Source organism: Panulirus ornatus, chromosome 63, assembly GCF_036320965.1.
Source record: "Panulirus ornatus isolate Po-2019 chromosome 63, ASM3632096v1, whole genome shotgun sequence".
NCBI lineage: Eukaryota > Metazoa > Arthropoda > Malacostraca > Decapoda > Palinuridae > Panulirus > Panulirus ornatus.
This window is the reverse complement of record NC_092286.1, coordinates 18,557,643-18,629,731: the sequence shown is the minus strand read 5'-3', so window position 1 is coordinate 18,629,731 and position 72,089 is coordinate 18,557,643.

The window sequence follows — 72,089 nt, the reverse complement described above, 5'->3', positions numbered from 1 at the left end:
ATATGAAGCTCATTCTGCAGATCTACATCATTAATCATTCTAACCTAAAGACAGAGTAAGGACACTACATCTTCTTGGAAATTTGGTGTTCTAATGAGATCTGTCTGAGGGTCTAGGGGCAGACCCTCGTAACCTTAAGGTTATAAGCTTTGTCTATATGGACTCCCGTAATGTATCGGTTAGCGTTCCTGACCGTGACACAATCATGGGCCGCCCAGGCTCGAGCGCATAGGTTCGAATCCTGGTTACGGCAGTCGGTCCACAGTCAACTCAGCTGTTCATCATCCACCCCTAGGGACTGGTCAATAAAATGTGTACCTAGCTCCAGCTAAGGTATATGTACGTATACGTATATATATATATATATATATATATATATATATATATATATATATATATATATATATATATATATATATATATATATATATATATATATATATATATATATGAATATATATATATATCTTTTTCTTTTTTCTTTCAAACTATTCGCCATTTCCCGCATTAGCGAGGTAGCGTTAAGAACAGAGGACTGGGCCTTGAGGGAATACCCTCACCTGGCCCAATTATCTGTTCCCTCTTTTGGAAAATTAAAAAAAAAAACGAGAGGGGAGGATTTCCAGCCCCCCGCTCCCTCCCCTTTCAGTCGCCTTGTACGACATGCAGGGAATACGTGGGAAGTATTCTTTCTCCCCTATCCCCAGGGATAATATATATAGATATAGATATATATATATATATATATATATATATATATATATATATATATATATATATATATATATATATATATATATATATATATATATATATATATATATATATATATATATATATATATATATATATATATATATATATATATATATATAGTCAATGTGATGGCCTTGAGTAGGACCTCAGCTGCCCGTGCTGTCTCAGCTAACATAAAACAGTGCCTCCCATAATTGGATATCACCTCAAACATGGCCTGCAGTAATCAAATTCTGGAGGCAACTATCAACTGAAAATAGAATATGGCCTCCCAGCCCTTCCACACCTCGTATCTTTGGGTCCATTCGAAAGGGTGCGAGGCAATAAAGAGCTAATCAGTTTACAGGTGTTCCCCTGCACTCGACTGGATCTATGTTACCATAAGTGGCGAGCGTCTCCTCTTTCCTGAATTCTTTTCGAGAAGCCTAAACTCCGGGAGATGCAATCATTTGTTACACATGAGCACTAGTTACTGGAGGGATAGTGGTTAATGTGGAAGTTTCTGGCTGTTTTGTTGGGTGAAAATTGTTTCGAAGGCTGAGGTGTTCCTGAATGCTGACTGAATCTGTCAGGAATTTCTTCTCTGAGGGGAGACTGGCTCTTCTGGAGGATGGCAGAATATCACAAGACTCTGATTTGTTCTTTTTAAGAAGACTGAGTGTTTCCACTGGATAATTAAAAGCTGTTCATTAGAATAGCCTACGAGAGTAACAGATATGTCTAGATGATATTTGACTTAGAATAGACTGACTGTTGTAAGGGTAAATAGATATCTTTGTGGGCTAATAGTTTTCCTTTATGTGGGACAATAGACTGACTCATAGTACTAACTGCTTCTCAGGAATGACTAAATTGTTAATTGGATGGTTTACTGTTGACATCATCTGTAGAGTCTGTAACTCTAATCAGAGACTGAAGTTTTGGAAAATGATGAAGTGCTTTTAGATCTGAAGTCAGTGACCGGTTACGCTGAATAAGCACTTTCGAAGGAAGTGTGACGTATTTCCAGGAATATACAAGCAAGATTCTAGTTATATATTCGTAGCTGCCATAGGATCATTGCTGTAGCTCTTCATTGTGATTCTATGTAAGAATCTGATGTCTGTAAAAGTATTCCACCGGATTGTTTACCAATAACGTTCTCTCCTTCACAGGCACAAAGATTCATATGTTGCGGAAGCTTTTGAGTGTCTCATCAACAAAGGCTTCTATTGCAGTACAAAGCTCCTGAATGTTATTTAACTGAATCAACATCTGAATATTCTGTACTCCCATATGCTGATCCTACTATGCTTTTGTTTGGTATGACAACGATATTGGTTCCACCAACATTACTGAACAATGATCATTGGTTTACTTTATTTTGATAACTTAAGACAGCGTGAGAGCGAGACTAAGACAGAAAACAGCCTCTGATTCCAAAAACACAAAGAAAGTTTGTTGTCAAGATTTTTTCAACAACAAAGAAATAAGAATAAAAATAAAGCGAAAATAAAACTCAGCGAAGAACCAGTACAAACTACATGTGTCAAATTTCCTTCATAGGTTTTATGAATTAGAGAACAAGGACACACGAAACTTATCTAAAGATTATTGACTGCCTCCTAGATATTCCCGCCAGTTCCACATCTTGGTATGTAAAAAAGCTTATTTTCTCAGAAAAAGTGGCTATCGTCGTACAAACACAGATAATTGAGGTTTTCCTCATATATATATATATACTCAGGAAAATCTGAAAGCAAAGCATATATTGTTATTGATCTTTTTCTGATCAAAGTGATGCAGTGATGGTTAGGTTAGGTTAGATTAGGTTAGGTTAGGTTAGGTTAGGTTAGGTTAGGTTAGGTTAGGTTAGATTAGGTTAGGTTAGGTTAGGTTAGGTTAGGCTAGGTTTGGTAAGGTTAAATTGATATCAAATATCTGATAAGAGGAAAAGTGCTTATAGCATCCCATCTGTTAAGTAAATTTTGTAATGTTGATGATATAGATTTCCATGATAGAATGAGGATACGCTTATTCGAGCTTGTTCATGTTACCTAAGGAAAGAATGCTGATGTTTTGAAAATGAATAGAGAAAAAGAAGTGAAATTCAAAAAAGAGATATAGGTAACGATTACGTTTTCCCACTATTGGATAATTCAACCAGATTACTGCTTCCCTTTCTGAGATATTCCACGGACCCGAAATTACAGAGAAGTGTTCATGAAGAGGGAAAAGTGTATTCGAGATGAGGATTGGGGGGGAAGTGAGTTAATTCATGTGTAGTACAACCATCAGCGTAAGCGCGAACAAGTTTACATGACGAAGAGAAAAGATGTTCTAGAAAAAAAAGAGCATGCGATAGGACAATATCATTATAGGGGTCACTGTTGATAGAATAACAGAGGAAGGTCGCTCCATCAAAGACTACCGTAATGGACAGAAAGTTAGGCTTCAGGAAACAGAGAGAGGAGCAGTATAGCCAGAGGATTTCAAAGAAGAGAAAAGTGTATGCCACACCCTGTCAAATGGTTTAAACATGTCGAGCGCCACAACAAAAGATTCAGCAAAATCCATATGAGACGAGTCACATAAAAGGGAAGATCGCTAGATGACCTCTCACTGATGAAGAGAAATAAAGGAATGAAATTCTAAGTACCTGAGAAAGTGAGAACTAAGATGAGTTATAAAAGACTTTGGAAACATCAGAATTAAGAAAAATGGGAAGATAATAAGAAGGGATAGAATAGTCTAAATTAAGGATTTGCTGCACCTAAGCACGTTAACCTAAATTAATGAAAATTTTAGATTTTCAGACAGTCGAAATATTCGAGAAAAGGATCGGAGCTCGTTCAGAAGTACAGTCCCTTTTACATCGAATAGGTATACCATCTGTGCAATAAGCGTTGTCCACTTGGAACATGGAATGTACTTCGAAGACTTTGTGCGAGGAAACTATAGAAGTCGTAGGTCCAGTGGCAGGGGATGGGATAGAGGGTTAGACACATAACTGACCAAAGTAGAATTAGAGAAGAATAGGGTACTGAAAAGGACGTCTTTATCAAATGGAGAGTTATCTGTAGATAGAGCAGGTCGATAGAGTGGAGGAAAGTTTGAATTACAGAAGCTATTGGAGATGCTTTTGATTAAGAACCAAAAAGATATATCATAAGAAGTCAAATCAGCAAACTTTCTTTTGTTTGACTTTATGAAGACCATAACTTGCAGTGATTCCAGGTAGAAATGAAAGCAGTATTGGGAGATTGAGGGGAAAGAGATATTTTCATCGTCTGATACGCTCTGTCCCTGATGCAATGGCATCAGAGCTGGAACAATGACACAATGAACAGGCGGAGGTGGGGGGAAGTCTGGTAGATTGATTAGAGGGAGGGGGAGAACTGGTAGAACAAGGGTCGTAGGGCTCCATCCCATGAAAGATATGGTCAACACAGCCGTAGGTATCCTGGGTAACAAAACAGTACCTAACACAAGGATAGCCAGTAATGAAGCTCCACAGAGATGATTGCTTAGCTTTCCCAAAGTGCCAAATCTAACGTATCGAGAAGAGGACTTGAGATGGGCATGTACAGCTAGAAGTTATGAGATAAGATTGTCGTTAGAGTTTCGTAGGTTGTAGAGATAGTTCATGCATCATGGGAAGGTTCAGAAAAAGTAACGTGTTTAAGTGTATCTAAAATTGATCGTGACGATCAGGAACTCGTGCTGGATTTCTAAACATTTGTTTCATATTTTTAAGGAAGGAAAATAACAAAAGATCTCGACTCCACCATAGTCATTCTTAGCGGATCTTGATTAACCAATCGTTGAAGGATACATTGAAACCTACTGCACAGAAGAATTAGGGAAATCACTGGGGAAAATATAAGAACATAAAGGCAAAATCATAGATGGCAGGAAATTATTCAGCCAGATATGAAAAACTCACAAGGTGTGCAGTAGGTGATGTTGTATTTCATTAACCAAAAACAGCGACCTTGGAGCGAAAACGATGGTAGAGATTGTCATTGGGGATCTGGTAGTGTAGAAGAAAAATTTCAGAGATCGTTGAAAGCAGTAGACTGAGGTGATCTACAGAAAAAAGATGGTTGTGAGATCATGAATTATACAGAAACGAATAGAAGAGCCAGATCCGGGAGCAGTCCCTGAAGAGGTGAAACGGGCCCAAGGGCTTGACCGTATAGAGTTGTGAGTTATTTGTTGTCAAGTGTTAACTATAAGAAAGAAGGAGTGAGGGGTTTGTGGAGTGAATGGCAGTAACCTAAGTGAAGGAGAGGCCACTGAATTCGCAGCCACCTGGACCAGGGCAGAGGAACGTTGCAGACATGGTGCTGCCTCACTGCCACGCCATCACTAAACTCCTCCATACCCAGGCGGTAGTACCTCCCGGGTGGATTGAAACCATTTCTAAACTTAATCCAATGCAATTTTATTACTGCTGAACAGAAAAAAATGTCTGAATTCCATAAACATTGTTTTTTCTCGAGCTTCAGTACCATTTCTCAAAACAGTCCCGTTAAGAAAAATATTTGATACGAATCTATCTAGCCCCAGCTTGTATTTTTTTTTCTTATTTTACTGATATCAATTTTGTCTCTCCCTGCTCTAACCAATTACCGTCATACTTCAGTAATATCTGTGTAGCGACCAACAAGTCTTCCCATTTGCAGTCAGAACTGAGTAAGTATTAAGCAAAACCTTCGTTATCACTGCTGGCCGGAGACTGTCTCACCCCTCGTCGTCAACATGAGAGAATAAACTGCTTGACTGATGATATGAATAGATTACATTACACGGGCAGATAGTATACTCAGATAGTACTCCACATATAAATATATAACTTACCTAGCTACGAGCTAACACTGGCGGTCATCATGCTCAGTTGGTGGGGAACTTGCGGTTATTGTACTCAGGTGGTATTGTAACGTACACTGAGATGGTCGATATACTCAGAGGATACTACTCACCCTGATTTTCAGTACCTTCAACAGGAATAGCAAACGGGGGTTCAGTCAACCCACAAGCTGCTTCTGTACACCTTTTTGGTCAGTGCACTGAGCACCATGTGTTGTACATACTGGTGGTCAGCATACTCACAAGTTCGTCAGTTCAGTAAAGAGTAAAAATCTCTCTCACTAATGGTCAGGACACATAGACGCTGGTACTGTATTCAATGATGATCTACAAACTCAGTAGCAGATGCTGTACACACTGGTGGTCAGTAGACTCAGTAGCAGGTGCTGTACTCGCAGGTGGTCAGACTCAGTGGCAGGTGTTGTACACACTGGTAGTCAGTAGACTCAGTCGCAGGTGTTGTACATATAGGTGGTCAGTAGACTCAGTAGCAAGTTCTGTACACACTGGTGGTCAGTTGGCTCAGTAGCAGGTGCTGTACACACACAGGTGGTCAGTACACTCAGCAGCAGGTGCTGTACACACTGGCGGTCAGGACACACAGCAGGTGGGACCATTAGTGTGGAGTCTCAGTGACAGACAAGACCCGCTCTGCCATTGTCACGCCTGATGGTTCGTGTGGTGTAGAAGCTGCATAACCCGCTCGTGCCCAGTTCTTGCCTACTGATGCCCCTCCCATTCACTTTTGTATCATCTTTTACGTTCCCCCAAGTCTTCCGTCTTTCAACTCGGCATTAATCAACTTACCTCACGTACTGTTATGATTCATTTATTATCAAAGCTCCCGTAGTGTACACTACACTGAGCAAAATTCCGTTAACTTCTTTCAATTTACCAATGTCCAATTTCTCCCCAGTAACCTGCCCATTGGCCGCGAGAGACCAGCTGCCTGTACTTGTAAAATGGAATACAAAATGAGACTAAACTCACGTCTATATGATGAATGAGGGGGGAATTGTAATCTATAGGAGCTATAAATAAACAAACTTTCGATGCTTTAAATATTCCTTTAAAAAATCAGGATATGTTGAGTATATCCAAGTATAGCGACTCATTCCTATTACAACCAATATTTATGACGGCCGTACATTACTTATCCTATGCAAGACCAGGCAAAACGTTGCTTATCGCTTATCGTACGATACGTGGTTAGTGAAGAACATGAAGCATCACGACACATGCCGGGATTCTAGTCTCCGGAAACGGTGTCTCCTCTCATTACGGGCACTGACATATCATTATCATATATACACAGGACCTTTTCACCTGGGCTCCTGCAGCTTCAAGTAACGCTGCAGTTAGTAACAGCGGATGAATACACTCCCTTACAATGAGATGTACGACGAGAGTGTACTCCCACGATACAGCTTCACCAGAGGTAACTTTTCATATACATATATTCTATCATACTTTGTCGTTGTCTCCCGCGTTAGCGAGGTAGCGCAAGGAAACAGACGAAAGAATGGCCCAACCCACCCACATATACATGTATATGCATACACGTCCACGCACGCACATATACATACCTATACATTTCAACGTATACATATATATACACACACAGACATATGCATATATACGCTTGCACATAATTTACACTCACCGCCCCCACTCACTCCCGTCGCGACCCTGCCACACATGAAATGACAACCCCCTCCTCCTGCATGTGCGCGAGGTAACGCTAGGAAAAGATAACAAAGGCCACATTCGTTCACACTCAGTCTCTAGTTGTCATGTATAATGCACCGAAACAACAGGCCACTTTCCACATCCAGGTCCCACACAACTTTCCATGGTTTACCCCAGACGCTTCACATGCTCTGGTTCAATCCATTGACAGCACGTCGACCCCGGTATACCACATTTTTCCAATTCATTCTATTCCTTGAACGCCTTTCCCCCTCCTGCATGTTCAGGCCCCGATCGCTCAAAATCTTTTTCACTCCATCTTTCCACCTCCAATTTAGTCTCCCATTCTCTTGTTCCCTCCACCTTTGACACATATATCCTCTTTGTCAATCTTTCCTCACTCATTCCCTCTATGTGACCAAACCATTTCAAAACACCCTCTTCTGCTCGCTCAACCACACTCTTTTTATTGCCACACATCTCTCTTACCCTTTCATTACTTACTCGATCAAACCACCTCACACCACATATTGTCCATAAACATCTCATTTCCAACACATCCACCCTCCTCTGCACTACTCTATCTATAGCCCACGCCTCGCAATCATATGACATTGTTGGAACCACTATTCCTTCAAACATACCCATATTTGCTTTTCAAGATAATGTTCCTGCCTTCCAGACACACACACACATACACACACACACACACACACACACACATATATATATATATATATATATATATATATATATATATATATATATATATATATATATATATATATATATATATATATATGTATATATATATATATATATATATATATATATATATATATATGTATATATATCATACAAACCTCCAACAGCTAGCATCGAACCTGGGACCCCTGTGCAACAGGCAGGAGCTCTACAGCTTGGCTATGATCGCCCCTAACAGGGAAATGACTATTCGAATACTGTGTACTCGAATACCCTTCGTCTCACGTTGGTGAGTAACGGGGTCTACACCGGTCATTTCCCATCAGGCTGTAAGAGCTATTAACACATTAAAAATGACAATGATATACATATTACTAAAGCAGATAAGGCTAAAACTGTTGAGTTTAGAGAGAGAAGTAACTATTTATCTATTATGAATGATGTCTTAAATGTTGACAAAACATATTTCAAACTCAGTAAGAATCCCCTAGATGCAGTTAATTCCCATTTCAATAAAGCACTGAAGTTGTTGTGAAAGGTAAAGGTTCTCTTATCAAAAGTCTGTCATCTTTGTCCCCTTCATTGCCACATATGTATGGACTTATCAAAACACATAAACAAAATTTTTCAGCAAGACCCATAGTGAGTTCAGTAGGCTCCATCACATATAAACTGTCAAAATTGTTAGTTTCTTTATTAAGCTCTTTAGTGGGTAAGGCATCAAATTCTAATATCATGAACAATGTAGATTTTGCTAACAAGCTCAACAATATCAATAATGATTTTGATTTCGAATTTGTAAGCTTTGATGTTTCCTAACTTAGCACAAAAGTTCTAGTTGATGACCTTTTAGAATATTTATTTGATGTGGATGATATTCATTTACCTGTTTCAGTCTTTTTTTACTGGACTGATGAAATTGTGTATAAAAGACTGTGTATTTCAATTCACCGGAGATTATTATGCTAAAAAAATTGGTATGGCAATGGGTAACCCTCTTTCACCTCTACTAAGTAATCTTTATACGGAATTTTTTGAAACAAAATAACTAAAGAATATCTAACCTTCTAATGCAATTTGGTTTAGGTATGTAGATGATGTTCGTTGTGTTTAGCCAACAAATGAAAACTTATAAGCATTCCTCCCCTTACTTAACAATTTAGCACCTGCCATCAAATTTACTGTAGAAAATGAAAATAATGGTATGTTACCATTTTTAGATTGCATGATCCATAAGCAAGGAAAGAAGTTTAAGTTTAGCATATTCTGAAAACCTACCAATGTATCCATCATTACTCATCTCAACATGACAGAGTTAAATTATCATCATTTCAATCTATGCTCCTTAGGGCATTACGTATTTGCAATCCAGAGTATATTGATAATGAGTTTGAGAAGATATATTCTATTGCATCTAAGTTAAAGTACCCTAATTCTTTCACTGATAAATCCTTTAAGTTAGCAAAGAAATCATTTTATATAGTTGAGCCCAAACCTCCCATTGACACCAAGAATATTTTAGTTCCCCCTTTAGATAATAATTTTTCTTTACTTCCAGTGTTGCTTAAATCTTCAATGTAAATGTTGCTATCAGCAACAATAATACTATAAAGAATATCTTAATCAGGAACTCACCAGAAAATTCTTCTGGGTCCACCTATAAAGTACTATGTAGAAATTGTGATAAGTTTTATATTGGGCACACTGGTAAGGATCTTTCTGTTAGACTTAAACAACATAGATATAGTATAAGAACAGGACAAGAATCAAATGCCTTGTTTGATCACGTTAAAAACTATGATCATTGTACTGACTGGAGTAATGCCATCTCAGTTCTTAACTCTAACTCCAGTACCACGAGAAATATCATTGTATCTTCTATTATTAGAAGCTAAAATAATTATAATCTTGATATTAGTGAAGGTCTATACAAATTGGATAATCTTATTGTTGATCAAATTTTTTAGCAATTCATCTTCTTGTCCACATAACAAATTTATGATACACTCGTTGTCTGCCTTGGGCAATCACATGTTTACCAAATGGCGTCCTAGCTACGTCTCTTCGCTGTATATCAACTGACTATCATATTTCTCTCTTGTGTCTCCCCTGATGATTTGATTATTACACAAAAGTGCACAGGGACAAGTCAATGGGAGGTAAGTTTGTATGGAGAAAAACAGGAGGAAGTGAAGTGTTTTAGATATCTGGGAGTGGATTTGGCAGCGGATGTAATCATAGAAGCAGAAGTGAGTTACAGGGTGGGGGAGGGGGCGAAAGTGCTGGTAGCGTTGAAGAATGTGTGGAAGGCGAGAACATTATCTCGAAAAACAAAAATGGGCATGTTTGAGGGAACAGCGGATCCAACAATGTTATATGGTTAGGAGGAGTGGGCTATAGGTAGGGTTGTGCGAAGGTGGGTGGATGGAAATAAGGGTGTTTGAGGACAATATGTGCTGTGAGGTAGTTTGATCGAATGATTAATGAAAGGGTGAGAGAGATGTGTGGTAACAAAAAGAATGTGGTTGAGACAGCAGAAGAGGGTGTGTTGAAATAATTTGGTCACATGAAGAGAATGAGTGAGGAAAGTTTGACAAGGAGGATGTATGTTTCAGAGGTGGAGGGAACGAGAAGTGGGAGACCAGATTGGAGGGGAAGATGGAGTGAAAAAGATTTTGAGCGATCGGGGCCTGAACATGCAGGAGGGGGAAAGGCGTGCAAGGAATAGAGTGAATTGGAGCGATGTGGTATACCGGGGTCGACGTGCTGTCAGTGGATTGAACCAGGGCATGTGAAGCGTCTGGGGTAAACCATGGAGTGTTTTGTGAGGCCTAGATGTGGAAAGGGAGCTATGATTTCGGTGCATTATACATGACAGCTAAAGAATGAGTGTGAACGAAAGTGGCCTTTGTTGTCTTTTCTAAGCGCTACCTCACACGCGTGCAAGAGGGAGGGGGTTGTCATTTCATGTGTGGCGGGTGGCGACGGAATGAATAAAGGCATCAAGTATGAATTATGTGCATGTGTATATATGTATATGTCTGTGTATGTATATATATATATATATATATATATATATATATATATATATATATATATATATATATATATATATATATATATATATATATATATATATATATATATACATGTACACGTTGAAATATATAGGTATGTATATGTGCGTGTGTGGACATGTATGGATATACATGTGTATATGTGTGGGTTGGGCCATTCTTTCGTCTGTTTCTTGAGCTATGTTCCTAACGCGGGAGAAAGCGACAAAGTGTAATCATAATGGTAATAATAATAATATATATATATATATATATATATATATATATATATATATATATATATATATATATATATATATATATATATATATATATTTATATATATATATATATATATATATATATATATATATATATATATATATATATATATATATATATATATATATATATACATATATATATATATATATATATATATATATATATATATATATATATATATATATATATATATATATATATATATATATATATATTATATCTTTTTTCTTTCGTACTATTCGCCATTTCCCACGTCAGCGAGGTAGCGTTAAGAACAGAGGAATGGGCCTTTGAGGGAACATCCTCACCTGGCCCCCTTCTCTGTTCCTTCTTTTGGAAAATTGAAAAAAATGAGAGGGGAGGATTTCCAGCCACCCGCTCCCTCCCCTTTTAGTCGCCTTCTACGACACGCAGGGAATACGTGGGAAGTATTCTTTCTCCCCTATCCCCAGGGATATATAAATATATATATAAAGGTTATCCCTTGAGATAGGAGAGTAAGAGTACTTCCCACGTATTCCTTGTTTGTCGTAAAAGGCGAGTAAAAGGGAAGGAAGCGATGGGCTGGAAATCTTCTCCTCCAGTTTTTACTTTTTCAAGAGAAGGAACAGAGAAGGTGGTCCAGTGAGGACTTTCCCTCTTAGGTTTCAGTCCTGTGTTCTTAACGCTACGTCGCTAACGCGGGAAATGGCGAGTATGTATGAAAAAAAATATAAGCATAAAGGTGAAATCGCATCTCAGTAGGAGTTTATATAGATATATCTAACATGTAATTTTTCTATACATGTGACACGACATGTTTCGCGGAGACAATCCAACTCATCAGGTGCCAAAACTTAATAAAGTTTTTTAAATCTCAAATCACAGTAGAAGTGCCATCTGGCGTCTACTAAACTAGACCACATACGCTTAGGTTCAGTACGTATATACATATATATATATATATATATATATATATATATATATATATATATATATATATATATATATATATATATATATATATATTTTTTTTTTTTTCTTTTTTTTTTGCTTTGTCGCTGTCTCCCGCGTTTGCGAGGTAGCACAAGGAAACAGACGAAAGAAATGGCCCAACCCACCCCCATACACATGTATATACATACACGTCCACACACGCAAATATACATACCTACACAGCTTTCCATGGTTTACCCCAGACGCTTCACATGCCCCGACTCAATCCACTAACAGCACGTCAACCTCGGTATACCACATCGATCCAATTCACTCTATTCCTTGCCCTCCTCTTACCCTCCTGCATGTTCAGGCCCCGATCACACAAAATCTTTTTCACTCCATCTTTCCATCTCCAATTTGGTCTCCCACTTCTCCTCGTTCCCTCCACCTCCGACACATATATACTCTTGGTCAATCTTTCCTCACTCATTCTCTCCATGTGCCCAAACCATTTCAAAACACCCTCTTCTGCTCTCTCAACCACGCTCTTTATAATTTCCACACATCGCTCTTACCTTTACGTTACTTACTCGATCAAACCACCTCACACCACACATTGTCCTCAAACATCTCATTTCCAGCACATCCACCCTCCTGCGCACAACTCTATCCATAGCCCACGCCTCGCAACCATACAAAATTGTTGGAACCACTATTCCTTCAAACATACCCATTTTTGCTTTCCGAGATAATGTTCTCGACTTCAACACATTCTTCAAGGCTCCCAGGATTTTCGCCCCCTCCCTCACCCTATGATCCACTTCCGCTTCCATGGTTCCATCCGCTGCCAGATCCACTCCCAGATATCTAAAAAACTTTACTTCCTCCAGTTTTTCTCCATTCAAACTTACCTCCTAATTGATTTGACCCTCAACCCTACTGTACCTAATAACCTTGTTCTTATTCACATTTACTCTTAACTTTCTTCTTTCACACACTTTACCAAACTCAGTCACCAGCTTCTGCAGTTTCTCACATGAATCAGCCACCAGCGCCGTATCATCAGGGAACAACGACTGACTCACTTCCCAAGCTCTCTCATCCAAAACAGACTTCATACTTGCACCTCTTTCCAAAATTCTTGCATTCACCTCCCTAACAACCCCATCCGTAAACAAATTAAACAACCATGGAGACATCACACACCCCTGCCGCAAACCTACATTCACTGAGAACCAATCACTTTCCTCTCTTCCTACACGTACACACACACACACACATATATATATATATATATATATATATATATATATATATATATATATATATATATATATATATATATATATATATATATATATATATATATATATATATATATATATATATATATATATATATATATATATATATATATATATATATATATATACATATATATATAAATATATATATATATATATATATATATATATATATATATATATATATATATATATATATATATATATATATATATATATATATATATATATATATATATATATATATATATATATATACATATATATATATACACATATATTTTTTTTTTTTTTTTTTTTTTTTTGCTTTGTCGATGTCTCCTGCGTTTGCGAGGTAGCGCAAGGAAACAGACGAAAGAAATGGCCCAACCCACTCCCATACACATGTATATACATACGTCCACACACGCAAATATACATACCTTCACAGCTTTCCATGGTTTACCCCAGACGCTTCACATGCCCTGATTCAATCCACTGACAGCACGTCAACCCCGGTATACCACATCGATCCAGTTCACTCTATTCCTTTCCCTCCTCTCACCCTCCTGCATGTTCAGGCCCCGATCACACAAAATCTTTTTCACTCCATCTTTCCACCTCCAATTTGGTCTCCCACTTCTCCTCGTTCCCTCCACCTCCGACACATATATCCTCTTGGTCAATCTTTCCTCACTCATTCTCTCCAGGTGCCCAAACCATTTCAAAACACCCTCTTCTGCTCTCTCAACCATGCTCTTTTTATTTCCACACATCTCTCTTACCCTTACGTTACTCACTCGATCAAACCACCTCACACCACACATTGTCCTCAAACATCTCATTTCCAGCACATCCACCCTCCTGCGCACAACTCTATCCATAGCCCACGCCTCGCAACCATACAAAATTGTTGGAACCACTATTCCTTCAAACATACCCATTTTTGCTTTCCGAGATACTGTTCTCGACTTCCACACATTCTTCAAGGCTCCCAGGATTTTCGCCCCCTCCCCCACCCTATGATCCACTTCCGCTTCCATGGTACCATCCGCTGCCAGATCCACTCCCAGATATCTAAAACACTTTACTTCCTCCAGTTTTTCTCCATTCAAACTTACCTCCCAATTGACTTGACCCTCAACCCTACCGTACCTAATTACCTTGCTCTTATTCACATTTACTCTTAACTTTCTTCTTTCACACACTTTACCAAACTCAGTCACCAGCTTCTGCAGTTTCTCACATGAATCAGCCACCAGCGCTGTATCATCAGCGAACAACAACTGACTCACTTCCCAAGCTCTCTCATCCCCAACAGACTTCATACTTGCCCCTCTTTCCAAATCTCTTGCATTCACCTCCCTAACAACCCCATCCATAAATAAATTAAACAACAATGGAGACATCACACACCCCTGCCGCAAACCTACATTCACTGAGAACCAATCACTTTCCTCTCTTCCTACACGTACACATGCCTTACATCCTCGATAAAAACTTTTCACTGCTTCTAACAACTTGCCTCCCACACCATATATTCTTAATACCTTCCACAGAGCATCTCTATCAACTCTATCATATACCTTCTCCAGATCCATAAATGCTACATACAAATCCATTTGTATATATATATAAATATATATATATATATATATATATATATATATATATATATATATATGTATATATATATATATATATATATATATATATATATATATATATATATATATATATATATTTATTCCCTGGGGATAGGGGAGAAAGAATACTTCCCACGTATTCCCTGCGTGTCGTAGAAGGCGACTAAAAGGGGAGGGAGCGGGGGGCTGGAAATCCTCCCCTCTCTTTATTTTTTTTTTTTTTTTCTTTTTTTTTTTAATATTCCAAAAGAAGGAACAGAGAATTGGGCCAGGTGAGGGTATTCCCTCAAAGGCTCAGTCCTCTGTTCTTAACGCTACCTCGCTAATGCGGGAAATGGCGAATAGTTTGAAAGAAAAAAGAAAAGATATATATATATATATATATATATATATATATATATATATATACATATATATATATATATATATATATATATATATATATATATATATATATATATATATATATATATATATATATATATATATATTGGAAAGGATCATAGTTGAGCGCGTGATCAAGTATATTCCTTTAAGTCCACGGTGAAATGAAACACGATAAGTTCCTAAGTACACTTTCGTGTAATAAGCACATCATTAGGGGAAATGCAAGAAAGAAATATAACAGTCAATTGATATACAACGAAGAGACGTCTCACGAAGAGACGTCTCTTCGTTGTATATCGACTGACTGTGTGTGTGTGTGTGTGTGTGTGTGTGTGTGTGTTTTATCAAAAAATAGTGAAATGGAAATTTGTTGCATCAATTTGTTAGTAACACTTTTAAGTACTTGCTCGGTAAACCCGGCGTAAAGTGTACATCAAGAGGTATATCCGTGATTTCAAAGAATCAGTTAATAATGACGATAATAACCACATTAACGAACGACTGCCAATCTTACCGTGATCACTTCCTTTACTGTGGGCTAGGGAAAGGTCGTTAACATTCTGTACGACGTTTATTGACAAGAATAAATATTATGTTACTTGGATGGTAGGAAACATGGATAAGGTCCATATAACATCTTGAGACATAAATTCTTGAAGAATACAGAACCCCATGGTTGGGTATAGGTGCTATGATATGGGTATAGAATGTTATTACGTCCTAGCATCATACTGACGTCAGTGCTACTAGTAAATACCTAGCTAAATGACACAACATAAGATCAAACTGAAGAAAATAATGCAAGTAAATAAATTCAAGTTCACAGTGGAGTAGCGCTTCAGGTTTCAATAATTCTGGCCACGCAGCTTGACAGTAATTAGCTAATTTACTACCGGCTTCTGGTGTTGAAGGTTATTTCATGGTACATCAACTCGTTCCATTAAGGTATGGGAGTGACTATCGGTAGACTGTAGATATGCAGGGCCCGTGAGTCCATGATATTGTCAGGTTGATCACTGGGTATGCTGGCCACAACAGCATATCGCGCCCACTAAGGCAAGCTTGACTTAGACAAGTCGTTGGTCCTGCTCAAGCACTAGCTGCGCCCTCCCTCGTCTCATCAGGGATAGGACTCCCACCAGTTTGAATTCTCACCCACTAAGACACTATTCAGAACTCTCTAGAACGAGGAATTTCGCTAACAAGGTAACATAGTTCAAGACTATATTGATACTATAACTTATTGATCTCATACAATGTTATTGTGATTGCATTATCCTATCAACATATTATTTTAATCATTAACCAGCTGTATAGTCAGGGAAGGTGACAGTGATTGTAGTTCCAGCTGGGAGGGGAGTTTGCAGGAGGACTATACAATATGCTACTGTAACCTGTGGCACCGGTGGTCACAGCCTCCTGCGCTTTTGACAACTGTTGTCTTACACCCGTTCTTACACCCGCTTTTTTTAATGACCTAAACCTTTATTTTTTAATTGTTAATTACCTAACACGAAACTAACTGCTACACGTTGGAACTGCTAAACTGGCGTATGAGAGTGAAACGATGTGGCAACACTGTTTATCCTGCAGAAAGACTGATCCTTGTGGCTCACCACTTGTTACGTCTAACCATTCTGAAATTTGACCATTAATCACAAATCTTTTTTTAAGGCCAGTTTATGAATTTCCTCTCCACCGAAGTACATCCCCACCAATGCCATGTGACTAAATGTTTACTAATAACCTTTGATACATAACCTTATCGAATGCTTTTGTTAATTCTAGATGGATGATATCTGCTTTACTTCCATCATACATGCTAATCATATCATATAAGAAATTAATCTGTTGTCTTAGACTGGAGCAATTTCATCGAAAACCATATTGAGAAGCGAGTACTAAGTGGGGGTTTTGTAAATGATTTATAGTTTTGCCTTGAATGATGGTTTCCATAAGTTTTCTGACAACGTATATTAAGCTAACTGGACGATACTTACCTTTTTTTTAGAGCAATGGTGTTACACTGCTAAACTTCTATTCATCTGGAGCTTTTCCTATAGCAAGTGACTTAATGAAATGAGCAGTTGAGGTCTTAATCATCTCATGTTTCGCATCTTTTGTTGTTCTCAGACAAAGCTTATCAGAGCCTACCGTTTTATTTACTTGTTTTTCGTTATTGGTGATAGCATGTCTTCAGCTTTTATGTAGATTTTGTGTAGATCGAAGAAACTGGATTAGTATCATGAGCTGTGTCTCCTATCGTAATTTCAGTAAAGAAAATAATGATAATAATTTTAAAACTTTTGCTATGGCTTTGTTGTCTTGAACAAAGTCACCGTTTTCTGTAATAAATAGACCAGCAGATTGGGTAATGACCTTGTTTCTAACACAACTGCAAAACTCCATAAGGTTTCTTCTGCTAGATTTGGCAATATACGTTTCATATTGACGTTTAGTTTGTCGTATGTCTCTAAGTTTATTTACTGAAATTTACGGAACTTACTCCATCACTGGTTATTGGTCTCTTTGAGTTTCCCATGAAGAAACTTTCTTAGATAACGTCCTTCTTATTTCACCGTTCCAGCACCTTGGCCTCGTTTTACAAACAATCCTTCTTTAACGTAATAGCACATATGCTCCCTCCTCTGCTTTTAGAAGTGTTAATGAAACTTTGCCACGATACGTTCATAACATTTTCATTGACCATATCATGACAGATTTGCCTGTCAAGAGCAATCGATCATTAAGATTTACGAATTTAGAATTGGGTGTTTTCATTCGACTCTCATGTTAAAAGTGACCTCAAAAGTAGCCTACCTATGATGACTTGTACCTAACTTTTCCCCAACTTCATAGATAACAAACGCTATTCTTCTCTGTAGTTACAGCTAAATCTAATATATTTTAGTCGCGAGTAGGACTCTCGATCAATTGGATTAGGGCGCCATTAAGCAAACGTAGAGTCCACCCCCATGCTTAAATATTTCGCCACTTCTATGCCGGTATTTTAGAATCTCTTACTGTGATGAAATAATGTTCAACATAGATTCCTGTTAACTTATCGTATAATCTTTTGTCTACTGGTGTCTACATGGCAGCCTATAAACCACTCCTGCTACATGATGAAAATGAGCTGTAACAAACAGCATAACACTAATGCTTACGTTATTTCCTCTATCACCATCAAAGGAAGTCTACCCTGGAATTGCACATTCTATGAAGAATTCTCTGTTATTGATATCCATCCAAGATTAAGAAACTGCAATCATATCATTATTCCTTTTTAACAACTCTAACTCTGTAATTTTTTTGAATTTACTCCGAATATTAACATAGAATACTTCAAGACGACACTGACCTCTATTTTGAAAAGTATTTACGGAGGGGGATGGCTTTACGCCACACGGGTAGTGTTTCCTTCGAAAATGCGCGTGTAGACTCACCAAGAAGCCTACCAAAACACGCAGCTCCTACTTCTTTCACCTGTTGTCCGTTGTTCATAATTATCTGAGACTGCAGGTAGAAATGCTGCCATAGTCTATGAACTCAATTCCATGCTGAAAGCAAAGCTTTACTGATACGTTATTAAGAATAAACACTTTATTGAATTAGGTGTTCCCAGTGCCGGTCCTTGGGAGACCTGGAATCATGTTATTAGTTTTATTTACGAAAAGTCGAATAAGCCCACGATATTTCTCCAACTGTTCCTCTGATCTCTTCTTCAGTAAGTCGTTATGATCTACATCACAAATAGCAGTCGCTTTATCATGAGTGACACCACAAACCTTCTTTACAGCGTCGGCAGCATCATCTACCCAGGCACCTGTGAAACATGAACGTTTAGGGCGTGAGGGATTCTGGCTCAGAGTTCCTCCAGCAGTCCTGGGGTCATAGAGTCGCCGACCACTCTTCTTGTTCGTTGTCCTCGACATCATCCAAGGACTCAAACTGATTTGTCATAATCATTTGCATCAAAGATAAACATTAAGGGGTTATGCACCTCGTTGTATTACCCAGAAGGTTCGGCTTTCGTGGGTGAGGGAAGAAGGTCTCCTTCCTGGTGTCTCACCCTTCCCGCTGCTTCCCAATATTGATGGCTCAATCCCGTTATGAGCTTTTAGTGTTTCCCGCCTACCACTCAAAGGTCCTGGGGTCGAGTCCTGGTTGTTTACAAATTATGTCTACAAGAAAACTATTCAGTTTATACAGACCTTTATTGATTTTCATGTTACAGTTCTTTGTTTTTTCAATAACAGAAGATTATGTGATAATCCTTAATGAGAATGGTGCTTACTAGCTATTAATCATCACAAAGACACACACACACACACACACTGGACCAAAGTGTCGTTTTCGATGACGCGAGGCAATACTCCACCACTACATTAACTATGTTGTTGGTCATGAATGATTAATGTGGTTGGTGATAATGCAGGAGGGGGGGTGAGTGGCGTTTAAATGATACTGATTAAGATATGTTGTTGATTAAGCGTTCTCCAGGGTCCATTGTTAACTAGGAGTCAGTAGTTACCCCTTAAGTGCATAGTTAACTAGGAGACAAAGCTACAGCTGAGCGCATTCTTAACTAGGAGACAGTAGTCACCCTCTGAATGCATTGCTAACTGAAGGCCAGTATTTCCCCCTTGAATGCATCGTTAACTGAAAGTCAGTAGTTACTCCCTGGACGTATTGTTAACTGGGAGGCAATGGTTACCCCACTGGGTGTAATGTTTACTGGGGGTTGGTAATTACCTCCTGAGTGCATTGTCAACTAGGAGTTAATATTTACTCCATGGGTACATTGTTAACTGAAAATCAGTATTTATCCCTGGGTGCTAACTGGGAATCAGTAGTTACCCCAAGGTGAATTGTTAACTGGGGCCCAACGGTTATCTCTTCCTCTTTCTTCCCAATGTATTGTTAACTGGGAAGCTGTGATTACCCTCTGGGTGTATTGTTAACTAGGAGCCAGTAGTCATGCCTTGAAAGCATTGTTGATAGGAAAGCACTAGTTATCCCCTGGGTCCATTGTTAACTGTGGTGCAGTACTTATCCCCTGAGTCTATAACTTACTGAGAGACAGTAGTTACCCCTTGGGTTCATTGTCAACTGAGGGATAGTAGTTGCCTCTCAGTGCATTGTGATCTAGGAAACAGTAGATACCCTTGGGTTGCATTGCTACTGAGAACCAGAAGTTAATTCCTTGGTGCATTGTTAAAAGGGAGCGAGTCATTGCCCGCCAAGGTCATTGTTTACTAGGAGCCAATAGTTACCCCCTGGATTCACTTATGACCGGGAGCGAGTAGTTACCAAATGAGTGCATAGTTAACGGGGAGACAGTAGCTACCCCCAGGTGCAGTGTTAACTGAGAGGCAAAAGTTATCTCTTAGGAGTATTGTCAACTGGGAGGCAGTAATTACTCCTTAGCTGCATGGTTAAAAAGGAGGCAGTAGTTATCCACTGGGTGCATTGTTAAGAAAGCAGCTATTAAGTAGTTTTGTTTACTGTTATCACTCATTTCTCTTTTTTTTTTTTGTCGGTGGACATCATGATTGAACTGGGCATATTCTATGTTTTTATGTTTTCGGCTTCAGGTCTGAAGGTGAAATCTCTTGGAAAAATAAATACCAATTAACAGTGGATATTCCAATACTGAATTTGACACCGTTGTTGAACAACATGCTACAGCAGAGAGAGAGAGAGAGAGAGAGAGATAGAGAGAGAGAGAGAGAGAGAGAGAGAGAGAGAGAGAGAGAGAGAGAGAGAGAGAGAGAGAGAGCTATCTTTACAGATTGAAAGATAAGAAAGCTTCTCAGTATCTTTATGACTACCTCCTGCTCTAGATTATCCAACTCGAGCTGCATTTTCTCATATCCTCAATCATCAGGTTACCCATCCGTCTTATTCCACTCCTTACCACTTAGAGCTGCCTCACTGATTTCTTATTTGTTCTTCCTCATTTCAAAACTCACCTATCTTTACACTGTTTTTTTTTTCTTTTTGAAGATTTACTTCTCTCCCTCTCTCCCTCTCCTTCCTACCTACCAACTCCAACCCTCTTCTCGTGAGCTTAACACGTTTTTATAAGTAAACTTTGGCCAGGTGGGTTTTCTCTCCCACGCTCGCCTCTGGACTCTTCATTTATTCAGTTCACAGCACAATCCCCAGCGGGCACTCACCGGTAAGTTTCTCCCAGCTCAGCGCCCAGCACTCATTCATTCTGCAGTCGAGCATCCAGCACTCAACCCTTGCCCAAGCCCAGAGTCAAACACTCAACCCTTGCCCCTTCCCAGCGTCCAGAACTTAACTCTTGCCTCACCCCCAGCGTCCAGCACTCAACCCTTGCCTCATCCCAGCGTCCAGCGCCCAATTCTTGCCCCAGCCAAGCGTCTAACACTCAACTCTTGCCCCAGCCTAGCGTCCAGCACTCAACCCCTGCCCCAGCCTAGCGTCCAGCACTCAACCCTTACCCCAGCCCAGCGTCCAGCACTCAACCCTTGCCCCAGCCCAGTGTCGAGCACTCAACTCTTGCCCCAGCCGCCTAGCGTCCACACAAAACTCTTGCAAAACTCAAAAGTCCAGTACTCAACTCTTGCCCCAACCAAAAGTCCAGCTCTCAACTCTTGCCTCAGGCAAGTGTCCAACACTCAACCCTTGCCTCGGCCAAGCTTCTAACACTCAACTCTTACCCCAGCCCAGCGTCCAGCACTCAACTCTTGCCTCAGCCAGGCGTCCAGCACTCAACTCTTGCCCCACCCAAACGTCCAGCACTCAACTCTTGCCTCAGCCAAGCCTCCAGCTCTCAACTCTTGCCAGAGCCCAGCGTCCAGCACTCAGCCCTTGCCTCTGGAAAGCGTTTCACAATCAACTCTTGCTCCAGCCAAGCGCCCAGCGCCCAACTTTTGCCCTAGCCAAGCATCCAGCACTCAATCCTTACCCCAACCCAGCGTCCAGCACTCAACTCTTGCCTCAGCCAAACGTCCAGCACTAAACTCTTGCCCCACCCAAACGTCCAGCACTCAACTCTTGCCTCAGCCCAGCGTCCAGCACTCAACCCTTGCCTAAGCCAAGCGTTTAACACTCAACTCTTGCCCCAGCAAAGCATCTAGCGCCCAACTCTTGCCCTAGTCCAGCACTTAATTCTTGCCCTAGCCCATCGTCCAGCATTCAACTCTTGCCCCAGCCCAGCGTCCAGCACTCAACTGTTGCCTCAGCCAAGCGTCCAGCACTCAACTCTTGCCCCACCCAAACGTCTAGCATTCAACTCTTGCCTCAGCCAAGCGTCCAGCACTCAACTCTTGCCCCAGCCCAGCATCCAGCACTCAACCCTTGCCTCGGCCAAGCGTTTAACACTCAACTTTTGCCCCAACCAAGTGTGCAGCGCTCGACTCTTGCCCTAGCCAAGCGTCCAGCACTCAACCCTTGCCCCAACCCAGCGTCCAGCACTCAATTATTGCCCCAGCCAAGCGTCCAGCACTCAACTCTTGCCCCAGCCAAGCGTCCAGCACTGTACCCTTGCCTCACCCAAGCGTCCAACACTCAACTCTTGCCCCAGCCAAGCGTCTTGCACTCAACTCTTGCCCCAGCCAAGCGTCCAGCACTGTACCCTTGCCTCACCCAAGCGTCCAACACTCAACTCTTGCCCCAGCCAAGCGTCCAGCACTCAACTCTTGCCCCAGCCAAGCGTCCAGCACTGTACCCTTGCCTCACCCAAGCGTCCAACACTCAACTCTTGCTCCAGCCAAGCGTCCTGCACTCAACTCTTGCCCCAGCCCAGCGTCCAACACTCAACCCTCGCCCCATGAACATCACCCAGCAATCTAACCAAGCTTTTATCTGAGGCAAGGGACTGAAAACTTCTCTAAAGTCCATCTCCATGCAATCAGTCATCGATCCAGCTCAGGCACCAGCAACGAACAACTGCCAGCTGGCATCACTCGACCACAGATTCTAATCTCCAACTGACGCTGGGAAATTAATGGAAAAGATGCAAGGACTCGGAAGAATATCAGTACAAAAAGATTCCAAATAGTTGGGGAAAAGAAAAATGCTTTCATGAGTTTTAGGGTTCTTGCTTAACACTGGTAGATAAGCCTGGCTTGTTAGGTCGGGATGCGTTTAAAATAACCAGGAGACATTCATCCGTGAGTACCCGAGAGAGAAAAACATTTAAGGCTTGAAGCCGAGAGACACTCCTACCATCCCCCTTCAGGCCACACAGAAAAAGCATATCTCCGGTCTCTTACATTCTGTTGTTGAGGTAAAGTACATTAGAAGTTTTTCTAAAGGCCGTCGCCTCACTTGGCTAGGTGTTATGTTGGTGGTAAGGTCGCTGCGCCAGTGTGGCCATATTTTCGAGTACTAATTGGCAAACGTATCGCTGTCTCAGTCGCTGCCATTAGGTCATATATTGGGGAGGATTCTGTGTACGAATACTCTATGTTATAGACGTGAAATATGAATGTTTTCTACATTTATTCTATTATACTTTGTCGATGTCTCTCACGTTAGCAAGGTAGCGTAAGGACACTGACGAAAGAATGGCCCAACCCACCCACATACACATGTATATACATATACGTCCACACACGGACATATACGTACCTATACATTTCAATATATATATATATATATATATATATATATATATATATATATATATATATATATATATATATATATATATATATATATATATATATATATATATATATATATGTGAATGTATGTGAGAAATACTTAGAAAAGCAAATGGATTTGTATGTAGCATTTATGGATCTGGAGAAGGCATATGATAGAGTTGATAGAGATGCTCTGTGGAAGGTATTAAGAATATATGGTGTGGGAGGAAAGTTGTTAGAAGCAGTGAAAAGTTTTTATCGAGGATGTAAGGCATGTGTACGTGTAGGAAGAGAGGAAAGTGATTGGTTCTCAGTGAATGTAGGTTTGCGGCAGGGGTGTGTGATGTCTCCATGGTTGTTTAATTTGTTTATGGATGGGGTTGTTAGGGAGGTAAATGCAAGAGTCCTGGAAAGAGGGGCAAGTATGAAGTCTGTTGGGGATGAGAGAGCTTGGGAAGTGAGTCAGTTGTTGTTCGCTGATGATACAGCGCTGGTGGCTGATTCATGTGAGAAACTGCAGAAGCTGGTGACTGAGTTTGGTAAAGTGTGTGGAAGAAGAAAGTTAAGAGTAAATGTGAATAAGAGCAAGGTTATTAGGTCCAGTAGGGTTGAGGGTCAAGTCAATTGGGAGGTGAGTTTGAATGGAGAAAAACTGGAGGAAGTGAAGTGTTTTAGATATCTGGGAGTGGATCTGCCAGCGGATGGAACCATGGAAGCGGAAGTGGATCATAGGGTGGGGGAGGGGGCGAAAATTCTAGGGGCCTTGAAGAATGTGTGGAAGTCGAGAACATTATCTCGGAAAGCAAAAATGGGTATGTTTGAAGGAATAGTGGTTCCAACAATGTTGTATGGTTGCGAGGCGTGGGCTATGGATAGAGTTGTGCGCAGGAGGATGGATGTGCTGGAAATGAGATGTTTGAGGACAATGTGTGGTGTGAGGTGGTTTGATCGAGTGAGTAACGTAAGGGTAAGAGAGATGTGTGGAAATAAAAAGAGCGTGGTTGAGAGAGCAGAAGAGGGTGTTTTGAAGTGGTTTGCGCACATGGAGAGAATGAGTGAGGAAAGATTGACCAAGAGGATATATGTGTCGGAGGTGGAGGGAACGAGGAGAAGAGGGAGACCAAATTGGAGGTGGAAAGATGGAGTGAACAAGATTTTGTGTGATCGGGGCCTGAACATGCAGGAGGGTGAAAGGAGGGCAAGGAATAGAGTGAATTGGAGCGATGTGGTATACCGGGGTTGACGTGCTGTCAGTGGATTGAATCAAGGCATGTGAAGTGTCTGGGGTAAACCATGGAAAGCTGTGTAGGTATGTATATTTGCGTGTGTGGACGTATGTATATACATGTGTATGGGGGGGTTGGGCCATTTCTTTCGTCTGTTTCCTTGCGCTACCTCGCAAACGCGGGAGACAGCGACAAAGTATAAAAAAAAAAGAAAAAAATATATATATATATATATATATATTTTTCTTTTTTTTTCTTTCAAACTGTTCGCCATTTCCCGCATTAGCGAGGTAGCGTTAAGAACAGAGGACTGGGCCTTTGAGGGAATACCCTCACCTGGCCCAATTCTCTGTTCCTTCTTTTGGAAAATTAGAAAAAAAACGAGAGGGGAGGATTTCCAGCCCCCCGCTCCCTCCCCTTTTAGTCGCCTTTTACGACACGCAGGGAATACGTGGGAAGTATTCTTTGTCCCCTATCCCCAGGGATATATATATATATATATATATATATATATAAATATATATATATATATATATATATATATATATACATATATATATATATATATATATATATATATATATATATATATATATATATATATATATATATATATATATATATATATATATATATATATATATATATATATATATATATATTTTTTTTTTTCATACTTTGTCGCTGTCTCCCGCGTTTGCGAGGTAGCGCAAGGAAACAGACGAAAGAAATGGCCCAACCCTCCCCATACACATGTACATACACACGTCCACACACGCAAATATACATACCTACACAGCTTTCCATGGTTTACCCCGGACGCTTCACATGCCTTGATTCAATCCACTGACAGCACGTCAACCCCTGTATACCACATCGCTCCAATTCACTCTATTCCTTGCCCTCCTTTCACCCTCCTGCATGTTCAGGCCCCGATCACACAAAATCCTTTTCACTCCATCTTTCCACCTCCAATTTGGTCTCCCTCTTCTCCTCGTTCCCTCCACCTCCGACACATATATCCTCTTGGTCAATCTTTCCTCACTCATTCTCTCCATGTGCCCAAACCATTTCAAAACACCCTCTTCTGCTCTCTCAACCACGCTCTTTTTATATCCACACATCTCTCTTACCCTTACGTTACTTACTCGATCAAACCACCTCACACCACACATTGTCCTCAAACATCTCATTTCCAGCACATCCATCCTCCTGCGCACAACTCTATCCATAGCCCACGCCTCGCAACCATACAACATTGTTGGAACCACTATTCCTTCAAACATACCCATTTTTGCTTTCCGAGATAATGTTCTCGACTTCCACACATTTTTCAAGGCTCCCAAAATTTTCGCCCCCTCCCCCACCCTATGATCCACTTCCATTTCCATGGTTCCATCCGCTGACAGATCCACTCCCAGATATCTAAAACACTTCACTTCCTCCAGTTTTTCTCCATTCAAACTCACCTCCCAATTGACTTGACCCTCAACCCTACTGTACCTAATAACCTTGCTCTTATTCACATTTACTCTTAACTTTCTTCTTCCACACACTTTACCAAACTCAGTCACCAGCTTCTGCAGTTTCTCACATGAATCAGCCACCAGCGCTGTATCATCAGCGAACAACAACTGACTCACTTCCCAAGCTCTCTCATCCCCAACAGACTTCATACTTGCCCCTCTTTCCAGGACTCTTGCATTTACCTCCCTAACAACCCCATCCATAAACAAATTAAACAACCATGGAGACATCACACACCCCTGCCGCAAACCTACATTCACTGAGAACCAATCACTTTCCTCTCTTCCTACACGTACACATGCCTTACATCCTCGATAAAAACTTTTCACTGCTTCTAACAACTTGCCTCCCACACCATATATTCTTAATACCTTCCCCAGAGCATCTCTATCAACTCTATCATATGCCTTCTCCATATATATATATATATATATATATATATATATATATATATATATATATATATATATATATATATATATATATATATTTTTTTTTTTTTTTTTTTATACTTTGTCGCTGTCTCCCGCGTTTGCGAGGTAGCGCAAGGAAACAGACGAAAGAAATGGCCCAACCCTCCCCATACACATGTACATACACACGTCCACACACGCAAATATACATACCTACACAGCTTTCCATGGTTTACCCCGGACGCTTCACATGCCTTGATTCAATCCACTGACAGCACGTCAACCCCTGTATACCACATCGCTCCAATTCACTCTATTCCTTGCCCTCCTTTCACCCTCCTGCATGTTCAGGCCCCGATCACACAAAATCCTTTTCACTCCATCTTTCCACCTCCAATTTGGTCTCCCTCTTCTCCTCGTTCCCTCCACCTCCGACACATATATCCTCTTGGTCAATCTTTCCTCACTCATTCTCTCCATGTGCCCAAACCATTTCAAAACACCCTCTTCTGCTCTCTCAACCACGCTCTTTTTATTTCCACACATCTCTCTTACCCTTACGTTACTTACTCGATCAAACCACCTCACACCACACATTGTCCTCAAACATCTCATTTCCAGCACATCCATCCTCCTGCGCACAACTCTATCCATAGCCCACGCCTCGCAACCATACAACATTGTTGGAACTACTATTCCTTCAAACATACCCATTTTTGCTTTCCGGGATAATGTTCTCGACTTCCACACATTTTTCAAGGCTCCCAAAATTTTCGCCCCCTCCCCCACCCTATGATCCACTTCCGCTTCCATGGTTCCATCCGCTGACAGATCCACTCCCAGATATCTAAAACACTTCACTTCCTCCAGTTTTTCTCCATTCAAACTCACCTCCCAATTGACTTGACCCTCAACCCTACTGTACCTAATAACCTTGCTCTTATTCACATTTACTCTTAACTTTCTTCTTCCACACACTTTACCAAACTCCGTCACCAGCTTCTGCAGTTTCTCACATGAATCCGCCACCAGCGCTGTATCATCAGCGAACAACAACTGACTCACTTCCCAAGCTCTCTCATCCCCAACAGACCTCATACTTGCCCCTCTTTCCAAGACTCTTGCATTTACCTCCCTAACAACCCCATCCATAAACAAATTAAACAACCATGGAGACATCACACACCCCTGCCGCAAACCTACATTCACTGAGAACCAATCACTTTCCTCTCTTCCTACACGTACACATGCCTTACATCCTCGATAAAAACTTTTCACTGCTTCTAACAACTTGCCTCCCACACCATATATTCTTAATACCTTCCACAGAGCATCTCTATCAACTCTATCATATGCCTTCTCCAGATCCATAAATGCTACATACAAATCCATTTGCTTTTCTAAGTATTTCTCACATACATTCTTCAAAGCAAACACCTGATCCACACATCCTCTACCACTTCTGAAACCACACTGCTCTTCCCCAATCTGATGCTCTGTACATGCCTTCACCCTCTCAATCAATACCCTCCCATATAATTTACCAGGAATACTCAACAAACTTATACCTCTGTAATTTGAGCACTCACTCTTATCCCCTTTGCCTTTGTACAATGGCACTATGCACGCATTCCGCCAATCCTCAGGCACCTCACCATGAGTCATACATACATTAAATAACCTTACCAACCAGTCAACAATACAGTCACCCCCTTTTTTAATAAATTCCACTGCAATACCATCCAAACCATATATATATATATATATATATATATATATATATGTACATAATTCATACTTGCTGCCTTTATTCATTCTCGTCGCTACAGCGCCACACATGAAACGACAAATCGACAACGCCCTTACCTTGCACGTGCGCGAGGTACCGCAGGGAAAAGACAACGAACGCCATATTTGTTCACATTCAGTCTCTAACTGTCATGTATGATACACCGAAACCACAGCTCGCTTTCCACATCCAAGCCCAAAAAACTCTCCATGGTTTACCCCAAACACTTCACATGTCCTGCTTCAATCCATTCACAGCACGTCGACTCCGGTATACCACATCGTTACAATCTACCCTATTCCTTGCACGCCTTTCACTGTCCTGCATGTTCAGGCCACGATTGCTCAAATTTTTTTCTACTCCATCCTTCCACTTCCAATTTGGTCTACCATTTCTCCTCGTTCCCTCCACCTCTGACACGCATATCCTCTTTGTCAATCTTTCCCCGCTCATTTTCTCTATGTGGATAAAACCCTTTCAAAATACCCTCTTCTGCTCTCTCAACCACACTCTTTTATTACCACACATCTCTCATACCTTTTCATTACTTACTCGATCAAACCACCTCACATCACATATTGTCCTCAAACATCTCATTTCCAACACATCCACTTTCCTTCGCACAGCCTTTCTATAGCCCATGCCTCGCAACCATACAATATTGTTGGAACCACTATTCCTTCAAACATATCCATTTTTGCTTTCCGAGATAATGTTCTCGCCTTCCACACATTTTTCAACGCCCCTGCTGTACGTATTAACTGCTTTCAGAAGTGGTAGAGGATGTGTGGATCAGGTGTTTGCTTTGAATAATGTATGTGAGAAATACTTAGAAAAGCAAGTGGATTTGTATGTAGCATTTATGGATCTGGAGAAGGCATATGATAGAGTTGATAGAGATGCTCTGTGGAAGGTATTAAGAATATATGGTGTGGGAGGCAAGTTGTTAGAAGCAGTGAAAAGTTTTTATCGAGGATGTAAGGCATGTGTAAGTGTAGGAAGAGAGGAAAATGATTGGTTCTCAGTGGATGTAGGTTTGCGGCAGGGGTGTGTGATGTCTCCCATGGTTGTTTAATTTGTTTATGGATGGGGTTGTTAGGGAGGTGAATGCAAGAGTTTTGGAAAGAGGGGCAAGTATGCAGTCTGTTGTGGATGAGAGAGCTTGGGAAGTGAGTCGGTTGTTGTTCGCTGATGATACAGCGCTGGTGGTTGATTCATGTGAGAAACTGCAGAAGCTGGTGACTGAGTATGGTAAAGTGTGTGAAAGAGGAAAGTTGAGAGTAAATGTGAATAAGAGCAAGGTTATTAGGTACAATAGGGTTGAGGGTCAAGTCAATTAGGAGGTAAGTTTGAATGGAGAAAAACTGGAGGAAGTGAAGTGTTTTAGATATCTGGGAGTGGATCTGCCAGCGGATGGAACCATGGAAGCGGAAGTGAATCACAGGGTGGGGGAGGGGACGAAAATTCTAGGAGCCTTGGAGAATGTGTGGAAGTCGAGAACATTATCTCGGAAAGCAAATATGGGTATGTTTGAAGGAATAGTGGTTCCAACAATGTTGTATGCTTGCGAGGCGTGTGTTATGGATAGAGTTGTTCGGAGGAGGGTGGATAGGCTGGAAATGAGATGGTTGAGGACAATATGTGGTGTGAGGTGGTTTGATCGAGTAAGTAATAATAGGGGAAGAGAGATGTGTGGTAATAAAAACAGTGTGGTTGAGAGAGCAGAAGAGGGTGTTTTGAAATGGTTTGGTCACATGGAGAGAATGAGTGAGGAAAGATTGACCAAGAGGATATATGTTTCTGAGGTGGAGGGAACGAGGAGAAGTGGGACACCACATTGAAGGTGGAAAGATGGAGTGAAAAAGATTTTGAGTGATCGGGGCCTGAACATGCAGGAGGGTGAAAGGCGGGCAAGGAACAGAGTGACTTGGATCGATGTGGTATACCGGGGTCGACGTGCTGTCAATGGATTGAATCAGGACATGCGAAGCGTCTGTGATAAACCATGGAAAGTTCTGTGGGGCCTGGATGTGGAAAGGGAGCTGTGTTTTCGGTGCATTATTACATGACAGCTAGAGACTGAGTGTGAACCAATGGGGCCTTCGTTGTCTTTTCCTAGCGCTACCTCGCACACATGAGGGGGGGGGGGATGTTATTCCACATGTGGCGAGGTGGCGATGGGAATAAATAAAGGCAGACAGTATGAATTATGTACATGTGTATATATGTATATGTCTGTGTGTGTATATATATGTGTACATTGATATGTATAGGTATGTATATTTGCGTGTGCGGACGTGTATGTATATACATGTGTGTGGGGGTGGGTTGGGCCATTTCTTTCGTCTGAATAATATCTATCTATTACGCATATCTTTTCAGGTGTATTAGACATTATGACTCATATTTGGGGCACTGCGCAACGAAAAGTATTTGAGAAGTCAACGACAACTGTCAGGGGTGTGGGTTCACTATGAGATCGAAGCCTCAAATGTTTGATTAATTCATATCAAATGAAATACTATATTCATTAGTGCCTTCCTCTACATGCTTCATCAACCGGTATATCACTGAAATACAACGTTGTTGTTAATAATCTTTATCACTTAGTTGCGTTCTCAGTAAATACAAGGTGCCTTCCTTGAAGATGGACACAGCTTCATCGAGGATATACACACTCATTATTTGTTACTTCATTCAACTGGTAAAAAAATCATTCATGTTACTGAACTGATATTTCCTCTATCCATGATAAAAAAAAAAAGAGATTGTGGCCCTGACACTCGAAACATTCCTCTTACGACCTCAATCTTCTCGTCCTACAACCTCTTCAACGAGATAGGGTCGCACCCGCACTTACCTCCCAGCTAGCCTCTCACCAGCACTTACCTCCCAGCTAGCCTCACACCAGCAATCACCTCCTACATTGTCTTTACTAGTCTCTTCCACCCTTCTACATTAACAATATAGACGATACATCACTTCGAGTTCAATAAAAAAAAAAAATTAACAATATAGACGATACATCACTTCGAGTTCAATAAAAAAAAAAAAATTGCACATTCAAGTGATGTACTGAAAATGTTGGGCTTGGTAAAGTCGCGATCAGTCGCCCCATAGTTGAAATTAATGATATTTCAATGAACCCTTTTAGGACGAATGCATTTTCAAGTTAGTGCAAGTGACCACACTCATAGGATGAGTTGCTTGATCCCTCGCACGTGTTCTTAGATAGACACACTATAGTAATCAACTCCAAAGTTGGACATGTTATTCTTTTATACTGGACGATTTTAATACATTTACACATTGAGGATTTACACTTTCGCTGCGAGGGGTTTCCCTTACGTCGAGTATAATCGTGTAGTGACAGAGTAAAATAGTCATGTGTTAGCTAGAGTAAAATTATAAAGTCATGTGCTGTGCCGCTCTTAGCACTCTCTTCCCTCTTTTCTCTTTCTCCCTTGCTACAACCTTTATAACTTTAAGAGCCAGGTCAATAAACATTTCAGGAAAAACTAATCAACTTCACCTTTTCTCTCCTATTATCGCTGTTTTGTCCTTAATTACCTTTCTTTTTCACTTGATAACGGCCTCATATTTGGGCAAGATTATCCGTGCTCTGTCGATTACTGTTCAAGATGAAAAGTGACGTATGCTTGGGAAACTTAAGGAGATTACAATAATCACATCTTGCACACATCGTGTCCTTTCAAGGAAAAGGTGAGTTTGTTAAGCATTCGGCTAACTAAAAGTGCCACACACGGTTTGTAGTATGCTCTACTACCTAGGCAATTTCACTCGTATGAAATACCATAAAGTTTAAAATCGTGTCTCCAACTGATGAGGTACTCTTAAGGTTTTAATGAAAACGGCAAACCATTTAGTCTATCATTAGTATGCTTAACGGCAAACGATTCAACTAATAACCGAGAACAATCGGACTTCAATAAGGGTTATCCATTGAGAAAAGGAGATGAGGTTCTCAGCAGACGAGTATTTCCAATTACATAATATCTGACATGACGACTTCCTCCCTATCCAGCTTTATTTCTCGTAAATGTTTTGTTTCTCATCCAGACTCAGGCTCTAAGTAATGATCAACACCATTGCGTTTCCTCATGTTTGTGTATGTTGCCTATGTTGATAAAAATGACGTCCAATGGTGTGCAACATTACCATGCTTCTCTCACAAGTAGTCACATCTTTACACACGGTAATAGGCTTTTTTTTGAAGCTAACAACTGTTCTCCACTCAACAAACACACTGATTGGCTCAGCGGTCGTCACCTGAGGGCAGCACAAGAGCAGATGAAGCGTAAGATTGGATATACATGATGAATAATTTGGAATGATAGCCTTCCTAAACTGGTTGCATTCATAATGTATTGTTAATATAAACGTTTGAAAGCCGTTTGCATGAAATGATACAGATAACACGAGACCAACAAATCTAACAATGTTCTACAAACTCAAGTTGCAGAGCGATCAGCCTTCTGCGCCAATATTGTATTCATGCTATGACTTGGCTATATCATTACAATATTGGTTTCTGATTTCGTATGGTGCGATTTACCGCAGTTCACTGTTGGCTTTCCTTTGCTCATTTATCAGTATGGTAGATACTACAAAGGGGAGGTTTATTCATGTGTGAATTTGTGCTGTTCCAGATATGACAAGCAGGTGTCAATAAAAATGGCAAAGTATGTTTATCTTTATTAATAGTCATAGCTACCCACACTTATACATACATACAAACATACTCAAACGTGCACGCAGACTCTACCATGCTCTCAAGCTCACATTTCAGACCCATACTCAGTGGCCAGTCCATCTTCCGACCATCTCAGTTACTTCCCTCATTGAAGTTGGATTGTTCTCGGTTATCGGTTGAATCGTCTGCCGTTAAGCATATTAATATGTTAAACGGTTTACCGTTTTCATTACAACCTTAAGAGTACCTCATTCAGTTGGAGATACGATTTTAAACATTTTTACGGTATTTCATACGAGTGAAATTGCCCGAGGCAATACAGAGCATACTATAAACCGTGTGTGGCATTTTTACTTAGGTTAATGTTTAACAAATTCACTCTTTGCTTGAAAGGACACTATGTGTGCAAAATGTGATTATTGTAATCTCAATAAATTTCCCAAGCATACGTCACTTTTCATCTTTGACAGTAATCGACACAGCACGGATAATCTTGCCCAAATATGAGGCCGTTATCAGGTGAAAAAGAAAGAAAATTAAGGACAAAACAGCGATTATAGTAGAACAAAGGAAAAGTTGATTTGTTCTCCTGAAATGTTTATTGACCTGGCTCTTGAAGTTATAAAGGTTGTAGCAAGGGAGAAAGGTGAAAGAGGGAAGAGAGTGCTAAGAGCGGCACTGCACATGACTTTATAATTTTACTCTAGCTAACACATGACTATTTTACTCTGTCACTACACGATTATACTCGACGTAAGGGAAACCCCTCGCAGCGAAAGTGTAAATCCTCAATGTGTAAATGTATTAAAATCGTCCAGTATAAAAGAATAACATGTCCAACTTTGGAGTTGATTGTTATAGTGTGTCTATCTAAGAACACGTGCGAGGGATCAAGCAACTCAACTTATGAGTGCGGTCATTTGCACTAATTTGAAAATGCATTCGCCCCAAAAGGGTTCATTGAGGTATCATTGATTTCAACTATGGGGCGACTGATCGCAGCTGTATCATACACATTTTCAGTATATCAATTGAACGTGCATTTTTTTTCTTTTTAAATTCGAGTTGATGTATCGTCTTTAGTGTTAATATAGAAGGACAGAAGAGACTAGGAAAGACAATGTGGGAGGTGAGTACTGGTGTGAGGCTAGCTGGGAGGTAAGTGCTGGTGAGAGGCTAGCTGGGAGGTGAGTGCTGGTGTGACCCTAGCTCGTTGAAGAGGTTGTAGGACGAGAGGATTGAGGTCGTAAGAGGAATGTTTTGAGTGTCAGGGCCACAATGTGTTTTTATCATGAATAGAGCAAATATCAGTTTAGTAACATCAATGATATTTTTACCAGTTGAATGAAGTAACAAATAATGAATGTGTATGTCCTCGATGAAGCTGTGTCCATCTTCAAGGGAGGCACCTTGTATTTACTGAGAACGTAACTAAGTGATAAAGATTATTATCAAAAACGTATTTCGGTGATACCCGTTAGTAAAGCATGTAGAGGAAGGCACTGATAAATATAGTATTTCATTTGATATGAATTAATCAAACATTTGAGGCTTCGATCTCATAGTGAACCCACACCCCAGACAGTTACCGTAGACTCCTCAAATACTTTTCGTTGCGCAGTGCCCCAAATATGAGTCAAAATTTCTAATACACCTGATAAAATATGCGTAATAGAGAGATATTTTTCTAACGTATTGCAAAGGAGTCACATGTATATATTTCACGTCTATAACAAGGAGTATTCATACGCAGAGCCCTCCCCAATATATGATGACTTAATGGCAGTGACTGAGACTGCGTTACGTCTGCCAATCATACGTTGTGACACAAATGTTCCCCCTCCATTCATAACTTTTCACTACCATGTCCGTGTTTACTTTTTGGGCTGTTGCCAGAAGTCGCCAATTGTTTCCTGGTTCTTTGTTCCGCGACTGTAGCTAAGAAGAATGTGTCTATGTCAAAGACGAGTGCAGAGAGAATGTGTATGACAGCGCAAGCATTACTTGCACACAATTTCTTGATCTTGCTAACACGGCTGACTTCCTAGATGTGTGTCAACGCTGGCGTGACGCAAAAGGAAGTGTGTGTTAACCCTAAAGTGCCTTACTGGCAGAGGGAGACTACATTAGAGTTAGGTACTGGCAGAGTTTGTCTTCAGCTGACGTACCAGAGGAAGTAAAGCAAAAACTTGGCGCCTTTCGTATGTTACACAGGAATCTTGAAATGGTAGAGAAATTGCAAATTTAGAAGTACGTTAAGATCATTTGAATGTTTCATGTATCTATATATGTAAGAGACCTTGACTGGAGTTCTTTCCAGGCGATTATTCTACTGATTTATTTACTGGTGTAATCTCACTGAGATACAAATATCTTCACTGATTCATGAAATAATACGAAAAATCTCTGCTCCTCAGCTAAGCATCTCACAAAGTGCATTTATACTTCTTCCTCCTCTCTCTTTAAGATAAAAACTTTCTCCATTTTCTTTCCTCTGCACCAAGCCACTGCTTTATGATCCAGACTTTTCCCTCACAGTGACCAGTTCTCAGTCTTTTGTTATTTCTGTTTTATCTTCACGGTCGGAAAACTTCAAGTTTCTATTTTTTTCATTCCTGCTTAAACAATGTTTCCAGTAATTATTCTTAGCTTACATATTTTGAGGATATTATACGTTTTCATTTCTTATTTTTCTCGAATATCAACTTTTGCTCTTTATGTGAAAATATCTGTTGTCATTTCTTTGTACCCTTGACCTGGAGGCGGAGAAAACAACTACGGGGTCACTCTTGCATGACTGTGTCAGCCGTGGCTAGTGTCGACACCCTCTTCCCAGCAGTTCATGCCAGCGGGACCACTGTAATATTACTTCACTTCAGTAACAGGTAGGTGCTTCAGGCAGCAGCATCTTGATCTACAAACTCAACATGCTTCATGCTATCTCTAGATCTTCAGTAAACTGCTGTAGAGAATAACTGCAAGACATAAACATTGCTGGTAGATAGAGGGTGAAAGACCCATTCTGTGGCAGATCATGTGTTTATCAATACTTGGTAGAGAGAGCATCTCACTGGAGGGAGTCAAAGGGCAACATTTCTACGCCCTCTACACATACCTGCCTGCAGAACTTAATGAGTGACTTTGTTTCGTTATTTCCGAAGACTGAAATCATATGAATCTTCTCTCAGTTCTAGACGTCTTTCTTTTTTTTGGCGTTGCTTACCATTCGTGAAATAGCTCTCGGGCAGCTTCTCTTTCTAGTATGACCATGAAAACTTTTTGAGTACTAACACTTCCTTCACTCTCTTTACCAGTGGCATTATATTCATTACCTTTATTTTCCCTACTTCCGTCCCTCCTCAACTCTCAAACACCCCCCTTCACCATAGCCATCACAGAAAGCTTTCCATCGCAATATACCACTTCATTTGCATTCTAGACTGAATTTCTTAATTGTATCACATCTTCCTCTATATAGACCTGAGTCTCGTTCCTGCCCTTTCACTCTGACGCTCGCCTTTAGACATTCCGATCCATGTGAATCATCTATCATTGTCTTATCATGCCAACATCTCCCACCCTGACCTACGTTGTCACACTTATATATTACCTCAAGTCACAGCAGGTATTATCTTAAATTATACCCTTCTACCCCTCACATCTGACGCCTGTTAAGTAGTAACAACTCCATCTGAGAATCCATATCATCTTAATGTTTTCTACTATTCATTTCGACACCCTGAGATAAATAGAGAAGATATCTATCCGAGAACATCTCTCTATCTAATCGTTTTAGAAACTCCCTTCACATTACAATATCTCCATTCTCCATTGCCATGCACATCTCACAACTATCACAACAGTGTAACATACCTACCATACACACCACAGGCCAACCCATTATTACAATGAACTCCATCCAACTTCTATCACCACACACACCACTTGACAACCACTTTACCATTGCAAGCCATGGATGATTTAGTCTCTAGATCTAAGGTGAGGATATTGTATGGCATGTGCACTGGCCACTAGATGTTACCCCCAGGACATATGTGCATTGGTACTTAGGTGTACTGCGATATTACCCCATGATATACATGCACTGGTCACGAGATGCACTGTATGTTACCCCACGACATATATGTACTGGTCAGTAGGTGTACTGTGGTGCTACCCCATGACATACATACAGTAGTTAGTAGGTTAACTGCGTTGCAATCCTACGACATACGTACACTAGTCACAAGGTGTACTGTGATCTTACCCCACGACATACGTACACTGGTCAGGGTATGGCAATAGAATTCATGAACTCAATGGAAAACAGTGTACAAGAATAAGTCTGAAGAAAGTAGAAAATTTAATCAGGGACACAAGATAGAAAGAGATGACTGGCTGAATGAGAATAAACAAACATCCCCACCAAACCATAGACTCAGCACGACTCTCCACTAACAACAGCTTCTCACTAGCAATTAACTTGCAGAAACTTTGTCCAGCCTTTTGGATAACCCAGAATTCATTCCCGGGAAAACTTCAAGCAGATGACAAGCAAATCAACATGCTACCTCCAAAAGGACTTCAGTTCTTTGTTAAACACAGGATACTTTCCCCGGAGGTTCACAAAGGCCAGAATTACACTGGTACTGAACCAAGAAAGCCAGTAAGAAAAAAGGAAATGATAATCATGCTAATGATGATAATGATGATAATAAGAATATTAGTGATAATGATAATGATAATAATGATAATAGTAATGATGATAATAATAATGATAATAATGACAATAAAATTGTAGCAGAATAATAATAATGATAATAATAAATAATAATAATAATAATAATAATAATAATAATAATGATAATAATAATAATAATAATAATAGTAATAATAGTAATAATAATAATAATAATAATAATAATAACAATAATAATAATAATGATAATATAATAATGATAATAATAATAATAGTAATAATAATAATAATAATAATAATAATGATAATAATAATAATAATGATAATAATAATAATGATAATAATAATAATAATAATAATAATAATAATAATATTGATAATGATAATAATAATGATAATAATAATAATAATAATAATAATAATAATAATAATAATAATAATAATGATAATAATAATAATAATAATAATAGTAATAATAGTAAGAATAATAATAATAATAATAATAATAATAATGATAATAATGATAATGATAATAATAATGATAATAATAATAATAATAATAATAATAATAATAATAATAATAATAATAATAGTAATAATAGTAATAATAATAATAATAATAATGATAATAATAATAATAATAATAGTAATAATAGTAATAATAATAATGATAATTATAATGATAATAATGATAATGATAATGATAATAATAATGATAATAACAATAATATTAGTAATGAAGATAATCAATCTATATCAGAGGCAAAGAACTACCACTCCATATCCCTTCTAAAAGTTCCAGGGGAACTTTTGGAGAGAATTATGAGCCCTAAGATTAAGATAACACCTTGAAAACAACGATTGTTATAACCCTAATCAATACGGATCCCAGGGCAGTAAGAGCAACACTTCATCCATCATGATTGCGGCAAGGAAGGAATCTCTCTGTTTCCAGAGGACAAGGAATAAACTGCCCAGTTATACAAAGAGACATAAGCAAAGCCTTTGAAAAGTGTGGACAATCAGCCTACAGTATAGTAAATTACTGTAATCAGACCTGCCTGAGATGACGTTAATAAATACTGCTATGTAACTTTCTAAACCAATTCTGGAACGTAGAAGCAACTCTCTAACGTCATCCAAATTTCCTTTATTAAGAGGCGTCCACCAGAGGGCAGCGTTCTATCACCAACGTAATACATAACTTACACAGCTGACAAACCTCCACCAGCTGGTGCTACGAGCATAGGCAACTATGCTGATGAAGTCACACAGCTAGCAGTCTGGAACAACTCACCTCCAGAACATGTTACTTTAGTACAGTCAGGGACAACCAGACTAAACGCATTCGAAAAGAACTGAAAAGTAAGAACAAACATGAACGAATTTCCTATAGCAGCGCCTGTAAGAATAAAACCTAACGACATAATGGTAGAAAGGTAACACGTTAGGGTATAAGAAGAGCTGCAGAATCTTGGACCACACACTCACATCAAGGTAAAGCGGCTTTAACAGTAAATATGTTTGCACTTTCCAAAGAACCAAAATATTACACATAGTTAAGAAAATGATAATACCTTTCCTAACTTACCTATATCAACGTACCTCGCCTGCAAATAAAAAAATATGAGTGAAACTTACCTTACACTGACACAACGTAGCACGAAAATCAAAGATGAAACCACTCGGTTCATGTCTAAGAGAAACAGACCAAAACGTATGGCAGAAACTTGTAGTGAACGATGTTACAAACTACAGACAAATCCAAAGAAACCAAAAAGCACTTAAGGAGGCTCCTGTCATCCATCACTGTAAACAGTGATCAATGTTTACCTTCGTAAATCTCCATTGTGTAACCAAAGATTCAACACTGATGCACACACATATCCCCAGTCTGTCAGGGGTATACAAATGCGGAACCCAAACGCGCTTTCAGATAATCACTCAAATGGATCAAAAACGTAAACAATACACCCATAGGCACCACAGTATAACTTCTTCCATTTCAAACTACCCCTTCACCTGTCCCAACTCTTCTTCCTCGCTCCTAACCACCAAATTAGGCAAATGATAAAGGACAACACATACCTAATCTCCAAGTAAGGTGGTCTGGCCTTAGCACAACTGAAAAAGATGCAGCTCTCTTAAAAGTGGTAGAAGTAAAAGATAGCAAAGCAGAAAGACCCTTTTTCACCTTCCACTCCCTATGGCAACTCGTGGGACGGGATGCAAGTAGAAAAAATACCTTTCAAGGTAATATGTCGGAAGAAAATCTCGACATGAAAGTCAGAAGGCAGAATGAAAGAGAATATGTTATGCATCCCATCCCCCAAAGGTCATGCATCCCTTCGCTTTTTGTTATAACGACAAAAGTAATATAAATCTTCAGCACCAGCCTCGCTACTTACCATGTCTATATTACTCCTGATGTGGAGGGATGATGTAACAGCTCCTTCTTGTTCCCTTAGAGCAGACGACACAGGGATAATCACTGTGGTTAAGTTACCGTAACATAGCCCAGGCGAGATCAGTGGTAGAGAAGGTAGTACAACATATCACTATGTTACGATGATTGGTTAAAAGAATTACTCAATACTAGAGAATGGCGGGTGATGATTATGCCTAATGAACATGACCTGGAAGCTTACTCCACACGTCAGTAATGTCGTTGGTAAAGAAATATTTCTGGCAATCCAGAATGACTCGCTGACCTCTTAATTCTTAGTCCATTTTCTCTCGCTGGTAGTATTGATACGACACGTAATGTCGACGTTGTTGAATCTTTTAATTATTCTAAAGTATTCTATCAACTTGCCTGGGAGTCACCTTTTTCTTAGAACACATTCAATTATCGTAATCCACTTTCATATGGTTTGCTGCGTAAGGAAGGGTTCAATTTAGCTCTACTTCGCTGCACTTGCTTCCGATTTAAGAATATTCTCAGTTGATTAGGGACCCAGAACGGCACTGCAGTTCGAAGTGGGATCTAACTAGACTTCGGTATATTTTCTTTTGATTTATCCTAAGATCCTATTTCCTTCTTTGGCAATTTCATTATGATGTAGCCCATCAGTTCAATAAATTCTTGTTAAAGTTTCCTTTTTGCAACATATGTCATTTATTGACGTTAAATGTCATTTGTCAGTTTCTAGGCCATTTAGCAATCTTTTTCAAATTACCTTGCAATCTCAGGCTATCATCTCCGGTTGATATGGCACTGCTGATTATTGCGTTATTCACAAGGTTATTCAGCCCCAAATCAACATCGTTTTAAAAACTGATGAAAGGTAATGACCCCAGGCGGACCCCCTCTGGAACCTCACTTGTAACAGGTGACCACAGTGATGCTTCACCATTCATTACGACTCTCTTCCTCCTACCGCGTAGCTAGGCTTCTATCAACATTCCTGTGCTACCAGTAATCTCCCAACCCCGGACTTTATGCATCAATCTATCGAGGAAATCTTTGTTGAATGCATTTCGGAGTCCAGGAATATGATACTTATTGTTTTAGTCTGTCGTAGGTATTTCAAGAGTCTTGATAGAATTCAAGGAAGTTTCTAACGCATGATCTGTACCTTCTAAAACCATGCTATGTATTAATGATCAGACTGAAATGTTCGAGGTAAGGTACAATTTTATCTCTGATAAACGATTCCTGAAATTTACACATAATTGATGTCAGGCTGATAGGACGATAATTGCCAGGCATCTTGCGGCTTCCATTTTATGAATATTGTAGTGACGTCTGCTACTCTCCAGTCCTGAGCTACTACTTCAACCTAAACAGATTTACTGACAATATAGGTTAACAGTTTAACAATTTCGTGCTTGACATTTTCAATTACTCGTGGATACAAACGATCAGGACCTGGACTTTTATTAGTTTTCAACCTGTCTATCTGTCTTAGTGCTTCTTTAACTGTGGCGATAAATTCTGGTAACGTGTGTGAGGTGTGAATGCTATTTATCAATGTCTGAAAATGCGTTTCGCTGCTTTATAGTGTAAAAACAGGACTGAAAAACTTTTTCATCGTTGATGCTATGTTTTCATCATCCAAAATGAGACCGCATCTCTGTTCAGCTAACTATCCCACTCCCCACTTCTGATATGTTTTTAGTATTGATTTTTTTAAACTTGATTATCATTTTCCGCGTTAGCAAGAAAGCGCCAGGAACAGACGAAGAAAGGCCCCATCCACTCACATTCCATTCTCTAATTGTAATGTGTAATTTACAGAAACTACAGCTCCCTACCCACAACCAGACCTTACAAACCTTTCCCTGGTGTATTACGGAGGCTTCACATGCGCTGGTTTAGTCCTATTGACAACACTGACCACATCGTTTCACTTCACAATATCCCGTGCACGCCTTTCACACTCCTACATTTTAGGCCCCGATCGCCTGAAATCTTTTTCACTCCATCTTTCCATCTCCAGTTTTGTCTCTTATTTCCCCTTCCATCCACTCCTGACACATATATTCACTTCGTCAATCTTTCCTCTCTCATTCTCTCTATATGTCCAAACCATTTCAACACACCCGTCTTCACGTATCTCAGTCGACACTCGTTTTATTACCACACATCTCTCTAATCCTTTCACTGCTTACTCGAACAAACCACCTCACACCACATATTATTCTCAAATATTTCATTTCCAGGACATCAACCTTCCGCCGCATAGCCTTATCTATACCCCATGTCTTGCAAATACACAACATCGCTGGGACTTATACAATTTAAAATATCCCCGTATATTCTGAAGACCTTCCACAGGTGATCTTTATATTCCCTAAATGTCACATAGAAATCCCTCTGTTTCTCTGAGTGCTTCTTACAACCATTTTATTTTTATAGTGAACAATTGATCAACACATCTTGTACCACTTATGAAACCACACTGATCCTCCCTAGTCTGATGATCTGTACATATCTTCATCCTCTCAATCAGTATCCTCCCATAAACTTAACATTGATATATCTCTAGAATCATTTTGGATCTGTTTTGCTGTCTCTTGCAACATTTACCTCAGTACCTCTCCTGGCTTGCTTAAAGGTCACTTTACCTCCCTCCTAACTGTGTTATAAAGCATTTCAAGAACTGGGTCATTGCCTGATCTCTTAAGCTTGAAGAGTTTTTTTCCGCAACTTATAACTCTTGCAATATCTGTGGGTGTGTGTATGGGGGAGGATTCAGTTCAGGCTGTGTTGTTAATTCTATTTCTTCTGTCGTGCATAGATCATAATGTGTCTTAATGGTGTATAAACTGACTCTGAAAACATGTCCATAAATCACCCAAGGCATGAGCCAACAAGAGTGAGACTATGTAATGCGCCTTGTAACCTATTAGAGTCAGCCCTTAGAGAGAGAGAGAGAGAGAGAGAGAGAGAGAGAGAGAGAGAGAGAGAGAGAGAGAGAGAGAGAGAGAGAGAGAGAGAGAGAGAGAGAGAGAGAGAGAGAGAGAGAGAGAGAGAGAGAGAGAGAGAGAGAGAGAGAGAGAGAGAGAGACAGAGAGAGAGAGAGAAATATATAGGGTAATAATGAATAATACTTTTGGTGTCCAAGAGGAGGAGTTTTTCCTTCTTCTATATCTAAACTAACAAGATCTTATCTTAGAGTACCTCAAGATACCTGCGTTTCGTCCATGTTTCATACATTTCGAGATGCTTGGTATTGGCTCAAAGTAATTCTCATCGAGTAAGTCTTGTTACCAGAGAGGTGAAGGTTCGCCAACCTGACCCCTTCCAGAGATTGTGACTAGCTACCCTGAGTGTTTGGATGTTCATATAGGCCGGTGAGTGTGTGTAGGTCGGCAGGGACATTCATATAAGCTAGTGAACGGCAAGAACGTTTATACATGGCAGGGGACAGCAATGGTGCTCCCACAGGGCGGGAGACAGCAGGGGTATTCGTACAGGCCGGAGGACATCAGGGATATTCATATTGGGTGACGAACGGCAAGGACGTTCATACAGGGCGGCAGACTGAAGGGGTGTTCTTGCTGGGCGGTGGACGGCAGAGGTGATCATACAGGGCGGCAGACTGCGGGGATGTTCTTGTTCGGCGGTGGACGGTAGAGGTGGTCATATAGGGCGTCGGACGGCAGGGATCATCATTCAGGTGGATGGAAAACATAAACGTTCACAGAGGGTGGCGGGAGACAGAGACGCTCCTACTAGAGGGTGGACGGTAAAGACATTTCTACTGGGCGCTGGAAGGCGGGGATGGCCATAAAACTTGACGGACTGAGGGAATTCTTTTTTAGGACTGGCGATGTCAGGGACCTGATCATCACCTGTCACCCTCTGGTACTGAATAAATTCTTTTAACCAACTTTCATAAATTAATGGTATATGATTCCACTTTCCAACTTATGATCTCGCCCTGGCCATGCTGCAGTAACATACCAACATTCATCAATCCGTACGACCTGCTTTAAGGAAACAGGAAGAAAGTATTGTATCACCTTTCCACGTGAAGAGTAATATAGACATGGTAAGTCGTGAGGTTGGGGCTCAAAGTTGCTCTTATTTCTGCTTTATATATATATATATATATATATATATATATATATATATATATATATAGATATTTTTTTTTTCAAACTATTCGCCATTTCCCGCGTTAGCGAGGTAGCGTTAAGAACAGAGGACTGGGCCATTGAGGGAATGTCCTCACCTGGCCCCCTTCTCTGTTCCTTCTTTTGGAAAATTAAAAAAAGAAATTGAGAGGGGAGGATTTCCAGCCCCCCGCTCCCTCCCCTTTTAGTCGCCTTCTACGACACGCAGGGAATACGTGGGAAGTATTCTTTCTCCCCTATCCCCAAGGATACTATATATATATATATATATATATATATATATATATATATATATATATATATATATATATATATATATATATATATATATATATATATATATATATATATATATATATATATATATATATATATATATATATATATATATATATATATATATATATATATATATATATATATAGTATCTGTTTATATATACTATATATATATAGATACTATATATATATATATATATATATATATATATATATATATATATATATATATATATATATAAATATATTGCTCAAGGAAGCAGACGAAAGAATGGCCCACTACACGCACATATACATACCTATACATTTCAACGTATACATAGACATATATACATATGTACACATTCATCCTTGCTGCCTTCATCCATTCTCCTCGCCACCCCACCAAAAATCAAATGGCAAATGGCTAGAAAAAGACAACAAAGGCCCCATTCGTTCACACTCAGTCTCTAGCTGTCATGTGTGATGCACCAAAATCAGAGCTCCCTTTCCACATCCAGCCCCCCCAAATTTCCATGGTTTACCCCAGACGCTTCACATACCCTGGTTCAATCCACTGACAGCATGTAGACACCTGTATACCACATCGCTCCAATTAATTCCATTCATACACGCCTTTCACCCATCTGCATATTCAGGCCCGGATCGCACAAAATCTTTTTCCCTCCGTCCTTCTACCTCCAATTTGGTCTCCCACTTCTTCCCGTTCCCTCCACCTCCGATATGTATATCCACTTTGTCAATCTTTCCTCACTCATTCTCTCCATGTGACCAAACCATTTCAAAACACCCGCTTCTGCTCTCTCAACCACACTCTTTTAATTACCACACATCTCTCTTACCCTATTATTACTTACTGGATCAAACTACATCACACCATATATTGTCCTCAAACATCTCATTTCCAGCATGTCCACCATCCTCCGGACACCTCTATCTATAGTCCACGCCTCGCAACCATACAACATTGTTGGAACCACTATTCCTTCAAACATACCCATTTTTGCTCTCCGAGATAATGTTCTCGACTTCCACGCATTCTTCAACACTCTCAGAACATTCGCCCACCTCCCCCACCCTATGATTCACTTCCGCTTCCATGGTTCAGTCCGCTGCCAAATCCACTCCCAGTTATCTAAAGCACTTCACTTCCTCCAGTTTTTCTCCATTCAAACTTATCTCCCAGTTGACTTGTCCCTTAACCCTACTGTGCCTACTAACCTTGCTCTTATTCACATTTACTCTCAGCATTCTTCTTTCACAGACTTTACCAAACTCAGTCACCAGCTTCTGCTGTTTCTCATCCGATTCAATCACCAGCGATGTATCATCAGCGAACAACAACTGACTCACTTCCCAAGCTCTCTCATCCACAACAGACTACATACTTGCCCCTCTTTCCAAAACTCTTGCATTCACCTCCCTAACAACTACATCCATACACAGATTAAACAACTATGGAGACATCACACACCCCTGCCGCAAACCTACATTCACTGAGAACCAATCACTTTCCTCTCTTCCTACACGTATACATGCTTTACATCCTCGATAAAAGCTTTCACTGCCTCTAACAACTTCCCTCCCACACCATATATTCTTAATACCCTCCACAAAGCATCCCTATCAACTCTATCATATGCCTTCTCCAGATCCATTAATGCTACATACAAATCCATTTGCTTTTCTATGTATTTCTCACATACATTCTTCAAAGTAAACACCTGATCCATACATCCTCTACAATTTCTGAAAACACACTGCTCTTCCAATCTGATGCTCTGTACATGCCTTTACCCTCTCAATCAAAACTCTCCCATATAATTTCCCAGGAATACTCAAAAAACTTATACCTCTGTAATTTGATCACTCACTTTTATCCCCTTTGCCTTTGTACAATGGTACTATGCAAGCATTCCGCCAATCCTCAGGCACCTCACCATGAGTCATACATACATTAGATAACCTTACCAACCAGTCAACAATACAGTCACCCCCTTTTTTGATAAATTCCACTGCAATACCATCCAAACCCGCTGCCTTGCCAGCTTTCATCTTCCGCAAAGCTTTTACTACCTCCTCTCTGTTTACCAAATCATTCTCCCTAACCCTCTCACTTTGCATACCACCTCGACCAAAATACCTTATATCTGCCACTCTATCATCAAACACATTCAATAAACCTTCAAAATACTCTCTCCATCTCCTTCTCACATCACCACTACTTGTTATCACCTCCCCATTAGCCCCCATCACTGAAGTTCCCATTTGTTCCCTTGTCTTACGCACTTTATTTACCTCCTTCCAAAACATCTTTTCATTCTCCCTAGAATTTAATGATACTCTCTCACCCCAACTCTCATTTGCCCTCTTTTTCACTTCTTGCACCTTTGTCTTGATCTCCTGCCTCTTTCTTTTATACATCTCCCAGTCATTTGCATTATTTCTCTGCAGAAATCGTCCAAATGCCTCTCTCTTCTCTTTCACTAATAATCTTACTTCATCCCACCACTCACTACCCTTTCTAATCTTCCCACCTCCCACGCTTCTCATGCCATAAGCATCTTTTGCGCAAGCCATCACTGCTTCCCTAAATACATCCAATTCCTCCTCCCACTCCCCTTATGTCCTTTGTTCTCACCTTTTTCCATTCTGTACTCAGTCTCTCCTGGTACTTCCTCACACAAGTCTCCATCCCAAGCTCACTTACCCTCACCACTCTCATCACCCCAATATTCTCTCTTCTTTTCTGAAAACCTCTACAAATCTTCACCTTCGCTTACACAAGATAATGATCAGACATCCCTCCAGTTGCACCTCTCAGCACATTAACATCCAAAAGCCTATCTTTCGCGCGCCTATCAATTAACACGCAATCCAATAACGCTCTCTGGCCATCTCTCCTACTTACATACGTATACTTATTTATATATACATATATATATATATATATATATATATATATATATATATATATATATATATATATATATATATATATATATATATATATATATATATATATATATATATATATATATATATAAATCTTTTCATACCAGGTATTCTCAATCACCAGTCCTTTTTCACCACATAAATCTACAAGCTCTTCACCATTTCCATTTACAACACTGAACACCCCATGTACATCAAGTATTGCCTCAACTTCCACATTACTCACCTTTGTATTCTAATCATCCATCACTACCACCCGGTCTCGTGCATCAAAACTACTAACACACTCAGCTGCTCCCAAAACACTTGCCTCTCATGATCTTTCTTCTCATGCCCAGTTGCATATGCACCAATAGTCACACATCTCTCTCCATCCACTTACAGCTTTACCCATATCAATCTAGAGCTTACTTTCTTACACTTTATCACATACTCCCACCACTCCTCTTTCATGAGTAGTGCTACTGCTTCCCTTGCTCTTGTCCTCTCACTAACCCCTGACTTTACTCCCAAGACATTCCCAAACCACTCTTCCCCTTTACTCTTGAGCTTAGTTTCACTCAGAGCCAAAACATCCAGGTTCCTTTCCTCAAACATACTACCTATTTCTCCTTTTTTCTCATCTTGGTTACATCCACACACATTTAGACACCCGAATCTGAGTCTTCGAGGATGATGAGCACTCCCCGTGTGACTCCTTCTTCTGTTTCCCCTTTTAGTTAAAATACAATCTAAATATATATATATATATATATATATATATATATATATATATATATATATATATATATATATATATATATATATATATATATATATATATATATATATATATATATATATATATATATATATATATATATATATATATATATATACATATATATATGTACATATATATATTTCTTTCTTTTCTTTCATACTATACCCCATTTAAAGCCCTCGCGAGGTAGCGTTAAGAACAGAGGACTGGGCCTTTGAGGGAAATCCTCATCTGGCCCCCTTCTCTGTTCCTTCTTTTGGAAAAAAAAACGAAAAGAAAAACAAGAGGGGAGGATTTCCAGCCCCCGCTCCCCTCCCTTTTAGTCGCCTTCTACGACACGCAGGGAATACGTGGGAAGTATTCTTTCTCCCCTATCCCAAGGGATAATATATATATATATATATATATATATATATATATATATATATATATATATATATATAAAATCCATTTATACCCGCGCGTGACTGGAGATCTTGACTACTACTTGGCTGAAATGAGGACAAATTTCCATTTCCTGCGACAACAAGTTTCTGTATCTGAGACGCTAATGACTGAAGTTGAAGCTCAAAAACTTTCGAATTCTTTTAGGCACAACTCTGATGGCTGGAAATACCAATATCCTGGAATCCTTTCTCTGAAACTGTCGTTAGAGAAACTGCGGTTGTCAAGTAACGGCAACCTGACCTATGAAGATACAGGCTAATAGCTTTAGCTTCTGGCAAAGATTATCTGGATCTTTTAAGATTTCATGTTTCATCACATATGTCAGTATTATATGGAATGCGACACAACTGTTAAATGATCATAAGAATGAGAAAGTTGATACACAAACGTCTCAGCAGAACCCCAGCAAGTTCAGGATGCCAACCTTTATTCCTAAACATGACCAGAGATCTTGACTACAACTCGCATGAAATGAGGACAAATGTGCAATTCCTACGACGACAAGTTTCTGTATCTGAGACCCTAACAGCTGAAGTCCTTGCTTAAGAACCTTAGAATTCTTTTAAGCAGAACTCTGGTGCCTGGAAATACCAGTATCTGGAAATCGCCTCTCTGAAATTGTAGTTAGAGGAACTTTAGTGCCTCAGACTCCCGTGTTGAGAAGTTGGTTGTGTGTCGTCGTAATGCCTGGCGTTGCCAAGGACGTCGTTTTGATGCCTGAAACTTTAGTGTCTCTAGTTTATTGTCTGAGACGCTAGTGGCTGAAACCCTGGCATCTAGATATTAGGTGATTCCCACTCTGATGTTCTCCCTGTCTGTCTGTAACTCCTCTCCCACTGCTCAACAGTTCGACCTCATAGGAAAACTGCGTCATAGTAAGGTACGTTCAATCACTCCGGTTTCCCCTCCGTCACTTCCATTCCATACAGCACCTAATCCTTTCCATGTGTATGGAATATTATCACGTAAGTAATATGAGGAAAATCTACCAACTCAGGACTCACCAGGACGCCACACAACAACTCTATCTCCAGGGCCAGAAATGTGAAATAGATTAACCAGTCCATTATCCTTCTGTCCCCTTAGGGCCACCTAGCATAGCCTGATGATTTGGGTGAAAATCTTAATCTATCTGCGCGTAAATCTGAGGCCTAAAGACCATGGACTGAGGTGGGGATGGTGTTCGCTTGCTACGGATCCCTTAAATGTGAGAGAAAAGGACGACTTCCCGCCTCTTTCCACGTTCTTTCTCGAGGTGCTCCACGCTAAAAGCGTCATTGTATGATTTACTTTGTTCTCTCTCTCTCTCTCTCTCTCTCTCTCTCTCTCTCTCTCTCTCTCTCTCTCTCTCTCTCTCTCTCTCTCTCTCTCTCTCTCTCTCTCTTGTGGGTGTGCATGTCTGTGTAAGATTACTTTTAGCGCGTTACAGGAAGACAATTTTACACTCGAGTTTGCCTCTTCTCTTAATTTTGTCTACACACCACGTCTTTGAATTTTGTTGTGTGTACACACACCCCAGCTTCAACTAAGTGTCTATTTATTAAGCAATGAAGAGGGAGGGATGAACGTGTGGGTTGGCTGTGGGCTAACTATCACCCTTATGAGTCGAACCCGCTCAGGTTCGTACTTGAATAATGGTCATCGAGGCTAACTTCTACTACACGGAAGTGTGTGTGTGTGTGTGTGTGTGTGTGTGTAATAACCTTTTTGTATTGTATATGGGGAGTTTTGCACTCTTAAGGCCTCATCTCTTAAATCATTCCTACTCTGTCATGCAACGTATTCAAAAACATCTGTATGCTCTCTGCATTTATCGTATTCACATTCAGTTTAATCTACTGAACAAGTAATCATATGCTATTGAACTGTTTCTTTACATTTTTCTCACATTTTCTTTTTTAATTTCACATAATGATCTTTGGATTTTCTATCCCTGCATCTTTCGAAAAATTGTTCACGGTCTACTTCATAAAGCAGATTTACTAACTCAAACTTTGTAAATCAAGTCATCCCTAACTTTTCTTTCTTGAACGGTGGGTAAACCTATGTCCACTGGCCTTTTCCTGCAACGCATTTCTTAATTCAGGTATCATCTTTGTTACCCTTCACTGGACCTCACACTCAGGCTGTGTAAGTCATAATCCACAGGTCTTAAGTGGACTGTGTGGGTTATGGTACATGGAATCCTGTGGTGTAACAGTTGGTGTTCCTGACCATGACGCATTCACGGGCCACCCAGGGTCGAGCGCATAGGTTCGAATCCTTGTTGTGGCATTCTGTCACAGTCAATCCAGCTGTCTCTTCACCTCTAGGAGTTGTCCTCATACTTGGATAAGGGAGTGAGGGGGGAATGGGATGTATTTAGGGAAACAGTATTGGCTTGCGTAAAACATGCTAGTGGTACGAGAAGTTTGGGAGGTGGGCAGATTAGAAAGGGTAGTGAGTGGTGGGATGAAGAACAAAGATTATTAGTGAAAGAAAAGAGAGAGAGGCATTTGGACGATTTTGCAGGGAAAATATTGCAAATGACTGGGAGATGTGTAAAAGAAAGAGGCAGGAGGTCAAGAGAAAGGTGCAAGAGGTGAAAAAAGAGGGCAAATAAGAGTTGGGGTGAGAGAGTATAATCAAATTTTAGGGAAATAAAAAGATGTTTTCGAAGAAGGTAAATAAATTGCGTAAGACAAGAGAACAAACGGGAACATCAGTGAAGGGGGCTAATGGGGAGGTGATAACAAGTAGTGGTGATGTGAAATGATAGAGTGGCAGATATAAGGTGTTTTGGTCGAGGTGGTGTTGCGAAGTGAGAGGGTTAGGGAGAATGATTTGGTAAACAGAGAAGAGGTAGTAAAAGCTTCGCGGAAGATGAAAGCCGGCAAGGCGGCGGGGTTGGATGGTATTGCAGAGGAATTTATTAAGAAAGGGGGTGACTGTGTTGTTGACCGGTTGGTAAGGATATTCAGTGTATTTGGGCTTATGGTGAAGTGCCTGACGGATTGGCGGAATGCATGCATAGTGACATAGTACAAAGGCAAAGGGGATAAAGGTGAGTGTTCAAATTACAGAGGTATAAGTTTATTGAGTATTCCTGGGGAATTATACCGGAGGTTATTGATTGAGAGGGTGAAGGCATGTACAGAGCACCGATTGGGGAAGAGCATTGTGGTTTCAGAACTGGCAGAGGATGTGTGGATCAGATGTTTGCTTTGAAGACTGTAAGTGAGAAATAGTTAGAAAAACAAATGGATTTGTATGTAGCATTTATGGATCTGAAGAAGGCATATGTTTTTATCAAGGATGTAAGGCATGTGTACGAGTAGGAAGAGAAGAAAGTGATTGGTTCTCAGTGAATGTCGGTTTGCGGCAGGGGTGTGTGATGTCTCCATGGTTGTTTAATTTCTTTATGGATGGAGTTGTTAGGGAGGTGAATGCAAGAGTTTTGGAGAGAGGGGCAAGTATGCAGTCTGTTGCGGATGAGAGGGCTTTAGAAGTGAGTCAGTTGTTGTTTACTGATTATACAGCGTTGGTGGTTGATTCGGTTGAGAAACTGAGGAAGCTAGTGACTGAGTTTGGTAAAGTGTGTGAAAGAAGAAAGCTGAGAGCAAGGTTATTAGGTACAGTAGGGTTGGGACAAGTCAATTGAGTGGTAAGTTTAAATGGAGAAAACGCTGGAGGAAGTGAAGTTTTTAGATATCTGGGAGTGGATTTGGCAGTGGATGGAACCATGGAAGCGGAAGTGAGTCACAGGGTGGAAGAGGAGGCGAAAGTACTGGGAGTATTTAAAAATGTGTGGAAGGTGAGAACATTATCTCGGAAAGCAAAAATGGGTATGTTTGAAGGTATAGTGGTTCCAATGATATCATATGGTTACGAGGCGTGGGCTATAGATAAGATTGTGCGGAAGAGGGTGGATGTGTTGGAAATGAGATGTTTGAGGACAATATGTGATGTGAGGTTGTTTGATCGAGTAAGTAATGAAAGGGTAAGAGAGATGTGTAGTAATAAAAAGAGTGTGGTTGAGAGAGCAGAAGAGGAAGTTTTGAAACTGTTTGGTCACATGGAGAGAATGAGTGAGGAAAGACTGACAAAGAGGATAAATGTGTTAGAGGTGGAGGGAACGAGGAGAAGTAGGAGACCAAATTGGAGGTGGAAGGATGGAGTGAAAAAGATTTTGAGTGATCGGGGCCTGAACATGCAGGAGGGTGAAAAGCGTGCAAGAAACAGAGTGAACTGGAACGTTGTGGTATACCTGGGTCAACGAGCTGTCAATGGATTGAACCAGGGCATGTGAAGCGTCTGGTAGGTAAACCATGGAAAGTTTTGTGGGACCTGGATGTGGAAAGGGAGGTGTGGTTTCTGTGTACTATACATGACAGCTAGAGACTGACTGATAACGAATGTGGCCTTTGTTGTCTTTTCCTAGAGAGAGAGAGAGAGAGAGAGAGAGAGAGAGAGAGAGAGAGAGAGAGAGAGAGAGAGAGAGAGAGAGAGAGAGAGAGAGAGAGAGAGAGAGACTTGATTAGATTTGGAAAAAGAAGCGCTGTAAATATAAGATACATACAGACAAATCACCATACAAAAAGGCCACTGCTGCTAAAAATCTAAATATCTTCAAGTAGCCAGCATACATGGCTGAAATTTCAACCACAGAAATTATGAGATGTGATAATGTTATGTTTCAATGGTCTCTGACTTTTCCAGATTATGCAATTCAGTCCTGTTTTTTCTTTCTTTTTCTCATCAGAGTAGCACATAAGAGGACCAGGGAGCTACGTAAGTTCATGCGAGCTTCTAGTCTTTAATCACAGACTCCCTGAATCTAACTCAGCTTGTGGCTACGACAGTCTCTTTAATCGTATTCATCTTTAGAAAAGAATGTACTTGCGTGAGGGAATAAAGTAACCAGGAAAGCTGTAGAACAAACCCCAGAATTAGCCAGATTAAATATCAAGATGTATGGGTTGGCAGTACGGTAATAACAGATGGACACCTATTGATGACCGCCACATATCTCTATATGTGAATAGCAAGAATAGATGACTAAACAAAGATATATCGCTGGGCCTTGACTATAACTGTTCCCAAGGCAACGGTTCCCCTTCCTTAACTGTCAGTAAACTATCTGGCATACCGTCTGGCAAACATCAATACACAATCCTCGGGAATAATTATATACTAATGTCATACAAAGAGCTCACTAATTTTAGAAGAGTTATGTATTACAATGAAGTATATTTTCGTGCTTAATTCCCCCTGCATATCTGGCCCATCATATGGTATTCTGGGCTTATATAATCTATTCTTCCGTTTAATTAGCAACAATATTGATGACCAAATCAACTACAGATTTCCAGGTGTCTTCACAGAACAACTACTGTAGCAGAGACTTAGTACAGCAGTCCTGAGCTGTGTCCTCCACCTGCAGCAGGTATGGTACGAGGGGGTTCCGGTCGGTGTGGATCAAGCACCTATCTTTTACCGCTTCTAACTTATACTCACACTCTCCTGATATACCTCCACTTAGTGACTCGAGAAGATCGTCCTCTCTGTAGATTTTTTCTTTCTAAATACCCTTAAATCCTTGGTCCTCTTCCCCCTTTCTCTCTAATCTCTCAGTATCGAGTAACATGATAATGTACTCTATCACCAAGTTCCCAGCCCATACATTATATCTATTTTTAACGGACTTATATCCTCTTGTTTCGTCGCAAATGTTCGTCAAGATGATTCACACTCACAGCTAAAGCTTTCACATCTCTCCCATTCATCAGCTGCACCACCGTCCCAACTACACTGAGGGAAGGATCGTGTTATCCATTATGTCATCAAAGATGTCTGAACTCCTCCCATCTTCCTCTTCTTGATCCAGTTTCCTTCAGATCTGATAACATCTCCGCTACCATATCCCAGGTAGACATTACCACTGAACATTCTAATCTAACTCTCTTCCAATATTAGCAAATGATAATATTCAGTGTGAGCTTTTAGTTTCCCGCAGGGAATTACCTGTGATGAAGGTAGGTTCTATATATATAGCTGAAGGCATTAATATTCATTATCAAGACTGACAGCTAAAACAACCAAATTACAACATCTAAAGTTCATAGGATAAAGTATTCTTAGGTATGTCTGAAATTCTGGTAGAGAGAGAGAGAGAGAGAGAGAGAGAGAGAGAGAGAGAGAGAGAGAGAGAGAGAGAGAGAGAGAGAGAGAGAGAGAGAGAGAGAGAGAGAGAGAGAGAGAGAGAGAGAGAGAGAGAGAGAGAGAGAGAGAGAGAGAGAGAGAGAGAGAGAGAGAACAATATACTCAGAGCGAAGCTTGGGATGAATTCTGAGGTTTTGTATACCACAAATGGATTCAGGCAAACAACACATTGGTGGCTCGATCCATAAGAAGAGGCTAAGAAAATGATAAGAAAAATGTATATGTTGAAAAATACTTGACATATTTATAACCATAATGCTTTGGATGTTACTCGATATTATAAGGAACAGGACCATAATTTAACACAGCTGTAGGAGGAAATAAAGAAACTGATGAATCAGATCAAGGATCACGGAAAGTGTCATCAGATGCGAGAGATAAGTAAGGAAGTAAAGAACATAATGGAAGGTTATGAACACAGAATCGAATCAGTAATGAGGAGCCCCATGGTATGGAACCATAAGAAAATAGACGCAATATATGAAAAGCATCAGATAAATGCATGAGAAGGACCGTACCTGGATGTCCTTAGGATCAACATACATAAGGTGTTGCCCATAGCAAGGAGACCAGTCAGTAGTGATGATAGAGGCTAAGGAACAGTAGCAGAATCTGTGGTTCATGAAGCCACTTGACGCTTGACAGCCACTGAAGTTTTGCCTCACTGCGCAGCAGCCTCTAACCCTCCTGGTAGTACCGATAATATATCTCTTTAGTCGTAGGCTCGCTACCACCTATTACCTACGAGGTAAAGTACTTACCTACGAGTACCTACCACGAGAATTAGCCAGAATACAAGGCCAACGTGAAGTGCTAACTGCGGGAAAATATAGGTATCAAAGTTGAGTCATGTGAATTATATGTTGTCAACTGTAATGTAGGATATGGAGAAATTGTATGTTTGAGGACTGAAAGCCAGCAGCCAACGTGTGACTGACGCAGAAACAGTAGACAGTTACCTGGGCAGATCAAGTGAAACGTGGCTACAAATGAAGTATTGACTCCTGAAGACGCTATACACTAAACCTCTCAATATCCAGACAGACAACGCCAGTAATCTACTTCCCTTCTGAAGTACAGAGAGAGAGAGAGAGAGAGAGAGAGAGAGAGAGAGAGAGAGAGAGAGAGAGAGAGAGAGAGAGAGAGAGAGAGAGAGAGAGAGAGAGAGAACAAAGTAAATCTTATACAATGAAGCTTTTAGCGTGGAGCACCTCGAGAAAGAACGTGGAAAGAGGCGGGAAGTCGTCCTTTTCTCTCACATTTAAGGGATCTGTAGCAAGCGAACACCATCCCCACTTCAGTCCATGGTCTTTAGGCCTCAGATTCACGTGTAGACAGATAAAGATTTTCACCCAAATCATCAGGCTATGTTAGGTGGCCCCGAAGGGAACAGAAGGATAATGGACTGGTTAATCTATTTCACATTTCTGGCCCTGGAGATAGAGTTGTTGTGTGGCGTCCTGGTGAGTCCTGAGTTGGTAGATTTTCCTTCATACTACTTACGTGATAATATTCCATACACATGAAAAGGATTAGGTGCTGTATGGAATGGAAGTGACGGAGGGGAAACCGGAGTAATTGAACGTACCTTACTATGACGCAGTTTTCCTATGAGGTCGAACTGGTGAGCAGTGGGAGAGGAGTGACAGACAGACAGGGAAAACATCAGAGTGGGAATCACCTAATATCTAGATGCCAGGGTTTCAGCCACTAGCGTCTCAGACAATAAACTTGAGACACTAAAGTTTCAGGCATCAAAACTACGTCCTTGGCAACGCCAGGCATTACGACTGCACACAACCAACTTCTCAACACGGGAGTCTGAGGCACTAAAGTTCCTCTAACTACAATTTCAGAGAGGCGATTTCCAGATACTGGTATTTCCAGGCACCAGAGTTCTGCCTAAAAGAATTCTAAGGTTTTTAAGCAAGAACTTCAGCTGTTAGAGTCTCAAATACAGAAACTTGTCGTCGTAGGAATTGCACATTTGTCCTCATTTCATGCGAGTTGTAGTCAAGATCTCTGGTCATGTTTAGGAATAAAGGTTGGCATCCTGAACTTGCTTGGGTTCTGCTGCGACGTTTGTGTCATCAACTTTCTCATTCTTATAATCATTTAACAGTTGTGCCGCATTCCATATAATGTGCCATCACCATCTACCGTGTCATCACCATCCACTTTGTCATCCCGGTAGACTGTGTCATAACCATACACTGTGTCACCACCATGCACTGTGTCATCACCATCCACTCTATCACCACCTTCACAGTGTTATCACCATCCAATATGTCATCACCAGCCATTGTGTCACTACCATCACAAAGTCATCGCCAGCCACTGCGTCACCACCATCTGTGTCGTCACCATCCACTGAGTCACCATCATCTCCTGTGTCACCTCTATCCACTGTGTCATAATCACCATCCAGACAGCATCATCTGGCTCAGGCTATTGTGTGGAACAACTTTTTCAAACTCATCATCCATGACCAACGTTCGCTTCTTGTGACCTCCTACTTTCTGCTTTCATATTTCCAGTACAGCTTCTTCAGCTCCCCCTGACCTGCTGATGTACTATCCTACTCTCCTGATCTTTGTCACCTTGACAACTTCAGCCTCCTCTGATCGGCTAACATAAAAGCCTAATACGGTTTTTCCCTCATAACTACCAGTCTAAGGCTGCGTCTTTGCCCTAGCTTTTTGCTACTGATATATGTGATGAAACATGAAATCTTAAAACATCCAGATAATCTTTGCCAGAAGTAAAAGCTATTAGCCTGTATCTTCATAGGTCAAGTTACCGTTACGTGACAACCGCAGTTTCTCTAACGACAGTTTCAGAGAAAGGATTCCAGGATATTGGTATTTCCAGCCATCAGAGTTGTGCCTAAAAGAATTCGAAAGTTTTTGAGCTTCAACTTCAGCCATTAGCGTCTCAGATACAGAAACTTGTTGTCGCAGGAAATGGAAATTTGTCCTCATTTCAGCCTAGTAGTAGTCAAGATCTCGAGTCACGCGCGGATAAAAGTGGATTTTACTCCTCGTACGTGTGTTATCATACAATGATATTGACCGCTTGAAATAAAGTTCAAATTTAATAGACCAGAGTAAATATACCCAATTCTCGTTATGCTGAAATACCTTCATTACAAACAGTATCAGTCATGTTTCGTTTATGTAAACACTGCACATCTATCTGTATGATTACTATTTTTATATCCTAGTGCTACCAGCCTAACAACAGTACTTATCATATCATTTTGTCTCACTCTACACCTGGACAGGTTATTTCGCTCCAAAACATAAAGTTTGAGTCTCTCTCTCTCTCTCTCTCTCTCTCTCTCTCTCTCTCTCTCTCTCTCTCTCTCTCTCTCTCTCTCTCTCTCTCTCTCTCTCTCTCTCTCTCTCTCTCTCTCTCTCTCTCTCTCTCTCTCTCTCTCTTTCTCTCTCTAAAACGAATCTTGTTTCTTTTAACATCATCATTACAACTAAGTCTCTCACACTTTCTTAAACCTTCCACTGATTAGATATGAATGTTCTTGCCAGATTCATAGTCTGCAGCAGCTCTATATATTTCACCATAACAATCATATCTTCAGCTATTTCACTATCTTTCCTCTAAATCTCCTTTGTATGAATTAAGTGAACTGTGTTCTACCTTTAGGCACACAAAATTTTACCTTCCTGTTCCTCCATTCATTTTCCACAGTCTGAGATTCAGTTTATCTTAACAAACCTAACATGGGAAGTTAGCCATTTCATCATTCCGTCATTTCTTTTAGAATCACTATTGATAAATACTCGTTTCAGAGTTCACGTGTTTATATTTTTTGTTTTGATATCTTTCTTATAGCAATTAGTCCTACGTGTGTTTAGAAGACTTCATCAGTCAGTTTTCCACACTATATTATCCATCTCCCACAATGCTAATATAACATTAGTTCTAGATGGAATGAGAGTAAATAAAACAGTTGACCCAGATAAGTTCAATGCTAGGAAAATGAATGAGACGATAAATGAGATATTTAAACCCTTGATTGCTCTCTACAATAGGTCACTTTTTACGGGGAAAGTTCTCGATGAATGGAAGCTTGTTGATGTAACATCAATATTCAAAGATGGTGTCAAACCACTGCCGAGTAATCATCATCCAAAATTCTTATCGTCTGTAGTTGGGAAACTTATGGAAACCATCATTTAGGAGAAAATGGAAACCATCTGGAGGATCGCCACTTAATAGTAAACCATTGTCATTATGGTGCTCGACGACATTGCGAATGTCTGACAAACCTCCTTGATTTCCTTCATTTAAAATGAAAGTATAACAGTTTATATCATCTATACAAATTTCCCAAAAAAAAAAAAATCGATAAAGTTTCATATGAAAGATTACTAACAAACGTTAATTCGCATGGTATAGATGGGGTGGTACTTCAGTAGACAGAAACTTGATTGACTGGCCGTAAATATGGGACCAAAGACTGATGATCAAGCAGTAGAATAGTGAGGCTTAGCAAGTAGATTCTTTCATCTATATAAGGATGATATTGATATTGTGCTGTATGGGAAGATATCGAAATTCGCACACAAGAGCAAGATGGGTAACGAAACCCACAACGTCTGCAGCTTCAAACTGATATAGACAAACCAAAGGACTGGCCTCACAGGTGGTAAATGAATTCTAATATCGATAAGTGCAAAGTTTTGCTCATTTGTAGTAAAAATGAAAAGTTCTGATGAGCTACGAAAATGTTGATAAGGAAAAGAACTTTTGGTGTAATGATTTCTTGTGACCTTAGGTCAAGGGAAGTAGTGCAGTGGGCAAACAAAAGTCTTGTGTGTATATCTAAAGCAATCGAATTTGAATCTATAGAGAAATGAACATTTTGCAAGTCACTGATGTGTCTCATCTTGAATATTGTGTTCAGTTTTTGTCTCCTGCCTGAAAAGGAAAGAAAACACGACGTAGACAGCAGAAGCGGGCTACGGAGAGGATGAGAGCCGACTAAACAACTCTAATTCACTTAACTTAAGAAGGGTTAAGAGGTGATCTAATATAGGTATTCAAAGTCATCAAAGGCTTCGATAATATCGATCTAACAAGCTACTTAAAAGAGAGATTCGTCTGATTTCATTCATAGTCGTGGATAAGAACTCGTGGGCAAATGTTTCACATCAAATGAGGTGAAGTACTTGTTTTACTACAGGGTCGTTACTACATAGAATGGTTTACTGATCACACTGATTATAGCAGTGCCGCATTTAGGTTTAAGAACAGACTTAAGAAATATTTCTCATCAAATCAACGACTGAAATTATTGGTCCTTCGTAAGTTAAATGAAAAGTTTACACTTCTCTCTTTTTGAAACGTATGTATGTTCTTATAGTCATACCACATAAGTCTATGAGTTTTTGATATCTTCAGTTGTCAGAAACAGCTTCAGTAGGACCTAGTAGTCTATTGCTTTTTAAACTTCTTTGTACATTACATTTCTCATTTCACGTCTCCTATCATCTGTAATACTCTCATTACTATAACAGAAACATGCTTTATTTACTAGAGATACATCATGATCATCTCTCTTCTTGAAAGGGACTTATGATATGGAAAGGTTTTCGTGTACTGACAATTAATGTTCACCTTTGCTGAAGTTACATAAGAAGAATCAAAGTCACCTTCAGTTCATTTTTCACCTTTCTCATTTGTGGCTATGTCGTCTCCAATACCATATTCTCGTAAAGGATACGATTGTTCATTGTGTTTCCTTTGTGCTTAAGTCTTAATACCAAGAATCATGTTTATGAAATATGCAGTGCATTGTCACTACTAAAACGAAAAAAGAAAAAGCACGTCCTTTGCTCAAGGTTAGGACCAGCTTACACAAGTCATTCCATGTAAGACGCTTCACTGTATAGATCGCAGGAGGCGATATATATATATATATATATATATATATATATATATATATATATATATATATAGAGAGAGAGAGAGAGAGAGAGAGAGAGAGAGAGAGAGAGATGCTCTGTGGAAGGTATTAAGAATATATGGTGTGGGAGGCAAGTTGTTAGAAGCAGTGAAAAGTTTTTATCGAGGATGTAAGGCATGTGTACGTGTAGGAAGAGAGGAAAGTGATTGGTTCTCAGTGAATGTAGGTTTGCGGCAGGGGTGTGTGATGTCTCCATGGTTGTTTAATTTGTTTATGGATGGGGTTGTTAGGGAGGTAAATGCAAGAGTCCTGGAAAGAGGGGCAAGTATGAAGTCTGTTGGGGATGAGAGAGCTTGGGAAGTGAGTCAGTTGTTGTTCGCTGATGATACAGCGCTGGTGGCTGATTCATGTGAGAAACTGCAGAAGCTGGTGACTGAGTTTGGTAAAGTGTGTGGAAGAAGAAAGTTAAGAGTAAATGTGAATAAGAGCAAGGTTATTAGGTACAGTAGGGTTGAGGGTCAAGTCAATTGGGAGGTGAGTTTGAATGGTGAAAAACTGGAGGAAGTGAAGTGTTTTAGATATCTGGGAGTGGATCTGTCAGCGGATGGAACCATGGAAGCGGAAGTGGATCATAGGGTGGGGGAGGGGGCGAAAATTTTGGGAGCCTTGAAAAATGTGTGGAAGTCGAGAACATTATCCCGGAAAGCAAAAATGGGTATGTTTGAAGGAATAGTAGGTTCCAACAATGTTGTATGGTTGCGAGGCGTGGGCTATGGATAGAGTTGTGCGCAGGAGGATGGATGTGCTGGAAATGAGATGTTTGAGGACAATGTGTGGTGTGAGGTGGTTTGATCGAGTAAGTAACGTAAGGGTAAGAGAGATGTGTGGAAATAAAAAGAGCGTGGTTGAGAGAGCAGAAGAGGGTGTTTTGAAATGGTTTGGGCACATGGAGAGAATGAGTGAGGAAAGATTGACCAAGAGGATATATGTGTCGGAGGTGGAGGGAACGAGGAGAAGAGGGAGACCAAATTGGAGGTGGAAAGATGGAGTGAAAAAGATTTTGTGTGATCGGGGCCTGAACATGCAGGAGGGTGAAAGGAGGGCAAGGAATAGAGTGAATTGGAGCGATGTGGTATACAGGGGTTGACGTGCTGTCAGTGGATTGAATCAAGGCATGTGAAGCGTCCGGGGTAAACCATGGAAAGCTGTGTAGGTATGTATATTTGTGTGTGTGGACGTGTGTATGTACATGTGTATGGGGGGGGTTGGGGAATTTCTTTCGTCTGTTTCCTTGCGCTACCTCGCAAACGCGGGAAACAGCGACAAAGTATAGAAAAAAAAAAAAAAAAAAAAATATATGGATATATATGTTGTATGGTTGCCAGGCGTGGGCTATGGATAGAGATGTGCGCAGGAGGATGGATGTGCTGGAAATGAGATGTTTGAGGAAAATGTGTGGTGTGAGGTGGTTTGATCGAGTAAGTAACGTAAGGGTAAGAGAGATGTGTGGAAATAAAAAGAGCGTGGTTGAGAGAGCAGAAGAGGGTGTTTTGAAATGGTTTGGGCACATGGAGAGAATGAGTGAGGAAAGATTGACCAAGAGGATATATGTGTCGGAGGTGGAGGGAACGAGGAGAAGAGGGAGACCAAGTTGGAGGTGGAAAGATGGAGTGAAAAAGATTTTGTGTGATCGGGGCCTGAACATGCAGGAGGGTGAAAGGAGGGCAAGGAATAGAGTGAATTGGAGCGATGTGGTATACAGGGGTTGACGTGCTGTCAGTGGATTGAATCAAGGCATGTGAAGCGTCTGGGGTAAACCATGGAAAGCTGTGTAGGTATGTATATTTGCGTGTGTGGACGTGTGTATGTACATGTGTATGGGGGGGGGTTGGGCCATTTCTTTCGTCTGTTTCCTTGCGCTACCTCGCAAACGCGGGAGACAGCGACAAAGTATAAAAAAAAAAAAAAAAAAAATGTATATGTATATATATATATATATATATATATATATATATATATATATATATATATATATATATATATATATATATATATATATATATATATATATATATATATATATGTATATATATATATATGAATATATATATAGATTTTTTTTTTTTTTTATACTTTGTCGCTGTCTCCCGCGTTTGCGAGGTAGCGCAAGGAAACAGACGAAAGAAATGGCCCAACCCCCCCCCATACACATGTATATACATACGTCCACACACGCAAATATACATACCTACACAGCTTTCCATGGTTTACCCCAGACGCTTCACATGCCTTGATTCAATCCACTGACAGCACGTCAACCCCGGTATACCACATCGCTCCAATTCACTCTATTCCTTGCCCTCCTTTCACCCTCCTGCATGTTCAGGCCCCGATCACACAAAATCTTTTTCACTCCATCTTTCCACCTCCAATTTGGTCTCCCTCTTCTCCTAGCTCCCTCCACCTCCGACACATATATCCTCTTGGTCAATCTTTCCTCACTCATCCTCTCCATGTGCCCAAACCACTTCATAACACCCTCTTCTGCTCTCTCAACCACGCTCTTTTTATTTCCACACATCTCTCTTACCCTTACGTTACTCACTCGATCAAACCACCTCACACCACACATTGTCCTCAAACATCTCATTTCCAGCACATCCATCCTCCTGCGCACAACTCTATCCATAGCCCACGCCTCGCAACCATACAACATTGTTGGAACCACTATTCCTTCAAACACACCCATTTTTGTTTTCCGAGATAATGTTCTCGACTTCCACACATTCTTCAAGGCCCCCAGAATTTTCGCCCCCTCCCCCACCCTATGATCCACTTCCGCTTCCATGGTTCCATCCGCTGCCAGATCCACTCCCAGATATCTAAAACACTTCACTTCCTCCAGTTTTTCTCCATTCAAACTCACCTCCCAATTGACTTGACCCTCAACCCTACTGTACCTAATAACCTTGCTCTTATTCACATTTACTCTTAACTTTCTTCTTCCACACACTTTACCAAACTCAGTCACCAGCTTCTGCAGTTTCTCACATGAATCAGCCACCAGCGCTGTATCATCAGCGAACAACAACTGACTCACTTCCCAAGCTCTCTCATCCCCAACAGACTTCATACTTGCCCCTCTTTCCAAAACTCTTGCATTTACCTCCCTAACAACCCCATCCATAAACAAATTAAACAACCATGGAGACATCACACACCCCTGCCGCAAACCTACATTCACTGAGAACCAATCACTTTCCTCTCTTCCTACACGTACACATGCCTTACATCCTCGATAAAAACTTTTCACTGCTTCTAACAACTTTCCTCCCACACCATATATTCTTAATACCTTCCACAGAGCATCTCTATCTATATATGTATATATATATATATATATATATATATATATATATATGTATAGACATATATGTATATACATATATTCTTCCCACGCATTCCCCGCGTGTCGTAGAAGACGACTAAAGGGGACGGAAGCAGGTGGCTAGAAACCCTCCCCTCCTTGTATCTAAACTTTCTAAATGGGGAAACAGAAGGAGTCACGCGGGGAATGATCATGTGTGTGTGGATGTAACCAAGATGAGAAAAAAGGAGAGATACACAGTATGTTTCAGGAAAGGAACCTGGATGCTTTGGCTCTAAGTGAAATGAAGCTCAAGGGTAAAGGGGAAGAGTGGTTCGAGAATGTTTTGGGAGTAAAATCAGGGGCTGGTGAGAAGACAAGAACAAAGGAAGGTGTAGCACTAATCCTGAAACAGGATTTGTGGGAGTATGTGATAGAGCGTAAGAAAGTAAACTCTTGATTAATATGGGTAAAACTGAAAGTGGATGGAGAGAGGTGGGTGATTATTGGGGCCTATGCACCTGGACATGAAAAGAAAGATCATGAGAGGCAAGTGTTTTGGGAGCAGCTGAGCGAGTGTTTTAGCAGTTTCGATGCACGAGACCAGGTTATAGTGATGGGTGATTTGAATGCAAAGGTGAGTAATGTGGCAGTTGAGGGAACGATTGGTGTATATGGGGTGTTCATTATTGTAAATGGAAATTATGAAGAGTTTGTAGATTTTCGTGCTGAACAAGGACTGGTGATTGGGAATACCTGGTTTAAAAAGAGAGATATACATAAGTATACGTATGTAAGTAGGAGAGATGGCCAGAGAGCGTTATTGGATTCCGTGTTAATTGGAAGGCGCGCGAAAGAGAGACTTTTGGAGGTTACTGTGCTAAGAGGTACAACTGGAGGGATGTCTGATCATAATCTTGTGGAGGCGAAGGTGAAGATCTGTAGAGGCTTTCAGAAAAGAAGAGAGAATGTTGTGGTGAAGAGAGTGGTGAGAGTAAATGAGCTTGGGCAGGAGACTTGTTTGAGGATATACCAGGAGGAACTGAGTGCAGAATGGAAAAATTTGAGAGCAAAGGACGTAAGGAGAGTGGTGGAGGAATGGGATGTATTTAAGAAAGCAGTGAAGGCTTGCACAAAGGATGGTTGTGGCATGAGAAGCGTGGGAGGTGGGCAGACTAAAAAGGGTAGTGAGTGGTGGGATGAAGAAGTAAGATTGTAAGTAAAACAGAAGAGAGAGACATTTAGACGATTTTTAGCAGGGCAAATGAGACTTGGGGTGAGTGAGTATCATTAGATTTTAGGTATAATAAAAAGATGTTTTGGAAAGAGGTAAATAAAGTGCGTAAGACAAGAGAACAAATGGGAACATTGGTGAAGGGGGATAATGGGGATGTCATAACAAGTAGGGATGATGTGAGGAGATGGAATGAGTATTTTAAGATCTGTTGAAAGTGTTAGATGATAGAGTGTTAGATGTAGAGTGTTTTGGTCGAGGTGGTGTGCGAAGTGAGAGGGATAGAGAGAATGATTTGATAAACAGAGAAGAGGTAGTGAAAGTTTTGCGGAAGATGAAAGCCGGCAAGGCGGCGGGTTTTAATGGTATTGCAGTGGAATTCATTTTAAAAAGGGGATGACTATGTTGTTGACTGGTTGATGAGGATATTCAATGTATTTATGGCTCATGGTGAGGTGCCTGAGGATAGGCAGAATGCATACATAGCGCCATTGTACGAAGGAAAGGGGATCAAGGTGAATGCTCAAATTACAGAGGTATAAGTTTGATGAGTATTCCTGGGAAATCATATGCGAGTATATTGATTGAGAGGGTGATGGCATGTACAAAACATCAGATTGGAGAAGAGTAGTGTGGTTTCAGAAGTGGTAGAGGATGTGTGGATCAGGTGTTTGCTTTGAAGAATGTAGGTGAGAAATACTTGGAAAAACAAATGGATTTGGATGTAGTATTTATGGATCTGGAGAAGGCATATGATAGAGTTTATAGAGATGCTCTGTGGAAGGTATTAAGAGTATATGGTGTGGAAGGCAAGTTGCTGGAAGCAGTGAAAAGTTTTTGTCGAGAATGTAAGGCATGTGTTCGAGTAGGAAGAGAGGAAAATAATAGGTTCTCAGTGAATGCCGGTTTGCGGCAGGGGTGCGTGATGTCTCCATGGTTGTTTAATTTGTTTATGGATGGAATTGTTAGGGAGGTGAATGCAAGAGTTTAGGAGAGAGGGGCAAGTATACAGTCTGTTGTGGATGAGAAGGCTTGGGGAGTGAGTCAGTTCTTATTCGCTTATGATACATCGCTGGTGACTGATTCGGGTGAGAAACTGCAGAAGCTGGTGACTGAGTTTGGTAAAGTGTGTGAAAGAAGAAACCTGAGAGTAAATGTGAATGTGAGCAAGGTTATTAGGAACAGTAGGGTTGAGGGACAAGTCAACTGTGAGGTAAGTTTGAATGGAAAAAAAACTGAAGGTATTCACCAGATACTTCTCCTTAATGCATCTATAAAATGCCATGTAGAAATTATGATAAGTTTTATCTTGGAAAGATTGGTAAGGACCTTTCTATTAGACTTAAGCATCATAAATATAGCATAAGAACAGGACAAGAATCGAGTGCCTTGTTTAATCACGTTAAAAACTATGATCATTGTATTGACTGGAGTAATGCCATCTCAGTTATTAACTCTAACTATACTACCACGAGAAATATCATTGAATCTTCTATTATCAAATACACAAAGAATTAAGATCTTAATATTAGTGATGGTCTATACAAATTAGATAACTTTATTGTTGATAAGATTTGTAAAATGATCAGTTTATGAACGCTCGTTGTCTGTCTTGGAGAATCACATGTTTATCAAATGAAGTCATAGCTTTGTCTCTTCGATGTATATCAACTGACTGTTATATTTCTCTCTTGTGTCTCCCCTGATAATATGATTATTACACGAAAGTGCAATTGGGAACTTATCGTGTTTCATTTTCCCCATGGACTCATAGAAATATCTTGATCACGCGCAAAATTTTGATCCATTCCAATATATATATATATATATATGAGTCCACGGGGAAAATGAAACACGAAAAGTTCCTAAGTGCACTTTAGTGTACCTTCCCCGTGGACTCATAGGAATATCTTGATCACGCGCAAAATTGTGATCCTTACCAAAATACATATATATATATATATATATATATATATATATATATATATATATATATATATATATATATATATATATATATATATCCCTATGTGTCCACTGGGAAAATGAAACACGATAAGTTCCCAAGTGCACTTTCGTGTAATAATCACATCATCAGGGGAGACACAAGAGAGAAATATAACAGTCAGTTCATATACATCGAAGAGACGAAGCTACGACGCCATTTGGTAAACATGTGATTGTCCAAAACATACAACAAGCGTTCATAAATTTATCATTTTACAAATTTCATCAACAATAAAGTTATCTAATTTGTATAGACCATCACTAATATTAAGATTATAATTCTTTGTGTACTTAATAATAGAAGATTCAATGATATTTCTCTTGGCAATAGAGTTAGAGTTGATAACTGAGATGGCATTACTCCAGTTAATACAATGATCATAGTTTCTAACATGATTAAACAAGGCATTTGATTCTTGGCCCGTTCTTATACTATATTTATGTTGTTTAAGTCTAACAGTAAGATCCTTACCAATCTGACCAAAATAAAATTTATTAGACTTTCCACATGGCACTTTATAGATGCATCCAAGAGAATTTTTTGGTGAATTCCTGATTAAGGTATTCTTTATAGTATTATTGTAGCTGAAGGCAACATCTACATTAAAGGATTTAAGCAACATGGGAAGTAAAATGAAATTATTATCAAAAGAGAGAACTAAAAGATTCTTGGTGTCAATGGGAGGTTTGGGCTCAACTCTATAAAATGATTTCTTTGCTAACTTAAGGGATTTATCAATGAAAGATCTAGGATACCTTAACTTAGATCCAATAGAATATATCTTCTCAGACTCATCGTCAATAAACTCTGGACTGCAAATACGTAATGCCCTAAGGTACATAGATTGAAATGATAATAATTCAACTCTGTCATGTTGAGATGTGTAATGATGGATATATGAGTATACATTGGTGGGTTTTCTGTATATGCTAAACTTAAACTTGTTTCCTTGCCTATGGATCATGCAATCTAAAAATGGTAACATACCATTATTTTCATTTTCTACAGTAAATTTGATGGAAGGTACTGAATTGTTAAGTAAAGGGAGAAACATTTGTAAATTTTCATTTGTTGGCCAAACACAAAGAACATCATCTACATACCTAAACCAAATTGCATTAAAAGGTAATATATCCTTTAGTAACTTTGTTTAAAAAAAAATTCCATATAAAGATTACTTAGTACAGGTGAAAGAGGGTTACCCATTGCCATACCATTTTTTGAGCATAATAATCTCCATTGAATTGAAATACACAGTCTTTTATACACAATCTTATCAGCTCAATGAAAACAGACTTTCAAACAGGCAAGTGAATATCATCCAAGACATCAAATAAGTATTCTGAAAGGTCATCAACTGGAACTTTAGTGAAAAGTGAGGAAACATCAAAGTTAACTAGTTTGAAATCAAAATTAACATTGATACTTTTTAGCATGTTGACTAAATCTACCTTGTTCATGATATTAGAATTTGATACCCTACCCACTAAAGGGCTTGATAAAGAAACTAACCATTTTGACAATTTATGTGATGGAGCCTACTGAACTCACTATAGGTCTTGCTGGAAAATTCTGTTTGTGTTTTGATAAGTCTATACATATATAGCAATGAAGGGGACAAAGATGACAAAATTTTGTTAAGAGAACAATTACCTTTCAAAAACAACTTAATTTCTTTATTGAAATGATAATTAACTGCTTCTAAGGGATTTTTACTAAGTTTAGAATATGTCGTGTCATCATTTAGAGGATCATTCATTTTAGAAAAATGGTTACTTTTGTCTAAAATCACGACAGCGTTAGCCTTATCTGCTTTAGTTATATGTATATCCTTAGTTTGTAAGGTGTAAATAACTCTTATAAATCTTTAGGGCAATTAGGTTCCACTGGTTTTGACAAACTGGCATACACTAAACCCTTACAGATATTAATTTCATCTTACTTAAATATATATATATATATATATATATATATATATATATATATATATATATATATATATATATATGTATATATATATATATATTCTTTTTTTCAGCAGAATTCTTTTGACTAAAATTCCGCTCTCTTACTGTTGCCAGGCGTTGTATCTCCAGCAATATACTTCTGACTACAGCAACCCGCTCCCTCCAGCTGTTGCCAGAGCCTGTGTTATCAGCAGAATTCTCTTGACTACAATCTCTAATCTTCTTACTGAATCTTCCCCCGTGGCTGACTGTCTCAGCTGGAGGGGCTCAGTTCTCTTGGTAAGCTGCTTATGGACTCTTGTCCAGTGTGGAGCTGAATCCAATGGCCTGGTATATACTATTTCCTTCACCTGTAAGTAATGTCCGCGTAGATTACCAGTATTATCAACAAACGTAAAGATGTTATGTTTAAGACTATACGTAGAAACACGGTACTTTCCTACTCACCCACTACTAAAGAGAGAAATATATGCATGCTATTCATCAGACAAAAGATATAATGTTCCCTGGATACATGGCAAACTTTTGTAATCTGAAAAATCCATTTATGGCAGTTAATGCCAAGGTCGGATAATCCCATCAAAAGCCCTAAAAGGTCACCAGAATTCTGTAGTGTCAACATTTTTCCGAGGTATCAGCTGATTATGTAAACAACAACCAGTGTTCTCAAGGAAAGGTTCATACATATTGAATGATTTACACCGGCTGACATTTACTGGGTAATAAACCTCTTCATTTAATTTCGCGACAGCTCCTCAAAGTACATTTTCTATATGATTATGCGTAAATCCGTATGGTAATGTGATCATACCTAGGAGGAGGTGGTTTAAGCTTTTAACATGAGAGACCGACCGACTCTGAGCATAACACAGCACCAGTGGCTCATTATCAACAGTGACGTCTCCAGACCTCCACCAGCTGGCATGATAGTGATATGGTCGGTCACAGGTTTCTCATCCACTATCATGAATATCATGTCGGGCTGAGGGGCGTCCAATGTGCCAGGGGAAACTTGATAGTGATAACTTGTTGATATATGATGCCTTCCGTAAGGCCTGCAGTTTAAAAATACCCATATTATCCAAAGTCTTGTAATGAATTCTTTTGAAAACTTTGCCAGCGACTTTTTATATCTGTTGTTACTGGTGTTTCCACAAAAAAGGAAGATCCGACGATGTAGATATCCGATAACTGTCGGGGAAATTACGAGGCTGAGGTCAAGCGACATGAAATATCTTACATATTTGTCAACTTTTTCATAACACGTTGATTAGATTCCAATACCCAAGTCTCCCATAAGAGTTAAATGGTAGCACAACACATCCCCGAAAGTGGCTTAATGTAACGTCATAATGTTATACAGATCAGTTTGAGGCATATCTTATGGCGTTTTGCCTTTTTCAAAATAGCTTTTTCAAAAACATATATGGACAGCAGTTTTGCTCATTTCTGTCTCATTATGTATTGAAAATACTTCTGATATATTCATTGCTGCAGACGAATTATAAAGGAAATGTTTAGACGCAGGTTTGTATATACGAATAATTGATTCATGTTTTCGCTCACCCATCTTCCTCCCTTACCCCTCACTGTACTACCACTCAGGTCAACACTACAAACTAAGCTACCTCTGACGTCACCACTGCCCACTACATAACTGCTCACGTGAGCACCAACCATTACACTACCCCGCCACACATGTCACCATCACTCACCGTAATACCACTTTCGTCACTACTACCCACCTCACTACCACTCTCATCACCACTTAGCACGACACTTCCACT